General features: G+C 48.3%; 2 protein-coding genes across 9 annotated transcripts; one reads left to right on the plus strand and one right to left on the minus strand.

The window, feature by feature from the left end:
* Positions 1–21,489: 21,489 nt before the first annotated feature.
* ZNF687 (zinc finger protein 687) lies at positions 21,490–30,875 on the plus strand. Of its 4 annotated transcripts, none has more exons than XM_032843544.1 (9): positions 21,490–21,671; positions 25,316–27,441; positions 27,566–27,744; positions 28,119–28,295; positions 28,384–28,546; positions 28,701–29,033; positions 29,123–29,235; positions 29,469–29,610; positions 29,749–30,875. In XM_032843544.1, the coding sequence occupies exons 2-9, from the start codon at positions 25,333–25,335 to the stop codon at positions 30,244–30,246; spliced, it is 3,714 nt and encodes a 1,237-aa protein (XP_032699435.1). In that variant the 5' UTR covers positions 21,490–21,671; positions 25,316–25,332; the 3' UTR covers positions 30,247–30,875. The 4 variants fall into 4 exon arrangements, with proteins under 4 accessions (XP_032699435.1, XP_032699432.1, XP_032699434.1 ...); XM_032843541.1 differs by lacking the exon at positions 21,490–21,671 and adding an exon at positions 22,118–22,343; XM_032843543.1 differs by lacking the exon at positions 21,490–21,671 and adding an exon at positions 22,439–22,550.
* Positions 30,876–31,663: 788 nt separating this feature from the next.
* On the minus strand, positions 31,664–57,885 carry PI4KB (phosphatidylinositol 4-kinase beta). Of its 5 annotated transcripts, none has more exons than XM_032843652.1 (12): positions 57,640–57,885; positions 49,093–50,029; positions 44,372–44,416; positions 41,745–41,972; positions 40,065–40,292; positions 38,367–38,476; positions 37,742–37,846; positions 37,415–37,538; positions 36,379–36,644; positions 33,483–33,633; positions 33,138–33,258; positions 31,664–32,014 (listed from the first exon to the last, which is right to left on the minus strand). In XM_032843652.1, the coding sequence occupies exons 2-12, from the start codon at positions 49,999–50,001 to the stop codon at positions 31,833–31,835; spliced, it is 2,469 nt and encodes an 822-aa protein (XP_032699543.1). In that variant the 5' UTR covers positions 50,002–50,029; positions 57,640–57,885; the 3' UTR covers positions 31,664–31,832. The 5 variants fall into 5 exon arrangements, with proteins under 5 accessions (XP_032699543.1, XP_032699539.1, XP_032699540.1 ...); XM_032843648.1 differs by lacking the exon at positions 57,640–57,885 and adding an exon at positions 50,925–51,001; XM_032843649.1 differs by lacking the exon at positions 57,640–57,885 and adding an exon at positions 50,925–50,998 and having other exon boundaries at positions 33,501–33,633.
* Positions 57,886–66,032: the final 8,147 nt, after the last annotated feature.

The following is a 66,032-nucleotide window of genomic DNA, read 5'->3' on the forward strand; positions in this document are numbered from 1 at the left end:
GACCTGAGCTGAAGCCAAGAGTTGGAAACTTAACCGACTGTTGAGCCACCCAGGGACCCCTCTGAGGATATTAATTGCAGTTTTTTGTAATTGTCTTCTGACCCCTTCATTATCTGTTATCCTCTTGGCTCCTTTTCTTGTCTTTCATGTTTGAGGCTGCCTTCAGATCTCTGTTAATCCTTGGCTATCTGCTCTGACTTGAGCATGAGGTCCAAAAGAGAAATTGAAAGCTCATAGAGGGTCCAGAAAAAGTCAGCTGGTGGGCCTCATCGTGTGGTGGATGAGGGAGGGACCAGTCCTTGAGCTCCTGTAAACTTTTCTCCTGGGTCAGTCCTTGTCCCCCAAAAAGGAATTTTCCAATCCTCCTGACCCTGCTTTCAAAGGACTAAGATCTAATTTTTGAAGTTTTTATAAGTTCTAACACTCCAATTATCTTACACCGTTTTGGATTCTAGCTCTACACCTCATGAGTAGAATGGAAAATATTCAAACTTAAGGATTTAAAACCTCACACATATGACTTTCCATTTTCAAAATTACATCTTTTGTTTGCTCCAGTCTTCCCTTTCTTTGTCCTTGTGCTTTTCTGTTTTTTTTTTTTTAATTTTTACTTTCTTACTCTCATTTTTTGTTGTTGTTGTTCTTTTGGTTAACTCATAGTCCAAGGTGTCTGATGGAGCTCCAATTATCATATCTGCATTCTAGCCAGAAATCAGGAGGTTGGGGAAATGGCACACAATGATTAATATAAACTTTAATCAAGTATTTATTTATTTATTTTCAAGTAATTTCTGTGGCCAAGATGTGACTGAGCTTACCACACCAAGATCAAGAATCCCACACTCCACTGACCAAGCGAGCCAGGGGCCCCCTTTAATGTTCCTTTTTAAAAAGCTTTCTTATAGGGGTGCCTGGGTGGCTCAGTGGGTTAAAGCCTCTGCCTTCCGCTCAGGTCATGATCTCAGGGTCCTGGGATCAAGCCCCGAATCCGGCTCTCTGCTCAGTGGGTAGCCTGCTTCCTCCTCTCTCTCTGCCTGCTGCTCTGCCTACTTGTGATCTCTCTCTGTCAAATAAATAAATAAAATTTAAAAAAACAAACAGGTATAGCTACTATTAAAAAAAAAAAGGAGGGACGCCTGGGTGGCTCAGTTGGTTAAGCGGCTGCCTTCGGCTCAGGTCATGATCCCAGCGTCCTGGGATCGAGTCCCACATCGGGCTCCTTGCTCGGCAGGGAGCCTGCTTCTCCCTCTGCCTCTGCCTGCCTCTCTGTCTGCCTGTGCTCGCTCGCTCTCTCTCCCTCTGTCTCTGACAAATAAATAAATAAAATCTTTAAAAAAAAAAAAAAAGGGGAGGGGTGCCTGGGTGGCTCAGTGGGTTAAGCCTCTGCCTTTGGCTTGGGTCATGATCTCAGGGTCCTCTGATCGAGCCCTGCATCAGGCTCTCTGCTCAGCTGGGAGCCTGCTTCCCCCTCTCTCTTTGCCTGCCTCTCTGCCTACTTGTGACCTCTCTCTCTCTGTCAAATAAATAAATAAAATCTAAGGGAGGTGGCGCCTGGGTGGCTCAGTGGGTTAAAACCTCTGCTTTCGGCTCAGGTCATGATCCCAGGGTCGTGGGATCGAGCCCCACATCGGGCTCTCTGCTCAGCAGGGAGCCTGCTTCCTCTCTCTCTGACTGTTTCTCTGCCTACTTGTAATCTCTGTCTGTCAAATAAATAAATAAAATCTTAAAAAAAAATCTAAGGGAAAAAAAAAAGCTTTCTTATATGTGTTATACTTTGGCTTACATCTCATTGGCCAGAGTTTCACATGGCTACCCTTAGCTGCAAGGGAACATAGGAAACATGAATCATTTTACTAAAGAAGTAGAAGAGAGTGGAGTTTTTTTTTTAAGTTTTTAATTGATTGATTGATTGATTGATTGATTGATTTAAAAGTAGGCCCCATGCCCAGCGCAGAGCCCAGTGCCGGGATCAAACTCATGACCCTGAGATCAAGACCCTGAGATGAAGACCTGAGCTGAGATCAAGACTCAGACGCCCAACTGACGGAGCCATCCAAGTGCCCCTTAAGTTTTTATTTTAATCACCCACTGTTCGTCATGATAAGTGTATTCCTTATCCCCTTTACCTATTTCACCCATCTCCCCACCTTTCTCACTTCTGGTAACCATCAGTTTTTCTCTTTGTAGTTAAGAGCCTGTTTCTTGGTTTGTCTCTCTTTTTCCCCTTTGCTCACTTCTTTTGTTTCTTAAATTCCACATATGAGTAAAATCATATAGTATTTGTCATTTTCTGACTAACTTATTTCACTTAGCATTATACTCTCTAACTTCATCCATGTCATTCCAGTTAGCAAGATTTTTTTTTTGACTGAATTATATACACACACACACACATCTATATCTATCTATCTATCTATATCTCACATCTTTTTTATCCATTCATCCATTGATGGGACACTTGGGCTGCTTCCGTATCTTGGCTATTGTAAATAATGCTGCCATAAACAGAGGGGTGTCTGTATCCCTTTGAATTAGTGTTTTTGTATTCTTTGGGTAAATACCCAGTAATGCCGAGAATGGAGTTTAGACAGGTGACTACTAGACTCTGCAGCGGTACATCCCCTTAGCTACTCAATATCTCTCATGTGGCTATTCGTGTTCCAGCAATATATACTTATTTATTTAAGTAATCTCTGCAACCAGCGTGGGACTCAAACTCATGACTCGAAGATCAAAAGTCACATACTCTACCAACTGAGCCAGGTGCCCCTAGCAACCTATGAACCAAAGACAAATTATCAACTGCCAATTCATCTTATTCCACAATGGTAGAATTAGAAAAATTAACATTAAGCAAAGCTCTCTCTTTTTCAGCAGAGCATAGGAAACACCCAGGAGTTGCTAGTCACCAGCCCATAGACCACTGAGTGGTTTGCCTATGCTCTCATCCCTTGAACCTGGATATGCCAATGTTTCGTTGAACAATATAGAGAGCAGAAGTGATACTTTGTAACCTCTAAGGCTAGGTCCTGAAAGGTAATGCAGCTTTTGCCTAGTTTGCTGAAACACTGATTCTAGGACCAAGTTAGCACTCCAGCTGTCTGGAGGCCACCATATTGTGAGGAACCCCAAAGTAGCCTACACAGACAGCCCTTGAGAAGCCCCAAGAATATACAAAGTGAAATGCCCAATCATCCCCTGGCTGTTCCAGCTCCAGCTGTGTGACTCCTACCACACCAGACACCCTGACCCAGGGTGCCCAGCAAAACCCTTTGGAGCCACAGAAGCTGTGGGGATAATAAATGATCGTTATTTTTAAGTTTTGGAGTAATGTGTTACACAGCAATAGATATGAGGAATAACAGGGAAGGTGCCCTGACGGAAGAATTAGTTCCTTAGTTGGTCGTTGGTCTGTCTGGCTTACCCTTGTTCTGCCCCTTGGGAAAATCTCCAATGCTCTCCATGGACTCTTGCTCTGCCCTCAGGGAGGTGGTTCTTTGCCTACCATCCCTCAAAGCCCACCTGAAGGGGCCCCAGTGGGGGATACTCTCCTTAAAGACCACGCAGTTTGGGCAGCCACCTCTAGAGGGAGCCACTTCCGAGTTGTGGAGCCCGGATGCTTTAGTTTATAGCCATAGGGTGAGGCAGGCCAGGTGGGGATGTTTGTTTGTGTTTTTGTTAACATATTTTCCTGAAAGAATTAGTAGGCTTCCAGTCAATTCTTAAACATGAGTTACCGTGGCAAATGTATCATGCTGAGGCGAAGCTAGAAACTCATATTTTGCATATTGGCAGCTGTGTCCTCCCCACTACCCCACCCCTGAAACACTGCCAATTGTTGGAGGCTTGACGGGGAAGATGACACCGTTACTCGGATCTTCGCAGGGAGTCTTGCACCATGGTAAGTCAGGCACAGAACTCCTAAGCAAAAGTGCTTGAAAGAGTGCTATCTCCTGGTGAGTGACTGTTTAGCAGCCGCCATTTTGAACTGCTTCAATTCGGGATAGAGAAGCCGTTGTCTTTTTCAGTCCAGCAGCCTCCATATAAAAGCCACTCTCCCTCAAACTTTTATGTTCCTGAGTGTGTGTGTGTGTGTGTGTGTGTGTGTGTGTGTGTGTGTGTATGGAGAGAGAGAGAGAGAGAGAGATAATGCTTTCCTTAGCAGTGTTATTTCCCTTCCCTTTCTTTCCTTTTTTATGTTTACAGACTGGTTCAAGCATAGTTCCATGTCTCATGCACAATTTTGCTAAAAGCAGCACCAACAAACCAGAACATGAAACCCTTACTCAATGGCTCTCTAAGATGCAATGGGCAACTAACTCTTGGCCCAAACGGTTTGCAAGTACTAGGGCTGCTAGCTTTCCAGCCTGCAGTGGAACGGATCCTCCCTAAACGACAGGTGACATGCTTCCCATAAGCAAATGCTGCATTTTACATACCACCCCACTTCCATCAGTTTGGGACTGCATTTATGTTTGTGATGGAGACTGGAAATAGACACTTAAATGACCAGAAGTTAATTTTTCTCTCAAGGTAATTAAGTCCGGATGTAGATCGCCCAGTGCTGCTGACATAGCATCGTGGTGGTGGGGGGGGGGTGGTCCTCGGCTTCCCTGTTTACCATCCTCAGCCTGGGTTTTCCATCTGCATCTTGCCTCCAGATCACAAGATCCTTCAATCATCACGTCTGTGCTCCAGACAGGAACAGAAAGTGGGGAGAAGGGAAAAAGGATTGAAAGGATTAAAGAGGGTATATGCCAGCTGTCTGCCCTTTCTTCCTTCCTTCCTTTCTTGTTTAAGATTTTATTTGTCAGAGAGAGTAGGACCAGGGGAAGCTGCAGACAGAGGGAGAAGCAGGCTCCACTGAGCAGGGAGCAGGATGTGGGACTCAATCCCAGGATGCTGGAATCATGACTAGAGTGGAAGGCAGACACTTAACCAACTGAGCTACCCAGGCATCCCTGCCCCTTCTTTAAAGGAGCATTTCTGGAAGATTCATCCAGTAAACACCACTCACGGCTTTTGTGTTGTTGGGTCCCCCCAAAATTGGGTACCCCAATAATGGGTCCGTGATTAAAGGAGTGAGACTGATACAAAGCGAAGGTCGAGCAAAGCTTTATTTCGCTTCAAGCATCAGGAATCAGACCGACCGTCAAAGAGACCAGTCGTGGCCATCCCTACAGAGAGGACGACCCCTCCCTGCTTTCCAGACTAACTTTTTTTTTTTTTTTAAAGATTTTATTTATTTATTTGACAGACAGAGATCACAAGTAGGCAGAGCAACAGGCAGAGAGAGAGGGGGAAGCAGGCTCCCCGCTGAGCAGAGAGCCCGATGTGGGGCTCGATCCCAGGACCCTGGGATCATGACCTGAGCCGAAGGCAGAGGCTTAACCCACTGAGCCACCCAGGCGCCCCCCAGACTAACTTTTATAGAGTAAAGGCATGTGGTTGGGCCTGGCCACACAGGTGGCCAATGAGATTGTAACACACACACAGGAAACTCCACAGTGATGCTAGGCGACCAACTGAATTACAATTTACCCTAGTAGACATTTGATTTAGCCTATCATATCTTGGTTAGGATTGGTGCCAAAAGGCTCCCAAAGGGCAGGGGCCCATACTCCTTGGTAGCTAGGAGACAGTATATGCCCCCACTGATTGAATACCTCCACCTGATGACCCACCCTTGTACTTGGACTTTGTTACCTGGGACTAGTTTCCCGGACTTGCTTTTAAATAAGTTCCCCTGGGGGGCGGGGCAAGGTCAATTTAAGCTTTACAGCAAAATGGCAGTTCAACCGGGGTGGGGCTGCTCTGGCTGAATAGGCCCTTACAGTGTGTTCGTGTACAAGAATGTAGTCTCATAGTCACAAGTAGCTGTAAGAGGTGGAAAATAACAAGTTATGTTGCCACCCAAGATAATAGGGGCATGAGCAAACTTTTGGGATTGATGAATATGATCTTCTTGATGGTGGTGATGGTTTTATGAGTGTGTACTAAGTTGAAACTTTTCAAACTACATTTTAAATATGTGCAGCTTATTGTATGTCAGGTGTACCTCAATAAATCTGTTTAAAATGTATGTGTTCTAGAAAAAAATGTATTCTCTAGTATTTGGCTGCAGGGTTTTATATAAGTTCATTAGGTCCAAACCTTTGGTTGTGTTGTTCAGATCTTCTATATTCTTTTTTTTTTTTTTTTAAGATTTTATTTATTTGACAGAGAGAGAGACACAGTGAGAGAGCGAACACAAGCAGGGGGAGTCAGAGAGGGAGAAGCAGGCTTCCCACTGAGCAGGGAGCCCGATGCGGGGCTCGATCCCAGGACGCTGGGATCATGACCTGAACCAAGGGCAGATGCCTAATGACTGAGCCACCCAGGCGCCCCAGATCTTCTATATACTTAATGAAAAACATACCCACGTCTATGTTTTTTCTATTTTCCTGATCCATCAGTTAACTGAGGGATCTATGTTAAGATTTCCCACAACTGGGTGGATTCATCCATTTCTCCTGGGTGTTTTGTCAATTTTTTCTTGATAAGATTGAAACTGGATTATTAAGAACAAATAGATTTATAATTATTGTGTCTTTGTAGTGAATTGAAACTTATATCAATGTAGTAGCTCTTTTAACCTGTGGGTACTTTTGTCATAAATTTTATTTCATTTTATCTGGTATTAATATATTTACACTAGCTTTCTTTCGGTTGTATTTGCCTGGTACATATATATTTTCTGTTCTACTTTTAGGCCTTATATTTCTTATTAGGTATGTCTCTTATAATTAATATATATAGCTGGGTATTAATTTTTATTTAGTCTAGTAAGTAAAAACTGCCTTCTTACTGGAGAATTCACTTTATTTACACTGATTGTAATTGGGATATCATTGGATTCATTTCTAGCAAATTTTTTTGGTGGTTTTTATGCGTCCAGAATTTTCTTAAGCCTTTTATTTATTCTCCTTTCTTGTCTTCTTTTGGGCTATTTGAGTCCCCGTCCATTCCTTTTTTTCTCCCTACGTACTTGGAAATTATATACTCTGCTTCTGTTCTACTGATATTTAAATGAAAATTTTTATTTTGTTTTTTATTTTTCTTGTTATTTTGTTGTTGTTGTTAAAGATTTTATTTTTAAGTAATTTCTACATCCATTGTGGGGCTCGAACTCACAACCCCGAGATCAAGAGTCACACGGTCCACTGACTGACCCAGCCAGGTTCCCCTAAATGAAAAATTTTAACATGAACATTTAATTTAACAATCAAAATTAAAACCTTAAGAGTAACTTTAATCAGTCCCTCCCAACCAATATACAGTTAAGCTCAAGATTTTATAAAGTTCTGTCTTTTCTAGTTTTACATTTGATTTTTTAAAAAAGATTTAGTTTATTTGTCAGAGAGAGAGCGAGAGAGAGAATGAGAGAGAGAAAGAGAGGGAGAGGCAGGCAGAGGAAGATGCAGGCTCCCTGCAGAGCAGGCTCCATCTCCGGATCCTGGGATCATGATTTAAATTGAAGGCAACCGCTTAATGGACTGAGCCACCCAGACACCTCCCTAGTTTTGATTTTTAAGTTACAATTTGGACGTAAACAGTTACAGTACTTGTTATGAACTACACATCCCAGCCCACTCTCCCCGTTTCCCATTTCAACCACTTTCAACTCCTGTTTCCCGTAGGGTTGTTTTTTTTTTTTTTTTTAAGATTTTATTTATTTATTTGACAGACAAGAGATCACAAGTAGGCCGGGAGGCAGGCAGAGGGGGAGGGGGAAGCAGGCTCCCCACTGAGCAGAGAGCTAGATGCGGAGCTCCATCCCAGTACTCTGGGATCATGACCTGAGCTGAAGGCAGAGGCTTTAACCCACTGAGCCACCCAGACCTGTTTCCTGTAGTTTACCAGTTATCTCCATATCCTTAAATAACATCTTATATTGTGAATACTTAATTTTTTACTTTATAATATTATGCATGGTTTTCTAAAATGAAAGAGGAGGACTCAGATCTTCCGTAGCCTCTGCCTCCCTCCCCCACTTCCTCCATATAACAACTTTGGTTAAAGGACTATTGAGAACTGTCATTATTTTGACTATGTAAATGCTACTCATAGATGTGTCCTGAGATATTTTTCCTTCCTTGGAGTGTTTTTTGTCTTCTACTTATTACCAGCTGACTCCACTCTTCTCCAACTGTCTACATTTCCTCTGAAAGCACTCAATCTCACCTTCCCACGGAAGTCTTTCCTGGGGGCTCCTGGGCCGATTCTTTCTGACTTCTTTGCCTTCTTCCCTGTGACCTCCCCTCACTCTCATCCTGCAATTCTCTGGCTTCTTGCCTGTGTTGAATCCCATTTCCCACATTCCACCGGACTTCATTCTTGGTTTACTCTCTCTTGCTTTGGTGGGCCAAAGCCTCCAGTTTTCTTCGAAGAGTTGTTCTAGCCCAACCAGCCAACCGCTAGTTTGGGCTTCTTGGCTTATCTGCGTGTGTAGCCTTGAGGGAGTCCTCAGGCCAAAGGAACCCTAGGTCTGTCACCAAACAAAGGAAGAGACTACAGGCCTCGGGGCAAGGGTGAGGCTTAGGTGAAATTTAAATGAAGCGGTGTTCTTAATAGGCTCAAGGTAAGCAGAGATCCACGCAAAGTGGTTCATATCAGAGCTGGACTGAGAAGTAAACAGATGTGAGATACTGTGTTGGGAAACCCCCTATCTGAAGCTCTGCGCCTGGGTTGTAAATCAGCACTGCTTCTCTGTCTCAAGGTGACTTGGATTCTTCAGGTGGAAGGAGCAGGATTCGTTCTTACTGATAGGTTTTCAAAAAGCCATCTATCTATCTATCTTTCTGACTGATATCTTTTTTTCTTTTAATTATTGTTTGTATGTGGGGCACCTGGGTAACTCAGTCCTTAAGCGTCTGCCTTTGGCTCAGGTGGTGATCCCAGGGTCCTGGGATTGAGCCCCACATAGGGCTCCCCGCTCAGGAAGCCAGCTTCTCCTTCTCCCACTCTCCCTGCTTGTGTTCCCTCTCTTGCTGTCAAATAAATAAAATCTTTTAAAAAAATATTGTTTGTATGTAATAAAGGTGATGATTTGTTTATATTTCCCTCCATTATTTTGTTGAATTATGTTGCTATTTGTAGGAGTTTTTCATTTGATTTTCTTGGATTTTCAAGGTAGACAATGATAGCACCTATAAATAGTAATAGTTTTATTTACCTCTTTCTAATTGTACTTTTAATTTTTTATTATTTTATTTTATTTTTTATTACCATATAATGTATTAGTTGTTTCAGGGGTACAGGTCTGTGATTCATCAGTTTTACACAATACACAGTGCTCACCACAACACAAAATCCCATCCAATAGCAATGTTTCTTAGAGCCCATGAGTTTAGAGAACAAAGTTTCTCGGTGAGGGAGAAAGCAGCAGTCACAGAAGGGAGTCCTTATGAACTTTATGGCTACACACTGGGAGAAAGAGTGTTTTCTGTTAACCTTGCTGGCTTTCTGTGATGGCAGGGCAGGATTTTACCTTCCCTTTCTAAGTTTTACTTTCTCGGGGTGTGTGGGAGACAGTATTTTTGAGCCTCAGCAGGGAGCTGTTAGCCTTCAGGTTCTTTCTAGCATAATCTGTCTGGACATATTCCTGGGGGAATCCTTGATGTCAGTATCTTCTGATCAGATTCTGATCATATTCCAGTCTCTTTCTTGGCAAGTAGGGTTCAGATTGCTAGCATGCTGGGTCCCGAGTTTGGGGAAAGGGCTGGGGTTCTCAGAATTCAGGATGTAAATAAATGTTCTTTTGGTCCTCTTGTTTTTAGCATGATACTTCTGCCCTCTCTGGAGCTTAAGACTTCTCTTTTCTACCACGGCGGAGGAGGAAGTCACAAGAACTGCACGGAATACGTCAGGGAACCTGGAATACAACCTTCCTTAGACAGATTTTCAAAGAATTTCCCTGTTTTTCACCACGCCTTTATCATCCCCATCAGAGGCACCTGGTGTTGCTGACTCCTGATCAAGGCGTTCTGTACCCGCATCTAACCAACTGCCCTTCCAGCTCTGCCCACTGACTTAGAATTTGGTTTTCCTTGGCCTATGCCATCAGTTACACACATTCACCTGCTTTCCAGCTTCCCAAATTTCACTTTTCCGATCTCTGTCTTTGTGAGCTGGTCTTTTTAAAAATGCCTTTACTATCATTTCAGTAGATTTCATGAAGGAGCAAAAATAAATGACTATATACAATATACCCTCTATACCCAAAAGTCTGTCTTGCTTTTGAACCACATAATTTAGATATGATCATTATTGTCATATATAAGCTGTGTTGATTTAGCTTTACCTGCAAGTTCACTAATTTTTTTTTCTCACACTAATTTTTTGCTTTGTAGACCTTCTCTCTGGGAGAGTTTATATTCTCTCAGAAGAAATCCTGTAAGAGTTCTTACAGTTAAGATATGCTGGTAGTAAACTCTCTGTTTCTGTTGATGTAAAAATGTCTTTCACCCTCGTATGTGCCAAGGAGTTTGGACTTTATCATCAGCCGTTTTGAGAGGAGGGGTTTTAGGCTTCTGAATATGATTAGTTTTGTTTTATAGGAAAACATTCTCAATTGGGGTGGGCAATGATAAGGAATGTGTTGCGAACATTAGATATGATGGTGGCTGGAACAAGGGTTGTGTTGTTGTGTCTGGGGGGTCGATTTGAGAGATACTAAAGAGTTAGAATTGACAGGCCTTGGTCACCATGGTGATGAGGAAGAGGAAAGAGTGGAAGAGGCCTCCCAGGTTTGTGTGTGTTAGCGGTGCTAACTTTCCCTAAGATGCAGATCCAGGGACGAGAGAATGTTTGGTAGAAAGTGTGAATTTGGTTCCCATCACGGGTCCTTGGAAGTATCTATGGCGTTTCTGGGTGGCCCTCTGGAACTCAGGTGGGAGAGCTGAGTGAGTGACACACATGCCGAGCTCTTAGGTCAAGGGGATAGATGCTTGTGAGTGAGCCCCTCAGGGAGACGGTATGGACTAATGAGGGGATTTTGGGACCCGGGGTGTGTGAGTACTTCCAGCATCTAAAAGCTGAGTCTACCTGGGTGACTTCTGTGTCATGGGGGGATGAGGCTGAGCAGACTTGGAGTGTGCTCTCACACTCACTGATGGTCATTTCAGCAGCTCACTTTTCCTTCAGGGGGCCACAGTCTAAAACCACACGAAGACTTTTCTCATCTTTGTTACCACAGTTCCATCTACCCTGTAACAAGGTAGCTGTTGGGATAATTGGACAAATTTAAGCTCCAGGCAACAACAGATGACTAACCGCACTGGAGACAAGCCCGATGAATAATACACTCAAGTGTGAGGGCTTGATGGTTCAGAGTTCAGTACAAAAAACAAAATCCGACATTAAGAAGAAAGGAATTCAATTTATTGAATTAGATATTTGCAAAGTACTTGAAAGGGCTGCAAGGGAGGGCTCTAGTATGGGCTTCCAGGAATGATTCTTAGAAAATGACAGAACTAGGAGCGCCTGGGTGGCTCAGTGGGTTAAGCTGCTGCCTTCGGCTCAGGTCCTGATCTCAGGGTCCTGGGATTGAGCCCCGCATTGGGCTCTCTGCTCAGCATGGAGTCTGCTTCCTCCTCTCTCTCTGCCTGCCTTTCTGCCTACTTGTGATCTCTTGTCTGTCAAATAAATAAGTAAAATCTTAAGAAAAAAAAAAAAAAAAAGAAAATGGCAGAACTAGTCTGCCAGGGAAACTGCTATATTTGTCATGATTAGGAAGTTGCGAGGATATCAGGAAGCTACTGGTTACTACTGGAACCATTCATTTCAAGAACACAATACTATTTCATTGCAGTTTGGTGGGGGGAAAGGATGGTTTTTTCAGTAAATAGTGAATATCCATATGAGGGGAGAAATGAAATTTGATCCCTAACCTCACACTTTATGCAAATATTAATTCACAATAGATCATAAACCTAAATATGAAAAGTAAAACAAAACTTTTAGAAAACAAAAAACAAAAAGCTTCTTGACCTTAACCAGGACACAAAAGCACTAACCATAAATGAAAGTTTTTTTAAAAATTAAATTAAATTAATTTTTTTTAATTTTTAAAAAAGATTTTATTTATTTACTTGAGAGAGAGAGGGAAATCACAGAGGGAGAGCTGGAGAAGCAGACTCCCAGCTGAGCAGAGAACCTGCCAGGGCTCAATCCCAGGGCCCTGAGACCATGACCTGAGCCATGTGTAGATGCTTAACCCACTGAGCCACCCAGGCACCTCAGTGAAGGGTTGATAAATTAAATTTCATTAAAATTAAGAACTTCTTAGGTGATTTTTTTAAAAGATTTTATTTATTTATTTGACAGATAGAGATCACAAGTATGCAGAGAAGCAAGCAAAGACAGAGAGGAGAAAGCAGGCTCCCTGCTGAGCAGAGAGCCTGATGCGGGGCTAGATCCCAGGACCCTGAGATCATGACCTGAACCGAAGGCAGAGGCTTAACCCACTGAGCCACCCAGGCGCCCCTCTTGGGTGATTTTTAAAAACATTCTAAGTGAAAGAAGCCAGACATAAAAGGTCATATATTGTAGGATCCCATTTATTTATTTATTTATTTATTTATTTATTTATTTATTTTTAAACTATTTTATTTATTTATTTGACAGACCGAGATCACAAGTAGGCAGAGAGGCAGAGAGAGAGGAGGAAGCTGGCTCCCTGCTGAGCAGAAAGCCCGATGTGGGGCTCGATCCCAGGACCCTAGGATCATGACCCGAGCCGAAGGCAAAGGCTTCAACTCACTGAGCCACCTAGGCGCCTCTGTAGGATCCCATTTATATGAAATATCCAGATAGATAAATCCACAGAACAACACAGATTGCTGGTTGTCAGGGGTTAGGAGGGTGGGGAATGAGGTTGATTATTTAAAGGGTGTCGGGTGAAAGGAAGGGATGAAAATGTTTGGAGTTAGATGTAGTGTTTCCACAACATCGTGGTTATACTAAGCGCTGATCAACTGTTCAATTTAAAAAATGTTAATTTTATGTTATGTGAATTTCAGCACAATAAAAAGAAAGGACTTATGTTCACCAAAAAATATCATTAAGAGAGTGGAAAGGCACCCCACAGACTGAAGAAAACAACTGGAATTAACATACTTGACAAAGCACTTGTGTCCAGAATACATAAAAAACAAATTGATGAGCAAAAACCCTGCAATAAAATCATGGGCAAAGACTTGAACAAGCACTTTACAAAAGATAAGCTGTAAATGGCCAATAAGAATAATGAAAAGTTGTTTAATATCATTTTGCATCAGGGAAATACAAATTAAAGCCACAATGAAATACTTCAACATAACCACCAGAATACCTAAAATGAAAGGACTGACAATACCAAATGTTGGTGAGGAAACGGTAAGGCAACCAGAACACTCACACATGGCTAGCAGGAGTATAAACTGGAATATTTAGGAAAACCAGTACTATCTCCTAAAGCTAAACATACACATCCCCTAGGGCTCAGCTACATACTCGAAAAATTAGTGCACCTGTGCATGAAAATACAGGTACAAGAATGTCACAGGAGTTTTATTTAGGATAGCCAAAAACTGGATATAACCACAATGTCCATAAACAGTAGAATGGACAAATTGTGGGTCTGTCCATAAAATGAAATACTACATAGCAATAAAAAGAATAAACTATTGCTACAACATAAGATTTCACAACCAAAACGTTGACAGAAGCTAGATACACAAAAATTAGATATTGTATGATCTCAATTTGTATGAAGTTCAAGAACACAAAAAATGAATCAATGGTGATAGAAGCAGATTAGTAATTGGGGTGCCTGGGTGGGGCTCAGTCAGTTAAGTGTCTGGCTCTTGATTTTGGCTCAGGTCATGATCTCAGGGTCATAAGATCAAGCCCTGAATTGGGCCTGACACCTGCTTGGGATTTTCTCGCTCTCTCCTCCCCCTTCCCTCTACCTAAAAAGAAGGAGAAGGAGAAGCAGATAGTAATAATTATTGAAAGAGGGAGCCTTTGTGGAGCTAGTAATGTACACACACACAGCAGCACCTTCTGATTAAACTAGACTACCTCACCTTGATGCAGCCATCTGGGCTCCCACGCCACCCTGTCCCTCTCTCCTGCACTATTTCTTGATTTTAGTGTCTTTGTAAATTAACCTTGAACCCTCTGGCCTCTTAGTCCAACCTGCTCCTGATGCCTATCTCCTGCCTTCCCTCTGCTCAACCCTCCAGCTCCTCCGTAGTCCTCACTCTTAAGGATGGTTTTGTTTCTTCCACCAAGCAACAGAAGCAACTGGAGAGACTTTTACTGCTTCCTTCCCAGGCCACTTACTCTGCCTTCTCTCCTATTATTCTGGGTGAACTAGCCTTGGCCTTCCACTTTTGAACTAGACCCCACCGCTCATTTTTTTTTTTTTTTTTAACCTCTCATCTTTTTAACCATTTGGCTCCAGGAACTTTTTCTATTGCTGCAACCCCAGATTCTCATCAGTACAAGATCTTTCCCCTCAGTGTACTGACATACTTCAATTCCTTCATCTTTTTTTTTTTTTTAAAGATTTATTTGTCAGAGAGAGAGAGCTAGTGAGAGTGTGAGCACACAAGCAGGGGGAGTGGCAGCCACAGGGAAGCGGATCTCAATCCCATGAACTAAATCCCGGTGTCTCTGCAATTTCTTCATCTTGAAAAAGTCCTTTCCTCACCTCTGTTTCCCCTCTAGTTACCACCCCATTTCTCTCCTTCCCTCCTTGGAAAGAACTGTCTATAGTCCCTTTTCCCACTCCACTATCATTCTGAACCCACTGCATACAAGCTCTTTTCCCCACCAATCCGCCTAATCTGTCTTTACCATGCTCGCCCATAACCTCTATTTTGCTTAATCCACTGGTCAGTTCTCTGCCTTCATCTTAGTTGATCTTTCGTGGTATCTGACAATTGAGCATTCTTTTCTCCTTCTCTTTGGGATGTTTTCCTAAAAAACAAACAAAAAGAAACACTTTATATGGCTTTAAGGATGAAACGTTCTCCTCTTTTTCTTTCTTTTTTTTTTTTTAATTTTATTTATTTATTTGACAGACAGAGATCACACGTAGGCAGAGTGGCAGGCAAAGAGAGAGAGAGGGAAGCAGGCTCCCTGCAGAGCAGAGAGCCTGATGCGGGGCTCAATCCCAGGACCCTGGGATCACAACTGGAGCCGAAGGCAGAGGCCCTAACCCACTGAGCCACCCAGGCGCCCCTCCTCTCTCTCCCTCCCTTCCTTCCTTCCTTCCTTCCTTCCTTCCTTTCTTTCTTTCTTTCTTTCTTTCTTTCTTTCTTTCTTTCTTTTTATTTTTTTATTTTTTTTAAAAGATTTTATTTATTTATTTGACAGAGAGAGATCACAAGTAGGCAGAGAGGCAGGCAGAGAGAGAGAGAGAGAGGAGGAAGCAGGCTCCCCGCTGAGCAGAGAGCCCGATGCGGGACTCGATCTCAGGACGCTGAGATCATGACCTGAGCTGTTAGCAGAGGCTTAACCCACTGAGCCACCCAGGCGCCCCTTTCTTTTTATTTTTAAAGATTTTATTTATTTATTTGACAGAGAGAGATCACAGTAGACAGAGGCAGGCAGAGAGAGAGAGAGAGAGGGAAGCAGGCTCCCTGCTGAGATCATGACCCGAGCCGAAGGCAGCGGCTTAACCCACTGAGCCACCCAGGCGCCCCTCTTTTTCTTTTTTTAAAAAAGATTTTACTTTTAAGTAATCTCTACCCCTAATATGGGGCTTGAATTTACAACCCCAAGATCAAGATTCCCATGATCCTGATTGCAGGGTTGTGAGATCCAGCCCGGCATAGGGTTCTGTGTTCAGCTTGGAGTCTGCTTAAGACTCTCTCCCCCTGGCTGGTGGCTCAGTCATTAAGCATCTGCCTTCGGCTCTGGTCATATCCCAGTGTCCTGGGATTGAGCGCCACATTGGGCTCCCTGCTGAGCCTCTTACTGTGCTCATACTATTTCTCTATCTCTCTCTCCAATAAATAAGTAAAATCTTAAAAAAGAAAATAGACTCCACCCCTCCCCCTCAAGTAAATAAATAAAATTTTAAACTAACAAACAGGGACCCCTGGGTGGCTCAGTTGGTTAAGCAGCTGCCTTCGGCTCAGGTCATGATCCCAGCGTCCTGGGATTGAGTCCCGCATCAGGCTCCTTGCTCGGCAGGGAGCCTGCTTCTCCCTCTGCCTCTGCCTGCCATTCTGTCTGCCTGTGCTGGCTCTCTCTCCCTCTCTCTCTGACAAATAAATAAAATCTTAAAAAAAAAAAAAACTAACAAACAAACAAACAAGCTGCATACTCCACCTGCTAAGCCATCAAGGCACCCCTCTCTTTGTCTTCTTCCCAAGTTCTCTCAGTCCCTTTTACTGGTTCCCCTATTGCCCTGACCTTCAGACTCTAGAGTTCCCCATGGCTCGGTCCTTGGACTTTTCTCTTTTCTTTCCTTTCTTCTTTTTTTAAAATATTTTATTTATTTATTTGGCAGACAGATCACAAGTAGTTGGTGGGGGGAGCAGGCTCCCTGCTGAGCAGAGAGCTGGATGCGGGGCTCGATCCTAGGACCCTGGGATCCTGACCTGAGCTGAAGGCAGAGGCTTTAACCCACTGAGCCACCCAGGCGCCCCCTCTTTTTTTATCTTAATACAGTCCCTTGGTGAACTCATGCATTGTAACCTAAGTGTCCATTGACAGAGGAATGGATAAAGAGGATGTGGCATATACATACTTAGGACTTTAAATAGTATCTATAAGCTGATGACACCCAAATTTGTATCTCCACTTGGAAGTGTCATATGATTGACCATGACTGAAATCAAGCTGCTGACCTTGCCCTAAAATGGGCTTCTCCTGGTAGCATTCCCAGCTCAAGAAATGGTAACACCAGGTGCACCTAGCTGGCTCAGTCAGTAGAGCATGTGACTCGTAGTCTCAGGGTTGTGAGTTCAAGCCCCATATTAGTTGTGGAGCCTACTTAAAAAAAAATTTTTTTTTAAATTGGCAACATCATTCTACTTCCTCAGGTCTCAATGTTTTGAATTTCTTTTTCTCATACCCCACATCCATCTTTTTAAAAATGAGGTTTTGGGGCACCTGGGTGGCTCAGTCGGTTAAGCGTCTGCCTTCAGCTCAGGTTTTGATCCCAGTGTCCTGGGATCAAGTCCTGCATCGGGCTCCTAGTTCAATGGGGAGCCTGCTTCTCCTTCTGCCTGCCGCTCCCCCTTGCTTGTGCTCTCTCTCTCTGACAAATAAACAAATAAAACCTTTTTTTTTAAAAGTTTTATTTATTTGTTTAGACAGATTTTTCTTTTTAAAATTTTAATTCCAGGGTAATTAACAGTGTTATATTTGTTTCAGGTGTATAATGGTGTGATTTGACACCTCCATATATTACTTGGTGCTCATCACAAGTGCACTCCTTAATCCCCACCGCCTATTTCATCCATCCCTCCACCCACCTCCCCTCTGTTAACCATCAGTTTGTTCTCTGTAGTTAAGAGTCTGGTTTTTGGTTTGTCTCTCCCGCCACGCCGCTCATTTGTTTTGTTTCTTAAATTTCATATATGAGTGAAATTATACGGTATTTGTCTTTCTCTGGCTTATTTTGTTTAGCATTATACTCTTTAGATCCATCGATGTCATTGCAAACAGCAAGATTTCATTCTTTTTTATGGCTGAATAATATTCCACTGTATGTATATGCCACATCCTCTTTATCCATTCCTCTGCCAATGGACACTTAGGTTGCTTCCATAATTTGGCTCCTGTAAATAATGCCACAATAAGCATAGGTTGCTTGTATATCCCTCTGAATTAGTGTTTTTATATCCTTTGGGTAAATACCCAGTAGTGTGATTACTGGATCATAGGGTAGTTCTAACTTTTTGAGAAACCTCCATACTGTTTTCCACAGTGGCTGCACCAGTCTGGATTCCCACCAACACTGCATGAGGGTTCCTATTTCTCCACATCTGCATTAAGACTTGTTGTTTCTTGTGTTTTTTATTTTAGCCGTTCTGACAGGTGATATCTTATTGTGGTTTTGATTTGCATTTCCTTGCACATCCAACCCAAAAGTAAGTCAGGCCACTATGTTACGTCTCCTTCATCTTTTTTTTTTTTTTAAAGATTTTATTTTTATTTATTTGACAGACAGAGATCACAAGTATACAGAGAGGCAGGCAGAGAGAGTGGGGGAGGCAGGCTCCCTGCTGAGCAGAGAGCCCCATACAGGGCTCCATCCCAGGATTAGGACCTGAGTCGAAGGCAGAGGCATTAACCCACTGAGCCACCCAAGCGCCCCTCCTTTATCTTTAAAAAAATATATATATATTTAATTAATTTATTTGACAGAGAGAGAGAGAGAGAGAGAGAGGGGGAAAGGGAACACAAGCAGAGGCAGTGGGAGAGGGAGAAGCAGGCTTCCCGCGGAGTGGGGAGCCCAATGCCAGACTTGAGCCCAGGACTCTGGGATCATGACCTGAGCCGAAGGCAGATGCCCAAGGACTGAGCCACCCAGGCGCCCATGTCATGTCTCCTTCCTACGTCACTCTGAGAAAAAAACAAAGTCTTTCCAATAGCCTCCAAGGTATCCCATGACCTGACCCATTCCTCCCACTCCCTTCCCCCTCGGGAACACACTCCCACCTAAAGATCTAGTATTTACTCTTTCTGGAATGTTCTCACAGATAGCTATGCAAATAGCTGCATGGCTCACTCACTAACTTTCAGCCTTTACTTAAATGCCACTTTCTCCAAAAGGCCTTTACTGTCTGTCCTATCTAAAATTGCAACCCTCCTACACTTCCTGTCCTCCTTCCCTGCTTTATTTTTCACATTAAAAACAGATTAATAGATTATTTCTTAGAGCAGTTTTAGGTTTATGGAAAAATTGAGTAGAAATTATAGTTACCGTGTACTTCCTTCTCCCTGGTTTCCCTATTATTGACATCTTGCATTAGTATGGTACATTTGTTGCAATTAATGAACTAATATTGATATATTATTATTATTTTTTTAAAAAGATTTCATTTATTTATTTGACAGAGAGAGAGATCACAAGCAGGCAGAGAAGCAGGCAGAAAGAGAGGGGGAAGCAGGCTCCCAGGACCCGAGATCATGACCTGAGCCGAAGGCTGAGATTTTAACCCACTGAGCCACCCAGGCGCCCCTGATATACTACTATTAACTAAAGTCCATAGTGTACAGTAGGGCTTTTGACAACTGTATAATCTTGGGTATCCACTATGAACAGTATCAGAGACAACAGTTTCCCTGCCTAAAAATCCACTGTGCTCCACCAATTCAATCCTCCCTCCATCTGAATGCTTTTCAAACACTGATCTTTTTACTGCTTCCACTATTTTGCCTTTTCCAGAATGTCATCTAGTAGGAATCACACGGTATACTGACTTTTCAGTTGGCTTCTTTAACTTAGCAATGTGCATTTAAACTTCCTGCATTTCTTTTCATAGTTTAATAGTCTTGGCTGATTTTTCTCCTGGCAATTATTGATTTTAACATGATTCTATTTATTTTATCATATTTATTGTTTGTCTTCTCTGTATGTTTCAGGAGGACAGTGATTCTGGTCTACTTTGTTCACTGCTGTATCTTCCGTGCCTACAACAGTTCTTACTTATAGCTGGTGCTCAATATTGGTTAGAATTAAAATATTTAAGTGAGTGGGGGCGCCTGGGTGGCTCAGTGGGTTAATGCTTCTACCTTTGGCTCAGGTTGAGCACAGCATCCGGCTCTCTGCTCAGCAGGGAGCCTGCTTCCCTTCCTCTCTCTGCCTGCCTCTCTGCCTACTTGTGATCTTTGTCTGTCAAATAAATAAATAAATAAAATCTTTAAAAAAATATATTTAAGTGAGTGAATAGTGCCTCTAATTGAAGAACAAACTTCTATTCAGAACTCTCCTGGCAAAAGTAATCTGTGAAACAGTGTTTAGCTTTCTAGACCCTTAGAATTTCAACTCCACTGTCTTTGACCTTGGTTAATACCTAACCTAACCTGTCGTGCCACAGTTTCCTCCCCAGTAAAATGGAGATAATATTAATACCTCCCCCATGCGGTTGCGGTAAGGATTATGTAAGTTAATATACATGAAGTTCTTATAATGGGTCCCACACACAGTACCTGTGCATCAGTAAAAACTACTATTCCACCCAGGAAGATGCAAAGGAGGGAACGGAATGCCAGTTGGCCACATCCAGGAAGCTACTCTAGTTTTTCGGAGGTGTAAGAGCGCTAGGAGCTGGAGTAACTGCAGGCAAAACTCCAAGAAGGTGGCAGAAGGGGGGGCACTAATTCCATCTGCCCATCACTTTACAAAGCACCTTACGTCCTAAACTTTTTTTTTTTTTTTAAACTTTATTTGAGAAAGAGAGCACGAGCGGGGAGAAAGGGCAGAGGGTCGGGGAGAAGCAGGCTTCCCGCTGAGCAGAGAGCCCACGCGGGACTCGATCTTCAAGACCCTGGATCACCACCGAAGCTGAAGGCAGACGCTTAACCCACCGAACCACCCAGGTGCATTTGTACACGCGTTTAATCCTCACAAAAACAATTGTCGATTGGTATTACAATCCCCATTTTATCCATGTGAAATCCGGTTCAGGGAAGTCGAGCGACTTGTCCGATGGAACCACAGATTTCCCAAGATTTCCTCCCAGAGGCTCGGATTCACATCTTAATATCGTCGCTATTACTCATGCATGCTCTCAGGGTGCGCCGGAGAGTTGTCGATCCCGAGGTCCAGAGGTCCAGTGACCCCTGGGCAGGGTAACAGGACCACTTTTATTTTATCTTTTAAAATATTTTATTTATTTGACAGATCACAAGTAGGCAGAGAGGCAAGCGGAGAGAGAGGTGGAAGCAAGCTCCCCGCTGAGCAGAGAGCCCGGTGCGGGGCTCGATCACAAGACCCGAGATCATGACCTGAGCCGAAGGCAGAGGCATTAACACATTGATCCACCCAAGCGCCCCAGGACCACTTTTAATAACCGCATCCCGGTGGTGAACGGTTTCGAGCGCCGCAAACTGTGGAGGTTCGCAAACAAGAGAGCCGGTACGCCGGGGCCGGGGGGAAATGCTGGGTTTGCACCATGTATTCGGATTATCCTCGGAACTCTGTGGCCGAACATCCCCTCCCCTTCCCCCGCCTCCAGGGGGCGTGGCAACAAAGCGCGGGAAAACTGGCTTCGACTCCACCCCCCACCCCGTGCTGGGGGCGGGGGGGGGGGGAAAGGAGAGCTCTTAAATGGGAAATGGAAGCGAGAGCCGGCTCACACCCTATCTGCGTGCTTAGAAAGCCTACCTGCATACCGCTTTAAGATCCCTTTGGAAATGGCCCAGGCCACGCCAGCTCTCTAACGTCACCTCTCCTCCACTTCCGGTCTGCAGGGCCGTCCCGGTCTCCAGGTGCCGGTTCCTTCCACACTCCTAACTAATCCCGCCCCTCCTGCAAGCCCTCCTGCACAGGGAGAAGTTGCGGGTGACGCCATCGCCCAGGAACTGGTCCGCGCGAGAACCCCATCCACCTAGATTATAGGACGATTTAGACAGTGGGAAAACGGCAAGGAACTGGTCAACCAGATGACGTAATGTTTTGGGTAACGTCCCATTTTGTGACTTCTGCACAGCATGACTGACACTGGGGTTTAGCTTGAGAAAACAGAGCAAACGGATCTACGTATCCGGGCTTCGTTCAGAGTCGGCAAGGTTCTCCTCAAAGTGCCCACCAAATAGAAGCTGAGAGTTCTTTTAATTTGCATAAGTGAACTGCGGGCTTCAAAGATTGCGGCCAATAGGGAGTGAGGGGGCGGAGAAGCACCTGGGATAGTCACCGCCTCCAGAGGGAAAGCCGGGCATCAGATTGGCTTTTTTCTAAGCGACAGTAGCGGAAGCCAGTCGTTTTTGAGATGCCCTGATGGGGCAGGTGGGCCCGGCACAACCAATGGGGAGAGGCATCTTCAGAAGGACTAGGCTCCTTGCCCAATGAGGCTGGGAGGACTGTGCGGGGCTAGTTCCGAACGGCAGTGCTTACGGCCAACCCAGTGCGGCCCTGGGAGGGGCGCAGTGCTGAAGGACGGGGGTGTTGGCCAATGGCGAGTGCGGAAGCGGGCAGCCCAGACCTGGAACGCGGAGGGAGCTGAAGGAGGGGGAGGCCAAACGGGAGAGAAGCAGGAAGTAGCGGCGGCCTCGGGGAGGGCGGCGGCGGCGTCGGTGGTCGTGGGAGCAGGGTAGAGACCGCCGGGTCTCGGCTCGCACTTGGAGTGGAACAAGTAAGCGCGCTTGGGGTAATACCCGCCCTTGGCCCCGCCCCCTGGGGGGGGCGGGTAAATACCCCCGCCCCTCCCCCACTTGGTCAACTACCCCCATCTCCGCGCCGCCCCCCTGGGGCGGCTTCTAGGAAGGCCCCTCCGCTATCTCCATCCCTTGAGGCGGATGGGCGAAACTCCCAGCCTGTTGAAAGCACAGTCCCTAGCCGGGTAAACGTGGAGGGAGGGTCGGGGTCCCCAAGTCCTGGCGCCCTGAGTCCAAGAGGCGTCCGAAGCACGGCCCGGTGACTGGTGGCTGCGGGATGTCGCGACCTAAAATGGTGTCCGTGTTAGGGGGCGGGGGCGGGGGCGGGGGAGCTGGGCCAGGCCGGAGCGGAGCCTGCACCCCGACTAGGCGCGGGTCAGCGTCCGGGCCCGGGCCGGACTCGGGCTCGTGCCCCGGGCCGCCGCGCGCCTTCGGATCACTCCTTAGTCTCGAGGGAGCCGCGGGAGTCTGCGGGAGTCTGCGGGAGGAGGAGGCTGCCGCGCCGGGATGGGAGGGGAGGAGGTCGGAGTTGGGACAGACCCCGGTCGGAGAGCTGCGAGTCACGCAGAGACCGTCCCCTCCCCACTCCTCTTTCCACGCGCCTCCCCTACTCCCGTGAAGTCCTGGGCGGGGAGGTGCTGCGCGGCAGCTCCCTAGGGGCCTGGCCTGGCCGGGGCCGGTCCTTCCTTCTCACGCCGGTGGGAGCGAGAGAAGCGCGGTGCGCCTCAGTTTCCCCAGTGGCTTCTTCTCTGTACACCCCGCCCCCTCCCCGCAACCCCGGACATGCTCCCGGCGCCGGCCCTCGGCAGATGGCAGGGACTTAATTCCGCCCGCTGCCCAGCTTGGCGGCAGCCTAATCGCCCCCGAACGCCGGCCCCTCGCCCTGCTCTGCAGGCCCCCGGCCAGGCAAAGAGCAGTGGAATCCCCTCCCGACCCAGGCCAGTTTCACCCTCTTCCTGTTCAGCCCCTTCCTTTGGCTTTTGGGGAAGAGCAAAGGGAAAGGGGGGAGGGCCGGAGCCCGAGAGTCTGGGCACAGCAGCCGCGGAAAGGCCTCGGCCGTGGGGTGGGGGAAGCCTCTTCGGCCTTGAGCTTCTGCTGCTTGCCGGACTGTCCGCTCCTGGCTATCGCATGACCTCTAAGTCACTTGGACGCCGAGGGGGGAGTTGCTTGGGGAGGGCGAGTGGGCAGATGTTTTCCCCTAGTCCACCACCAGCCCACTTTTCCTAGGTGGAAGGTAGCTCGGGTTTCTCCTGGTGGGGAGAGAAGCAGGCAGAGGAGGGAGGGCCCTAGTTCTCATCAGACCAGAGGCAAAGGGTGGAGGGCTTTGCTTAAACCCAGAGACTGTAGAATTAAGTAGGGGCTGGTGAGGGGAAACTTCCTTTTCTTCCTCTTGTTGGTACCCTCTTCCTCCACCCTACCTTCGTCCCGGCATTGCCAGCTGCCACCTGCTGGGACTATCTCCAGTTTCGGTCTAAAGGCTGGCAGGAGGTGAGAGAATTGGCCCTGAGAAATGGCTTGCATCCTGGGCAGAGAATGTGTAGTGACAGGAGACTTTTTCAGTTTTTTCTTCCTAGATCTAGAAACACCGGGGGTGGGGGGGAGAAACTGGTGAGGAACAGATCTGGGTCCCCCACAAGCTCCAGGCTGGACATGTTGGTTAGTGCCACATGCATCTTGTGGTGTGTGTGTGTGTGTGTGTGTGTGTGGCGGGCGCAAGCACTGGGCCAGGTTGGGGTTGGGCAAGACTTCCTGGACTGGTGTTGCCAAGGAAAATGAAAAGGGTGAGGAGTGTGAGTTAGGAGCTCAGAGCAGGAATGACAGGGATGAGGGGGTTTGACTTTTCCCCTTTGCGGCAGCCCTGCTGGATAAGTTACCCTGGAGTTTGGCCCTGAGAGAGCAAGATGGGGAGGGAGGAGGGGCTGGTCCCTCGAGGGCCATGGGAGGGCAGAGGCACTCTGGGGAAGGTAGGTGAGCTAGTGGCAGGTGTTTGTGACGGGAGAGGCCTAGGCTGGGGCCCTTGTGACTAGGCTGCCGTCACGGTCTTCCCCTGTCTTTTTCTTTTTGTCTCTTTCTGTTCCTGTGTCTTATTCTTTCCATCTTGGTCTCTTGGGTGATTTCCCTGAGTCCACTTCTTGTTAAGCAGGCTAGATCTCCAGGTGCCAGTGATGACCCCAAGTCCCTGGACTTGATTCCTGACTCTTGTGTCTGACCCCAGGCCTAGATTCCCAGTGCTTACTCCTTCCCAGCTCCCCCTTGACCTGACATGTCCTTGTTTGTCCCAGCTGTAATAATAAATCCTATTCTGGGTTCTGATTCTCAGGGTTATGATTCATATCGTGCTCAGAATCACCCTGTGATGTGTGGGTTACTTGCCTCCTCAAAAGTAAGGTGGTGGACATCAGGCTATTGATGCAGCTGGAACTAGAATCATTTCTTCATCTTTGCTTAAGTTACTGTCCCTTCGTACACATGGCCTTTCAAATCTCTGTGGATACCCAGAAGATCCATGAAGAATTATGAATGGATCCCACGCTGCCATGAATGAACCCTTAGACCCAGAGCATCGTGTACATCTTCCTCCTTAATAGTGGTATTGATTAATTGATGGGTTTTGTGCTGGGCATAGGAGGGGCCCGAGGTGGTTTTAACCAAGATGTTCACTGAACTCCCGCCGTCTCTATAACCCTTGTCTCGCAGAAGTTCCTTTTCTTCTGCTTTCTCTCTATCTTGGTGTCTTCCCTGGAATGTGTGCCTAGCCTACATTTCAGTTTTAGGGTTTGGCAAACCTGGTGTCTCCACCAGCTCTAGGATTTGTGCTGTGGTAAAAGTGTAGCCAATTCAGACTGTGCATGGTCCTGAGAGGATAAATATGGAGATCCCGAGGGAGGAGGGCCAGGGTTCTTGCCTCCAGAGGGCTCAGTTTCTTGCTATTTCCTTTCTTTTTTATCAGGTCTGGGACCTGCTGCCATGGGGGACATGAAGACCCCTGATTTTGATGACCTCCTTGCTGCCTTTGACATCCCCGATATTGACACAAATGAAGCCATCCACTCTGGGCCAGAAGAAAACGAAGGGCCTGGTGGCCCAGGAAAGCCAGAACCCAGTGTAGGAGTTGACTCTGGAGAAGCAACAGCAGCAGCTGCCAGAGATGGCCCCGAGGTTCCAGTCCAGGCCTCTGATCATGGCCTGCCACCGCCAGACATCTCAGCAGTCAGCGTTATTGTCAAGAACACCGTGTGCCCTGAGCAGCCTGAGTCCCCAGCTGGGAGTTCAGGAGGGGAGGGGGCCCGGGCTGAGGGGGTGACTAAGGAAGTACCTGTGGGGCCTCATCTGATGCAAAATGGTTTTGGGGGCCCTGAGTCATCTCTTCCAGGTACACCCCACTCTCCAGCTCCTCCCAGTGGGGGTACCTGGAAAGAAAAAGCCATGGAAGGCAAAGCTCCTTTGGACCTCTTTGCTCATTTTGGGCCCGAGCCAGGGGAGCACCCTGACACCCTCCCACCCTCTGCACCCTCCCCACCTCGGGAAGGGACCATGACCCCTCCTCCTTTCCCCTCTCCCTTTGAGCTGTCCCGGGAGAATGGCCCAGCCTTGCTGCCACCTAGTTCTCCCCCACCACTGGGGACCATGAAGCAAGATAGCTGCAGCCCCCTTCATCCTCAGGGCCTAGCCGGAATTGGCTCTGGTGTGAGCCCCGAGGCCTCGGGCATTTCTGCCGGTGCCTCGCCTCCCCAGGTTGCTGGGTTGTCCTTCTTTAAGCAGTCTCCAGGGCATCAGAGCCCTGCTGCCTCCCCCAAAGTGCCCCGATGTCAGCCCCTGAAGGAAGAAGAAGAGGAGGGGCCAGTGGATAAGCCTTCCCCTGAAAGTCCCCAGAGTCCCTCCAGTGGAGCTGAGGCTGCAGATGAGGACAGCAATGACTCCCCTGCCTCTTCCAGCTCCTCGAGGCCTCTCAAGGTGCGGATCAAGACCATTAAGACCTCCTGCGGGAATATCACAAGGACGGTAACCCGGGTCCCCTCAGACCCCGATCCTCCTACCCCCTTGGCTGAGGGGACCCTCCTGGCTGAGGCTGGCCTCCTAAAGCTGTCGCCTGCAACCTCGACCCCTGAGGGTCCAAAGGTAGTGAGCGTCCAGCTGGGGGATGGCACAAGGCTAAAGGGCACCGTGCTGCCCGTGGCCACCATCCAGAACGCCAGTACCGCCATGCTGATGGCTGCCAGCGTGGCCCGAAAAGCTGTGGTTCTGCCTGGGGGCGCTGCCACCAGCCCTAAGACGATTTCTAAGAATGTGCTAGGGCTGGTGCCCCAAGCCCTGCCCAAGGTGGAGGGGCGGGCAGGGCTGGGGGCTGGGGGGCAGAAGGTGAATGGTGCCTCCGTGGTGATGGTGCAGCCTTCCAAGTCGGCCACTGGGCCAGGGGCTGGGGGTGGCACAGTGATCTCTCGGACGCAGTCCAGTCTGGTGGAGGCCTTCAACAAGATCCTCAACAGCAAGAACCTGCTGCCTGCCTACCGGCCCAACCTGAGTCCGCCAGCTGAGGCTGGGCTGGCCCTGCCTCCGACGGGCTACCGCTGCCTTGAGTGCGGGGACGCCTTCTCACTGGAGAAGAGTCTGGCGCGGCACTATGACCGCCGGAGCATGCGCATCGAGGTCACCTGCAACCACTGTGCCCGTCGCCTCGTCTTTTTCAACAAATGCAGCCTGCTGCTGCACGCCCGAGAGCACAAGGACAAAGGGCTCGTCATGCAGTGCTCGCACCTGGTCATGAAGCCCGTCGCCCTGGACCAGATGGTGGGCCAGCCGGACATCACGCCCCTGCTGGCCGTCCCTCCAGCCCTCGGACCTCCTGCCTTGCCTGCGTTGGGCAAGGGTGATGGGGCTGCCGTCGCTGCTGCCGTCACCGTGGTTGCTGCTGAGGCCCCAGTGCTGCCGCTCTCGTCTGAGCCGCCTGCCGCTCCTGCCACCTCGGCCTACACATGCTTTCGCTGCCTGGAGTGCAAGGAGCAGTGCCGGGACAAGGCCGGCATGGCTGCCCACTTCCAGCAACTTGGGCCCTCTGCCCCGGGGGCCAACAGCACTGTGAGTGTTCTCCTCTGGCCCCTCCCAGGGCTAGAGCCCAAAGGTGGGAGTAGGATCTGGGAAGGTGTTGGCGGGGGTTTGGGCCACTCCTCACTGACCGGCCTTCTTTGAACCCCCTCGACAGGTGTGCCCGACCTGCCCCATGATGCTCCCCAACCGCTGCAGCTTCAGTGCCCACCAGCGCATGCATAAGAACCGGCCTCCCCACGTCTGCCCTGAGTGTGGGGGCAACTTCCTGCAAGCGAATTTTCAGACCCACCTGCGGGAGGCCTGTCTACATCTGTCTCGCCGTGTGGGATACAGGTGCCTCCTGCCTCTCCCTGTGGCCTCGCCACTGATCCTCAACGCCCCTCCCCAGCCTCCTACCCCTCCAGCACTTCATGGCCCCCTGCGTCCCAGCGCCAGCCTTTTGGCTGGCCTGTCAGGGAGAGCCCCCTCTCTCTTGCTGAACCCCAGTGTGAGATCTGTGTCCTGCCCCCACGGTTAGGGGGGAGAGCTCCAGTTCGGCCTCCATAGGCCTCTCTCAAGGGGCAGGATCTGCATACCCCTCCTGTCCCCACCTTGGTCATGCACCACCGCCGTGGATCAGCTCTGGAGTCCAGCAGTTCCCAGGAATGACAGGGCTGGGGTACGGGCCAGAGACGCCCTGCCTCACCTCCGCGCCCCCTGCCCCCTAGGTGCCCCAGCTGTGCCGTGGTGTTCGGGGGCGTGAACTCCATCAAGTCCCACATCCAGACGTCGCACTGCGAGGTTTTCCATAAGTGCCCCATCTGCCCCATGGCCTTCAAGTCTGCACCCAGCGCCCATGCCCACCTGTACACCCAGCATCCCAGCTTCCACACGCAGCAAGCCAAGTGAGACCTGGCAGGGGGTAGGGTGGGCTGGAGCGGGCTTGGGGCCCTGATGGGCAGGGTGTCTGCATTGTCCTCTCCACCCACACAGGATGATCTACAAGTGTGCCATGTGTGACACAGTCTTCACTCACAAACCCCTCCTCTCCTCACACTTCGACCAGCATCTGTTGCCCCAGCGTGTCAGCGTCTTTAAGTGCCCATCTTGTCCTCTGCTTTTTGCCCAAAAAAGGACCATGCTGGAACATCTTAAGGTATAGGAGTTAAGGGACAGAGGTGGGGTGCTTCGCTGTGGTGACCTGGGGCTGGGGTGACATAACCCTTGGAGTGTGGGTAGGGGAGCAATGAGGCCTCCAGCAGAGCCAGGCCCTCCCCCACAGTGGCCATCCCCTTGTCTCCCTCTCACAGAACACCCATCAGTCTGGGCGCCCCGGGGAGGAGACGGCTGGGAAAGGGGGTGCAGGTGCCCTCATGACCCCCAAGGCTGAGCCCGAGGACTTGGCTGTGTCCCGGGGAGGAGCAGCTGCCCCTACTGAGGAATCGTCTTCATCCTCAGAAGAGGAAGAACTGCCCAGCTCTCCTGAGCCCCCTCGTGCGACCAAACGGCCCCGACGGGAACTAGGGAACAAAGGCATCAAGGGTGGGGGTGGGGGCCCTGGAGGCTGGACCTGTGGCCTTTGTCACTCCTGGTTTCCTGAGCGCGACGAGTACGTGGCTCACATGAAGAAAGAGCATGGCAAGGTGAGTGGGGTGTCCCCTTGGTCTGGGTGGCTGTGGGGGTGGGGGTCTTAGAGCCTGGCTCTGAGGTTCCCTACCCTCTGCTCTCCTAGTCAGTGAAAAAGTTTCCCTGTCGCCTGTGTGAGCGCTCCTTCTGTTCCGCCCCCAGCCTGAGGCGCCATGTCAGGGTCAATCATGAGGGTATCAAGCGAGTTTACCCATGCAGGTAACGCTTGCCCCTTCGTCCGCACCTCCCCTCCCGCGTCCCCTTCCTCTTTCTGAGCAGCGAGTGACCTGCCTATCCCATGTCCCCAGCCCCACTGAGCACCTTCTACCTGTGACTTGTGTGAGTGGACCAAAGGTTGAGGCCTCCCTCTGCTCTCCCTGCAACCTCAAGCCACAGGCCTTGGTCTTTGGGCTGTTCTCCCGGCACCCATGCTACCCACTGTCTCCCTGCAGGTATTGCACAGAGGGAAAGCGCACCTTCAGCAGCCGCCTGATCCTGGAGAAGCACGTCCAGGTCCGGCATGGCTTGCCACTCGGGGCCCAGTCCCCTGGCCGGGGGAGCACCCTGGCTCGGGGCCCCAGTGCCAGAGCCCAGGTAGGCAGAAGCCCGGCCTGCTCTTTCGGAGCTGTGGGACTGGGAAACTGCAGGGTTCTAGGCCCTGGCCTCAAGGCAAGGGTGCCAGGGTCAGTGTGGGGTGATAGGGAGGCCTCATTTCTTCCCTCTCATCGCCAGGGGCCAGGACGGAAACGCCGCCAGTCCTCTGACTCTTGTAGTGAAGAGCCAGACAGCACAACACCTCCAGCCAAGTCCCCTAGGGGTGGGCCTGGCTCTGGAGGCCATGGTCCCCTGCGCTACCGGAGCAGCAATTCAGTGGAGCAGAGCCTCATGGTGGGCTTGAGGGTGGATGGTGGTGCCCAGCAGTGCCTCGACTGTGGCTTGTGTTTTGCCTCCCCTGGCTCTCTGAGCAGGCACCGTTTCATCAGCCATAAGAAGAAACGGGGTGCGGGTAATGCCAGTGCCGTGGGCCTGGGTGATGGGGAAGAAGAGGCCCCTCCTCCACTGAGGTCTGACCCAGAGGGTGGAGAGTCACCCTTGCCTGCTTCTGGAGGCCCACTGACCTGTAAAGTCTGTGGCAAGAGCTGTGACAGCCCGCTCAACCTCAAGACCCATTTCCGCACACATGGCATGGCATTCATCAGGGCCCGGCAAGGGGGCAGTGGGGACAACTAGGCCCAAACTTGGACTGACTGGCCTCCTCCCCTCCCTCTTTGTTGGGAGCCTGGGTCACTGCTGCTGTTGTCCCCAGGCTAGGGATTTCATTCTAATTCACATTTTGTTCAGCTCCTCTCCTCCAACCCCCAAACACAACAGGCTTTTGAGGATTATAGTGATTTGCAATCCCCCCTTTGGGTTTGGCCCTTGGGTCCTAGTAGAGTGGGCCTTCCATTCCTCCTTTCTGAGCCCAACACTAATTATCCTCTTGCTGTATACCCCAAAGTGGGTTGGGGTGGGAGGAGGGCCTTTCCTAGGCCTGTTAGCTGGGCCCAGGGAAGGCCTCTGCTGGGGCCCTCAGGACGCTTCTCAACCCTCAAGGGCCTGGCCCTGCCCCTGCACCTCCAACTCTCTGGCACTTGAGCCCCCCACCCCACCCCTGCAGTGCCTTTCACTTTTTTTTTTTCTAACCCAAAAATCCAGGGGGGTTTGGTAGGGACGAGTCCTGTCGGGGGGGGGGGCGCTGAGGGAGAGGAGGGGGACAGGCTCTCAGGAATCCTTTATTCTTGTAGTAATAATAATACTAACAGTGGGGAAATGGGAGGGAGAAAACCAGACCATTAAAACTGCTCGTGGTTTAATCCCCATTCAGGCTTCTCTTTTTATGTGACCTAAACATTGTGGGCTTGGCAGGGAGAGGGCAAGAGTCAAAGTTGGGGAGGCCGTTCCCAGGACAAGGTGACACTGACTGAAATAGGCAGGGAAAGAGCAAGTCTTCCTCAACCAGTTCTCTGCCTTTGGCATCCAGGACACTGAGGCATCTGCTCTTACTCTTCACCTACCCCCCAAGTCCTGAAAAAAAAAAAAAAAAAAAAAAACCAGAAATGACACAGATGGCTAACTAAGGACTTTATTTCAAACAAAAATTAAAAATAAAAAGTTGAGAGCTATTTCCCTGGGTGTGGGAAAGGGATCAGGCCAAGGAATTCCCTGTGACCAGGCCGATAGCCTCATCCACTGGAGGGGTCGTGATCCTTCCCTTCCCTGCCCCTGGGATGGGGAACCTCTATAGGTGTAGGACCCTACGCCAGAGCCCACCTAACAAGGGAACCCGGCCTAGGCCAGTCGCTGGGAGGGGATGGAGTTGGGCAGCAGCACGGCCAGAGGCCAACCACAGGATCAAGTCCCAAGTACCAAGAACCTCCTCTTCCCCCTCCCCCTACTCATGGGACCCAGAACAGAGGAAGGATGGCCTGTGGAAAGAACCTCTTGGACCCTGGTGAGAAGGCAGGCCCCAGTGGCCCTCACATCTATCCCCTCCGTTCTCTGGAGGGCGGTGAGTCCCGAAGTCTTATCAGATAGTGACAATGATACCACTGGGGGCAGGGAAGGCCTGGCAAGTCGGCCCCACAGCTGGCTCTCCCCCCCCCCCCCCCCCCCCCCCCCCCCCCCCGCAAGCTTTACAGTTACCACATGATCCTCTGTATTTCTTGCCTTCCATTGCCCATGGGTGGGGTTTCCTGGTTTGGGGTTTCTCAGACAAGGGCCCTCCCAGGGAGGGTACCCTGAATCCCCCACCACTCCTGGGCCTGAGGAGGAGGGTGTCACATGATGCCGTTGGTGAGGTACTGGAAGCCGTCATAGAGTTTGGTGGTGATGGAGCGCATGCTGCCATCCACCATCTGCTCCACCAGCAGCTGGAGCTGCTCCTCAGTCATGCTCATGTGGAACCGCTCTTTGAGGTTGCGGATGGTGCTGGAGCCATGAAAACAAGGAAGCTGAGAACCTGGGGGAAGCGGGGAGGGCACAGGGTCATGGAGTGCAAAGTGGGAAGGGGCAGTGGTAGCAGCCACAGTGGCTAATACAGAACTGGGGGTGTCTGAAGCGCCCCTTCCCTCCCACATCAGAGAGCTCCCCGACTGTGAGTGCAGTTCTGCCTGGGAAGAGAAGCCAGAGTTGGGGGGGCCCCATCTTCATCCCATACTCCTAAGCCCCTCTAGGTAAGGGTGTGAGGGCAGAGGGGGAGAGGGCTGGCACTACACTGCCCCCCCCCCACCTCCCCGTAAGGGCAGAGGGAGCAGAGTCTCAGGACCCGGAGGGAAGGCTGGGAAGAGGGTCTGGGGAATGGGCCCTGAGCTGGACACTTATCTGGTTGCAGGCCTCTGCCTATGCTACGTCTGACACTCACAGATGACCTGGGCCACCGTCATCACGGGGCCAGACGGGGATGCTCCCGAGCAACGGCGACAACCTGTGGGGTGGGGGCAGGGATGGGGGGCGAGGAGGAGACTGGCAGCTTAGCCCAAGTATACACGGCAGCCTTGAGGAGGGGGAAATGGAGACGAGGACCCGAAAGAGCTCGGAGAGAAGAGACTCTAGGTTGCAAGGCAGTGAGGAAATGGCTCAGGGAGAATAGATCAAGAAGAGCAGAGAGGAAATACTTTCAGCTCACAGGGAGGAGTAAGTATGGGGACAGAGAAGGGGCACTGGGGACAGGGCTGTCAGTAGTCAAGGGCCAACAGAGAGGCAAGCGGTTACTGGAAACACCTGGGCTGGCAAAGAGCAGAGCCAGAGGGATGGAAGGAAACAAAAAATCAGGTGGACAAGGGATGGGGAGACAGACAGGGACCACGAGACTGGAGATGGAGCTGTTCTCTCCTTGAGGGTGCCTAAGATAGTTTCCGCAGTCTGTACCCCCCAACCCCTCCCATCCCTGGGACCCAGCTCCATCAGGAGTCAGGAGGACTCCCAAAGGACAAATGGCACCCTCTGGGAAACAATGCCCCCAGTCTTGAGGTGGAATCCACTTTTTGGAGGTTCCATGCCCTGGGGCCCCAACATCAAATGGGAAACCTGAAGCACTGTGGGCACTGCCCTGTCCCCAGACACATGGCCTCTTCCCCACTAACCCTGCTGCATGATCTCCACGATCTGCACCACTTTATCCATGTGCTTCCGAGCAGCGATCAGCCCCTGCAGCATCAACATCTTGTAGTAGTTGAACATGTCGCCATCCAGGCCCCCCATCACCTGCAAAGGGAGATGTGTGCACGGGGGTTCACGAGCCAGCCAGGACTTCCTCCATCGGGGCAAACATGCCAAACTCCGACTTCCCCACTCTTCTATCAGGCAGGAAGCCTCCCAGGACACCTAGCCTCACCATGACTCACTGCCATTTCTGTTCTGTTGGTCCCTAATTTGGGGGGAGCCCACAGCTCCCTCTCCCATGATAGAGAAAGAACACAGTGAGGCACCTCTCCTTCCTGACTCACGTCCACAAACTCTGTGGTCAGCTTAAAGGCTGACGTCTCAAAGCCCAGGTTTCGGGGTGAGCTGGACAGGATGAAGCCAAAGTCGATGTGGATGATGTGGCCTTCTGCATCCAAAAGGATGTTTCCATTGTGTCTGAGGAGGGGGCAGAGGAGAGAAAGAAGCAGTCGTCAGTCTGACTGAGGCAGGGGCCTCAAGCTGCAACACCCTGGCCATGTGATACCAGGTTAAGTGAGCTTCCTGCCAAGTTTGTTGCTGCCTACCTCTTATGACCTAACGCTAATCAGAGCAAAGAAGGAAAATCAGAAAAGTAAACTGCTGTCAAAGGCTCTGAGGTCTGAAATTTCATTATGATTTTGTTGAAATTGTCATTATTAACAACTTAAAACCAGTTTAAGAATATTTCCATTTTCTAAAAATCATGCTTCTAGCAACCAAACTGATCCCAACTGAGTAGAGAACCTGGAAGCAAGGGAAGGACTCTGTAGTTCTAGCCAATCCTCTCAGAGGCCAAGCCCTCAAGCTCAGTGGGAGGCCTCCACTCCAAACCTACTTACCTGAGTTTTAGTGGTAATTCCTGTCAGCCTGCTGCAGAGCAGAGACCCTCCACAAGAGAGCGGGCTGAGTGGAGTTTAAATGTTAATTACTGTGTGGGGGCTCCAAGGAGTAGAGGAGTAGGCTTTAACCATTCGGTAAGACCACTTATGTAAAAAATCTCAGGAAGCAATTACTAGGGGGAAGCTGCAGGAAGAAGAGTTAGAGGGAGATAAATCCCAGGTCTTTGTGATTCCCACATGAATGGCCAGCAGAAGAAAGAACAATTAAAATGCTAAGCATATGATGGGCACCTGGGTGGCTCAGTGGGTTAAGCCTCTGCCTTTGGCTCAGGTCATGATCTCAGGGTCCTGGGATCGAGTCCCGCATCGGGCTCTCTGCTTATCAGGGAGCCTGCTTCCTTCTCTCTCTCTCTGCCTGCCTCTTGCCTACTTGTGATCTCGCTCTGTCAAGTAAATAAATAAAATCTTTAAAATGCTAAGCATGTGAGACTGGTTCATTCAGCATAAGAGACAGCCTCTGTGTCAAGAGATGCTTTGTTAGGCTAAGAGCTCCAGGTCTGAAGCCACCTTCCTCTAGGTTTGGTCTGACTGGCCAGAAGAGGGGGATGGAGAGAGAACCAGTCCCTACTCAGTCCTTTCCCCTTGGGGAAAGCATGGCAAATTTACCAACAAAGACACAATCTTGGGAGCAAGAAAGGTTCTAGATGTCCTCGTCCAACGTCTCATTTTACAGGTGACGAAAGAGAGGCTGCGGGGAGGAAAAGTGACTTTTGTACACAAGGTCCCAAGGCTACGGAGGGGCAGCTTCTCTCCTAACTGCTGGCGTTAGCTCCAGCTGCAAAGTTGTTTGGGGCTCATCCTGAAGCAGTTAAGGAGACCCCGCACCTGATTCCAGTCTGAGGCACGTTCACTGTTGCCACTTCTTTCCACTGGCAGATTCCATTCCTGGCTTCACCACATCCGTTCTTTCTCCGAGTTATTATAAAAGGTCTATCAGCTGCAGTACCCTCCCGCTCTTTGAAGGGACGGACTCTAACCTTCCCAACATACTGGTTTTCTACAGGAAAGCCCAGAGGCCTGACTAGTCCCTGCCTCCATGCCACACACTTACTCAACCTGGGGCTCAAGTCTAGGCTCCCTTGGCCCTGGGTTCAAAACCCTGCTTCTTCAGGGACAATCTAAAGCTTGCAACCAAACTCCTTATCAACAGTTACATTACCCGTCAGCCTGCGCATGCAGAGCTGCTGCCGGGCTCATTTACAGGGCTGGGCAGTGGAGAATAACCACAAGTCTTGAAAGCTCGGCGGCCCTTACTTCCCTCACAAGGAAATGCCTGCCTGACAGGGTTTTCATATAAGAATGGCAGGCACTTAACCGATACTAGATTTCTGATATGCAGCCCTGTGAGTTAGGTCTGCATGTGCTGCCATGTCTCTAGGAACCGAAGGAGCACAGGCCACCGCATCTCAGCCTTTTCAGGAGGCTGCCCTCTGCCTGGTGAGAGGCACGACTCACAGGAGCACTCAGGGCGCTGACCCTGAGTCACTCTCTGGATACGGTCTTAGAAAGCAAGACCCCGGTGGTATCATTCTCTCTGTCTGATGTGCTCACCTATATATGAAGCTGGAGCTCACAGAGGTCAATGTGATATTGGAAGAAATGACAGCTCTGAGCAAAACAAGAGATACTTAAAAGTTTTGAAATTCATATGTTGGAACAAGAAGGAGAGTTCAGGGCTGGGAGCACAACCGTACATCCAGCATGTTCCTCATACCCATCTTCTCTTTTCTGCTCTGCGGGCGGCCGCTACCATCAGGCCAGGCCTCAGGACCTCCCGCTTTGTGGAAGACCCAGGTACACCCACTCTCACCCTCTGAGACCTGGGGGCAGTCACTAAACACAGGTTGGCTCTCATCACTCCTCTGCCTACAAAATAAAGCTCCTCAGCCTCATACCCACTGCCCTTCTCACCTGACCTCAGCTCCCCTACGGAGCAGAGCCGCTGCGTGCTTACCCGGCCTGGCAGGGTAGCCTGATCTTCCGGCACCCTGAGCTGCCTTCTCACCTGGAGCGTCCTTCCCCTCACAGGTGTCTCTGACCTCATCCACCTTGCTCAAACCCTTGCTCCTCCCTGAAGTCCTTCACCTCTCTGCCCCTGTACCCTGGCACTAAATGGTCTGCCTCGCTGCTTAACGGCACACAAACACGTCTCTGCTTAAAATATGTCGTTCGTTCCACTTTTTTATCTAGGCAATGGGAGGTGGCGAAGAGTTAAGTGAGAACTCTCACAAAGGGACAAGGTTAGGATAAGGAGTTCACCCACCTGTCCTTCACTTGCAGTAGGTAGCAGACCAAGCAATAGCCAGCACAACTTTGTACAAAATTGCGCTGTGCACTGAGGAATGCCTCAGTGGTGTAACTGCCGTGCTCCTGCAGGAAGTAATCGAGCAAGGAGAGCTGGGACTGCTTCTTCACCTGGTGAATGGACACAGCGTTGACCACGGGTTCAATCATGCCACTGTCAGCAGAAATCACAAGGATCTTGTATGGCTTGATCCACAGGGGCACTCGCTCCTGTTCCCAAATGGACTGTGAGGAGACACAGAGGCATCCAACTATTCCAACTATTATCTTTCCGAACTAGGAGAGAGGGGAAAATCCCCCTCTGTCCCCAACCCTGAACAGTTCCTATCCTTGTGGCCTTGGATTCCAGGTCATGAAGTGAGTAAAACCCATTGATGCTCCTGAGGACCAGGGAGTTCTGAGACAAGCCCAGGGCTCGACAAGATATAGGGAAGTACGTGAGAAAGGCATCGTATAGGTAGAAAGCCCCCAAAAGGCAGGGAGGACAGGAAACCACACTGACACCTCACAGGCCTAGAGAATGTGAGCCATTAATCCAAATTCAAATAATACGAAGAACACAGGAAAGGATTTAGATCCAGAGAAATCCTCTTAAGAAAACAACAGTATTTATAGAAAGAATAGGATTGACAAGTAAAGTTGCTTGCAGGCGACCAATCCAAAGGTTCAGGGGATCAACATCTCCGCACCCTGCAAACCAGCTGCCACAAACCAGTTAGACTAAAAGGACAAATCTAGCCTCCCAGAGTTCAGAGATCACAGCAGGTGCAGGTCACAAAAGGGCCACGAGGGGTCGCTGTGGAGCTGTTCTTGTGGCTGTAGTTCTTGGGGACCTACACGGAGGGGGTGGGGGGAGGCGTAGGGTCTGCATCCAATTTAAACCTGGGTAGGAAGCTGCTCCCTAGCAGAGCTCCCTGTGGAACAACCTGCCTAACAACCTGCATGCTCACCTCAGCTGGGCCAGAGTTCCCCTTACTTCTCCCTGCCTCTCTTACCTGCAGTTGCTTCAACACCTGGAAGGCCAGGAGCTCCTGGCGAAGATCATCTCCACACTTGACGATGACTGACAGGAGCCGCCAATTGGGGAGGTGGCCATAGGGGGAGCCCTCTCTGATTCTCCTGTGAAGAAAGAAACAAAAGGTGCCAAAGGGTTGAGGACAGACCTTGCTTTCCGCCTGAAGTCCAAATCAAACTCCCCACAAGGCAAGGACTCAGACGCCTGGGAGCCTGATAGTTTGGGAGAGACTGCTGGATAAGACAGGTGGGGCAGTGAGTACCTAAGGCCACCTCCAAGATTTGGAAACCACACCCATCCAACTCACCTTACTTTCTCCTGCCAGGGCTCTTTGAGAGCAACAGCAGAAGGGTCTTCCGGGTCTCGTCTGAAGGCTGTGGGGGTGTGAGCCAGCTGCTCCGAGAGCCTCCGTCTAGCAGGAAGAAACTATCATTTGCTTGGAGGAGGTAACCCCAGAGCCTCATGTCCCTGTCTATGCCGGCATTTCCTGCACTCTTTCCTTGATTCTGGGCACACAAAGATAGAAACCTGGGCTGAGAGTTTTGCTAACCTGGTGTTCTGCATTCATGTTGCAATGCAGGTTACTAGGCCCTCCCCATTTCTGGACAGAGACGCTGATTCAGATCAGGTGTGGCTCCACATCTGCATTTCCAGCAAGCTCTCCTCCCTCTCCCTTGATTCTGATACATGTAATCCTCAGACCCACTCCAAGAAATGCTACTCCCTATGGAGTTCTCTTAAATGTAACTTCCTTCTGTGGTGGCCCAGTAATTTTTCAACCTGTACCTTCACCGCCTCAAGTCTGGTGGCCTCAGGACAAGGATGGAGTAAGGAGAGAGAAGAGGGAAAGAGAGGCTGACAGACAGGAAAGGACAGAGACAGGCAGTGCCTGAGAAGGAGGAGGAACGCGGGGCAGGGCAGTCTGGCCATACCGGATGTCCCCTGCTGCTATGAACACAGGCTCCTTGCTCTCCTGGCTGGTGATGCTGTCCACAGAGAACTGGGAAATGTTGTCACAGCTGTTGGTGTGCACTTCAGGGAGCTGGGAGAGCAGGGGACCACAGGTCAGAAGCGCCAAACACAGGCCTCACTTCCGTCACCTGCTCCTCCAGTCACTCTGCACGCTTGCTGTCGCCTCTGCATCATGACAGCCCCCCAACTTCTGGACTCTGTTGCAGAAGGCCTGCCCTGCTTCCACGCCATCCTCACCACTTGGACACCAGACGCCTGGGCACTCACACGGGCCTTACAGCAATGCTTCCCTGAGTGTAAACTACCTCATCAGGATCACCTGGGATGCTGCTACAAGACAGATTACCATATCCCGCCATCCGTCTGAAGCAGAATTACCAGGAATGGGATTTGTAACAAGTTCTCCAGAAGACCCCCAGTGTGCTCAGGTTTGCACACCACTGTCACGACCTCCAGAGAAAGCTGTACTTTCGGCCTTCTACTATGAGTTTTCCCTGGCTACAGCTGCCTTCTGCAGGGTCCACAACTAGGACCCTCTGACCATTTCTTCAGTCTCAGCCATTCAGTCTAATCTTCCCAACTCTCTCAAATACAAAATATTCCAACAGACCTCAGGGTCCACAGCAAGGCCCTTCCCTTCTTCTTCCTCCGGAGCAGATCACTTCTCAACTCCACTAGGCACTTACTGCACACTGCCTTGTTGTATATCCTGGAAATGGATTTTTCGCCTTAAATGTTTGCATCCAATCTGCCTAACTGGACTGTAAGCTCAAGGACAGAGAGTCTGTCTTCACAAAGTGACATCTGCTTGTGTCACAGTCCTACATAAAATGCAGCTCTGGCTCTTCACAACCCCAGCACCAAGTCCAAATCTCCTTCCATAGTTGACAGAATCCTTCCTACAATCTGGCTCACGACAACCTTTCCAGCCTCCTTCTTCACCACTTCTCACCCACACTGCACATCACAGCCACATGTAATGTCCTTTGGTTCCTCAAACGAGCTGAGCTGTCTTGTTCTCCAGTCTGCACATCTGCTATTCCCTCTGCAGGGAATTCTCTGTCCAGAGAATTCCTACCCATCTTCAGGGCCCCGCTGACATATCTGCTCCTCAGGAAATCACTTAAGGTGTGCCCAGGCCCAAGTCTGGAGATCGTCCTACCCCCACCCTCAGGGGTGGCATAATGACCCAGCACAACCTGGATCTCACCATACTCCAGCTACCTGTTAACTGGTTTTGTTCCCTTTCTCTTTAAGTCATGAACTCCTTGTGGCAGGGGCCATCTTGTTCACCAGTCCACAGCACTCCAGGCTGGCATAAAGAAGGCTCTCCATAAATATTTCTTGAAGGAATGAATGTATGACTTATTCTCTACTTTCCTCAGACAACTTTACATAGCAGATGTTCAAGAAATATTTTAAGTTTCCCTCACTCCCTTGGGCTTAGAAGTTCATCCTTATATTTAACCTAAATTCCATCTGCAGGAAAGTGAGCTCCACCTGAATATTCCAGACTAGCGGTGTTCAGAGCTTTCCCCCTCGTCCCCATGGGCACTTGCCTCAGCCTGCCTCAGGTGTGTTGCCTTGTATCAAATACAGTGAAAGTTGATGGAGAACGGGTGCTGGGCCCCAGTACCACCTCCCGGGAGCTTCCTCACCTCCACCTGCAACTCGCCGATGTCATCCACCGACCAGGCCTCGTCATCGTTGTCATAGTTGGGCACAGTGCTGAAGCTGCCTGCCCGCTGCTCATGAGTGATACCACATTCGGGCAGGTTCTCCACCGACCGTGTGCTCCGAATTCGGTTCTCGGGTATCCGGGCAGGGACGGTGGTGGTGTCAAAGTTTTCACATTCAAGGACTTCCACATAGATCAGGTAGGGAGCCTAGAGGAGCAGTGTGTATGTAAGAACAGTATTTCCAACTTCCCTCCATCACCATGCCCCAAATCTCAACTCAGCTGACACAGTCCTTCCAGCTGCCCACTCCCAGCTCCAACCTTCACCTGTCAGTCCCTTGATACCATGAACGCCACATTCAGGGCAGGAACTTGTCCTATGAACATACATTTCAAGAATTTGGGCAAGAGAGTGCATATGTCTTTAAAATGTTTTAGCCGATGGGTGCCAGGGGTGCTCAGCTGGTTAAGTGCCTGCCTTCAAGTTCAGGTCATGATCCCAAGCTCCTGGGATAGAGTCCCACATTGCTCTCCCTCTGCCCCTCCTCTGATTCATTCTCTTAATCTCTCTCTCAAATAAAGAAAATCTTTAAAAAAAAAAAAAAAAAGTTTCAGCTGATGGGGCGTCTGGGTGGCTCAGTCAGTTGAGCATTTGCTTTTGGCTCGGGTCATGATCCCAGGGTCCTGGGATTGAGCCCCGCATCGTGCTCCCTGCTCAGTGGGAAGCCCACTTTTCCCTCTCCCACTCCCCCTGCTTGTATTCCCTTTCTTGCTGTCTCTCTCTGTCAAATAAATAAATAGAATCTTTTTTTTTTTAAGATTTTATTTATTTATTTGACAGACAGAGATCACAAGTAGGCAGAGAGAGAGGGGAAGCAGGCTCCCTGCTGAGCAGAGAGCCCGATGCGGCGCTCGATCCCAGGACCCTGGGATCATGACCTAAGCCGAAGGCAGAGGCTTTAACCCACTAAGCCACCCAGGTGACCCAAATAAATAGAATCTTTAAAAAAAAAAGTTTCAGCTGAGTTTCAACATGTACAGATGATATACTCGGGCAAAACTACCAATTACCACTTTCAGAGAGGCCTAGAAACCCATCTAGGGGCTTGTCTAAAGACAGAGACTGGGAAAAAGCCAGGAACTCTTCCAAGCAGGGTTCTAATCCTCAATACTTCTTCTGAAAGAAGAATCTGAACCATTAGTACTCATTCCAATCAGCAGACAGCTAATTCTCTCCAACGTGAGTCCGGCATCCTTCTCTCCTTCTACCTTCCCACTCTGATCAGCAAAGGTCTTAGAAATAAGAGATGTCTCTACTCCCACTGTCACTGTATCTGGAAAGCCTAAGAGTTATGGAAGGGCTGGGGAAGAGCTACCAAAGGGCTGGAAGGAGACTGGAGAGCAAGTCTCTGCTGAGACATGGGAAGAAGAGGCAAGCTGAAAAGATTAGGCCTCTTTTGGTCCAGAAAACCAAGGACCAAAGAAGGGGGACAAAAAGGCCCTCAGAATCACAACAGCACTGAGGTAAAGTCTAGACCGACATGTGCACATGAACCGTGGAGGCCAGGATGTTGGTGAAGCATCCCTGGGTGCACGCATGAACCTGACAACCACAGGAGGAGTCAAATAGGGGGTAGGGTATGGGCCAGAGCCCACCTACCTTGTCCTTGGAGTTGAGGACAACAGCCTGGGTGTGGGGCACACGGACCACGTGGTGGTCAAAGCCGGCAGTGGGCAGCCAGACTCGGGCAGGGAGCTTATGGTTGAGTAGGGAGAGCTCTGAGATCAGCCGCTGTGTTTTCTGCTCCTTGGTGGGGAGCGTGGCCAGCCGCTTGCCAATCGCCATCAGAGACTTGATGAATTCTCGCTCAGGAGCCAGTCTGACGGGCTACAGGGGGTTGGGGCAAAGTAAAAGACGGTGAAGAAACCACAGAAAAAGTGGCCCGCCCACTCAGCCACTCCTAGCCATGGATCCCAAAGTCTGGAGAACGCTAGGGAAGGAGCTATCTTTCAGCACTGGTGGGACATGCTACCATTCCACCCCTGACAACATCAGCTGGGCAAAGGTAGAAAAGCCAGCACACTCCTCCACAGGCTGATTCTTGAGGGTGAGGAGGGTGGGAACCTGTGTCACTGGAGGTAACCCTCTTCTTTTGGACATGAATTTGTTACGAACTGTCCCAAGGCTTCAGAATGGGTTGGGGGACAACATCCAGAGAGAAGAGCTGCTTATACCTGATGCGTTTCACTTATCTCCAGGTCCTCGGGCTGAGTCTCTGCTGAGGGCCTCTGCCAGTGCCCCAGACTAGGGAGGGGCACTCTGAGTCCCTACAACTCCTTTCAAAGAAGGACTTAATCCATTCAAATGACTTTTGTTACCTTTCACAGCATCCCCCTATCCATCCCCACAATCTCTGACAAGGTGTCAGTGCACATGCGGGGGATCAGAAGGGGATGAGCAGACTGTGTTAATGAGGGAACAATCAACCCGGACAGAAAAAGCAGACAGAGGGAGGTAGGAGTGGGGAGTGGGTGGAGAAAGCAATAGCTCCTGTCAGCCCCTGACAAGGGCCCTGAAGGTCTGTCTCCTTCAGTGGTTCCTCCTTGGGTCCTCTTTCCCTACCTCTCAGGGACAGGCTCCCCATATTAACTCCCTGCTATGAGCCTGGCTCCTCAGGCTGGGCACTTCATCATTCCCAGAGAAGGCACAGTCCGTCTGGGCAGTAAGGTGAGGGTGGGGGAAAAGATGGACACAAAGAAGAGCCCTTTTCAGAGCCTAAGTCCTTCTACCATTAGGGGTACTTTATCAAGGTAGCCACCAGCATCCCTATCCCAGCTCCCCTCAGCTAGGTAAGAACAATATTTCCTCTTCTTATAAAAAACAGCATTTCACTCACCAGGTCTTTCTCTCCCTCTCTGTGGGTCCTACTTAGTTTCCTAAGAACTGAGAATTTCTACCCTCACACTGCAAAAAAAAGAGCTTCTTTCTGAAAGATGGGTAGTACCGGGGTCCACCCCTGCATATGCAAAGAGCCAAGGTTCAAAGGAACAGCTCATTTTTCAGCCTCTGCCTCATTGGGCACTGGCTCAGGGTCCCACATAATAATGAAATAGGGTATGGGGAATCAAATGGGGCTGCCCTGGGAGACAGGGTTGAAAAGAGATCAAGAAAAGAAGACAGCAGAACTGGGCTTCTGTGGTCCCTGGAAATATCCCAGGGGCCTCATGGAGAAAGCAAAAGAAAGGAAGAGGAAATTTGGAAACTCACTCCTTCATTTATCCTGATCCCTAATCTATCCACTCAGGTGGCAAATGGTCACTGTTCCAAGGACTCTCCACCCCAACCAATTCATACTCAACTCAGATTAGAAAAGGCAGAATTCCTTCCCATCCTCAAAGGAGCATTTGGATAAAGGGGGGAGCTATGTTCCTTCAGCATGTTGGAGATGTGACCCCAGGCCTTGAGAGAGGCTCTGCCACATGGGAGGAGATAGGAATCATGACTGAAAGGGGATCAGCACAGAAGGGAGAAAACTGATTGGGTAGATAAATAAAAAAGAAAATGTAAAAAAATCATCCAAACTCCCAGAGGGCCCAGCATTTCCTCTCACGTCTCTGCCCAGCAACAAGGTCTGAGACCCTGTGGGACCAGAGGGTCAGGGGTTAGTCCAGAGGGAACAAGAAAGGAGAATGCAGATTAAGGAACCTCCTGGGCAGTGAGCTGGGAAAGGGAAGAACTCAGACCTGGAAGAAAGATGGTTGAAACTAAAAAAGAAAACTGGCTGTAAGGAGGTAAAACTTTCCTTCAGGCCAAATCCTGTTTGCTTTTGGGGTCTGCTCCCCAGCACAGCACCCAGCATTTAGAAGAACCAAATAAATATTTGATGGTCTGATGGCAGAAGCCATGGGGAAAGGGTTCTGGGTGGGAGAAATAGGATCCCGGGGGTTTCTGCCAAGCAGTTCTTGACTCCAATCCAGGGGTAAATTCTACCTCTCTCCCAGCTGATTGCTCTAGAGACCCGGAACTGGGGGCTGAGTCGCACTGCATCCCAGCTCCGTCTGGGAGAAGGATTGAGCCGGACTAAGCCTAGGCTCAGGGCACTGGTGACAAAGGGCAGGGGACTCCTCCAGGCTGGGAAGTCCTGGGAGGGAAGGGCTGATCTCCCAGGAAGAAAAGGCACCTTTTAACTCCAGCCTTGGCCTGGGGACTCAGAAGACCTGGGGACGGAGAGGAAATGCGGCCACAGGGGGGAGCCTGCCACCCAGTCCCAGCCTGGCCCCACTTACGGAACTGAATGAATTATCAATACTCTCGGTGCTGGAAGAGAGCTCCTGGGAAAGGGCCAGAGGGCAAGGGCAGGAGGAAGGGCAGGGAGGGAGGGGAGAGAGACAAAGGCAAAGAATTTAGCTCCAACTTGGATTGTAACTGCTTCTCTCTCGTGTATCTCTACCTGGCTGCTTTAATGAGAGAAAGTCAACCCAGAAACACCACTTGCCCAAATTCTTGCAGCTTGTGGGAGATGCTGGAGGACTGGCTCAGATCATCGGGTCAGAAGAGCTGAAGAGACAGAGGGCCTGGGCTTTTCACTTTCTCCCCTTTTCTCCTGGCCTGCACCAAGCTCTCCCTCGAGGACATACCCTACAGCTGGGTGCCTCAGGGCAGTAAGTGTACTGCCTAGCAGCCTCCTTTCTCTTCAGCCACTCACATGCTCCCAACCAAACCCTTCTCTGTGGAAGCCGCCACAAAGAAACTGAATTTAACAAGTTGCATGGCCCCCATACTGGAATGCCTGCATTCCTCCAGCTTCTTGCAAATGTCGGGGTGGAAGTCAAAGAGCTAAACTTCAGTACCAGGGGTGTCTCCTTTCCAACCAGCCTCATTATCATCCTGGGAAGACCAGTCCCAACCTTGAGCCACGTGAGAAGGGACACCCCAGATCCATGAGCATGACACCTCTGGGCTAGGTGTTGCTAGGTGTAAAAGATGGCTAACTCTCCTATCTACTTAACCTCCTCAGGCTTCCTATCTGTTTCTTTTCTTTTTTTTTTTTTTAAAGATTTTATTTATTTATTTATTTGACAGACAGAGATCACAAGTAGGCAGAGAGGCAGGCAGAGAGAGAGGAGGAAGCAGGCTCCCCGCTGAGCAGAGAGCCCGATATGGGGCTTGATCCCAGGACCCTGGGATCATGACCTGAGCCCAAGGCAGAGGCTTTAACCCACTGAGCCACCCAGGCGCCCCTTCCTATCTGTTTCATGCCACACTCAGTACATTACAATTTTTGGACCTCAGCTGGGGAGCTGGTCCTAGCTCCATCTACCTGAGAAAACTGAGCAGCGGGGCAGCAACTGTCCAGGTTCCAGCCTAGGAGATTTATCTGAATCTCACCCAGCCGTGTCTTACTGGAAAAGGGCTGGTGCTCACACTTGCCATCAGCAGCTCTACTGCAGCTTGTGCATGGGCCCAATCTGAGTTGTCTGCCAAGGTCTCCCAGGGGAGGGAGAAGGCGGCAATATGCATGCACAGATGGCAGGAGGGCAGGGGCCTGGACTTAGAGACAGAGTCCTGGGAGCTCCCAGAGCAGGAGGGCAGTAGTCACTGAGCTTCTACTCCACAATCAGCATTTCAAGCATCTACTTAATTCTATTCCACAGGTTACATTCTCTTCTAGCTGGAGGTCCTAGAGTCAGGATATTCCTCGAAGAATCTGAGAAGAGGGGCACTTGGAGAGGCCAGGCCAAATACTATCTCAAGGCAAAAACTCCTCTGCTTTGGCAAGAGATGGGAGGAAGAACTGAGGCAGTGAGGATGTCGGGGCCTATTCGGACTTAGTGGTTCAATTTCTATCCATGAGGTGGTTGGGGAAGGAACGGCAGGCAGGATACCAGCTCCATGAGCAATGCTCCAGCTGATTCTTCCACAGACAGGGCCTGGCTGACTTATTAGTAGCCTTGGGGGAAGGGAGGTATATCATGATCTTTTCCTCTCTCCTACGCTGTAGGCTTGAGTCACTCATACTGAGTCAGCTCCAGGAGAAAAGCTGAGGCCAAGAAGCTGACACCACACATTAGGCTGGAAGGCCCACTGGGGCTTCAACTGTGACGTGCCAACAGATTTCTCTGTACAAAGGTTATAGTCCTGAATAGCCAGAGCTGATCTACTAGAGTGTCATGATGTGGGGCGGGGGGTGGGGCGGTAGCTAAATCATCTCTGCTCCCTGGGCCCCCATTCTAGGCCAAAATGTTTACCATTTGGCTACTAATGGGAAGAAAGACTACCTGAGCAGACTCCTCCAATTAGGATGACAAAATCTGCTTTGAAGCAGCAGGCTTCGGGGGCTGAAACAGTGGGTGCTGGGAGAAATCTGTGCTAGAGTCCTTGGCTTGTTGTGGAGAGTGTGAAAGATCCATCATTAAGAGAAAACAGAACCCCCGTGTGAGATCTGGGCAGAAAAGGACCATGCAGGGAGACTCCGGGCAGGAAGAGAGCTACGTGAGCAGGGGCCTCTTCTCAGTGGCCTCACTTTATCCTCTAGAACTTCTCCTTAGATAGTGACGTGCTTTGTTTAGTAAGCTGTAGACTTCCTCCTTATATGCAGGAAACAGCTTTTCAAGAGAGTCAAAAACTCCACCAGATAAATTCTGTAAAGTTTCAGTATACAAAATTGAGAGTCACACACTACACGGACTTGTAGATAAAATGAGGTCTCCACATTACAAATTCTTGGAGGGAAGAGCCGCACTTCATCCTTCATCCCTCACTGCCTCTGGCATGCGCTGTGCACACGGTACAAGCTCATTAGTTGAGTGAATGAATGTTGCATAACAGGGGAGAAGGAGAAGCAGAAGGAGGAAAACCAATTCCCTTGGTATGTGGGGAACAAAAGCCTTGACAGACATATCCTCAAACTGCCAAAGGGGTTCGGACAGACCTCTGTGCTGAAGACTCCAATGCTCAGACCCCAGAGATATTCACATTTATTCGCTCACTCCTGTTCTCACGTTTCCTAAGAACACACAGTGGATTGGGGTATCTCATTCTGCTGGCATCAGATAAGCCAGGAATGCCTAGGATCTGGTATCTCCTTCCTTTCCTGGATCTAATAACCCATGATAAGGAGCCAGGGAAGAATGGCAGCCAGAAAAGCCACCCCAGAGGATTTAGCGCTCACAGAATACCTGTGTCTCATAGTCACCTATAATCCCATCCTCGGAAGGAGTTAGATCCAAGGAAGAGGGACCAAGGACCAGCACAGAGTAGGCCCGAGGCTTCAGCTTTTCTAGTCCTAAGATGGCGACTACCAAGTGAGTATAGAGAAAAGCCATGCCTGACAGGGGGCATCAAGGGGCTCACTTGCAGCTGCTCACACATATACTGCTACAGGCTTGACCCCAAGAGAAGGGGCCCCCAACCCCTTCAGGACCTTAGTCCCACCAGATGTGGATGATTCTTCTTGTTCTGCAACAACCTCCCTCATGACTCTGAACTTCCCTGCCAAGCTCAACCAGAAAAAAAAATGGTCCATTTTGGTTCTGAGAACGTCTGCGCTCTTCTGCCTGTGCAGGGAATTGTGGAAACCTAGATGGGCTTAGGCCATTCTTCCCCAAGTGGACAGCTGAGGACCAGGGAATGCAGATACTGAGAAATAAGCAAGATGGCTCAGCTGAATGATTAAGAGCAACACCTGATGTGAGGCCCAGCTGAGGGACGCTGGGCAAATCACCTCATCTCTCTAAGCTTGTCTCTTCAATGGTAAAATAATCCCTGTCTCTTAAGACTGTTGAGGATGAAATGTTAAGTACCTGGCAGGATGCTTGGCACTTAAGGGGGCCCAATACATGTCAGCTCTTTTAGCTTCACTATTATTATCCTAACAAAACCCAAAATTTCCCAGAAAGCAGGCTCTGTAGTTTCCCTCTGTCCTGCCTTTTCCCTTCCCTGGTCGCTCAGATTCAAAGAAGCTGAAAAGAAGTCCCATTGTATCAAAACCGTAGGTGGGTTATGTGCCCCATGGAGTAGATGCCACCACCACAGCAATATGCATTTTCCAACAAGTGCAAATTCCTTGTTCTTTTCTCCCTTCTTTCCCAGGCTGGGCTGGCAGCCAGGATGAGAGCTGGGCCAGTGGTGAGTCAGAGGGGGGACTGGGGCATCATTGTCTGGCTTGGGACACCAGGTCACTGACAACTGTCCAGTGGCAACTTCCAAGCTATCAGTCCAGATATGGAATGGAAGGTGGGCATAACCTACTGATGTGCTTATTTCCTCCCTGCTCTGGATACCCCCAAATGCTCCTGTGGCCTCCTCTTCTTTCCAGCTTTCAGGTCTCTGACTAGACTCTGGACATGCCCAAGACTTCTTCTACACCAAGACCGGTTCCCTCTTCCCTTTGTGCTTCTCCCAAATGCTAAGACATCTCTTCCCCAAGGAAAGGCAGGGATGAGGGCATTCTGTAGATACCTCAGTGATAGGGAAGGAACCTTATTCTTAAGTCAACAAAAAGCAGGATCTTTGGAAAGTGGGGCAGAGGATTATGAGGAGGAGTGACCAGGAGAATGAAGTTAAGGCTCTATTTATACCCTTCCCCCCAGCACACACACCATCCCTTTTCCTCCCTGATGGCTGCTACTCTGAGAGGTTCTGGTAGATATCCCAGGTCTCAAGTCAAGGTGAAGAGGGTCTCTGCCACCATTCTCAGTAAGGAAGTGGTTAATGGAATGGCAGTGAAGTTGAGTAAAAACAACTAGACAGAGTCAGGATTGTCAGCCTTGTTGTTAGCTACATGACCTGAGGCAAGTCACTTCTATCTCTCTAGGTCTCTGAGTTCTTCATCTGTAAAATGAGACAGTTGGGATGCATGATTTCTAAGGTCTTTTTCCACTCTGACATCCCATGCTTTTATCAGTGAAATGGAACAGAGGGAAGGAGAGAAAAGGACAGAGGAATTGTATGTCAGACATCCTGTCTCCATGCCATCTTGCCCCACTGCCCCTCCCGGGCATTTTACCTCATCCTCATTTTCCACTTTAGGGTTGCTGGCTGTTCGTTTCAGGTTGCTGCTGAGACTTATGCTGGCAGTGGCATCGGATTTAGAGCGCTGGTGAGTCCTCTTAGAGGGAGACAACCCCATGTCAGGGGCTGGGCTCAAGGAGGGCAGCTCCCTCTTCCGGTGAGCTGGCTTCAGCTCATCTGAGAGGATCAGCTTCCGGAGCTTGGTCCCGCGGGAGTGTCGCTGAGTGGAAATGTGCATGTCTGAAGAGTAGGCCCCAAGCAACAGGGCACACTGGAGGGAAAAGTTAATGCTCTGGCGGCAGCGATGGACTATGTAGGGCTTGATGGCGTCACCCACGTCCTCATCCATGTGGATGTACATGTTAAGCAACTGGGGCAGATAGAAATCCACATCCTCATTGCGAAAGCAGAAGAGCCGGTTGCCAATGTAGGCTTGTACTCCAGGCTCCTTGGAGTTGTACAGGTATGAAATAGCCATAGAGATATCAAATAGTTTTGACTCAAATAGCCTCAGCAGCCAGGACTGTTTGGCAGAGTTGTTCTGCCGCCGCCTCCTTGCTCCCTTGGCTGTGCTTGAGGCCACAGTGGCCCCCATTTCATCTTCCTCCTCCCTTATCTGGGCAGGTGGATCGTCCAGGCAACGGATCGCATTGTCCAAAACATCCCCATTGACCAACTCCAGTGGGGTACCTGTGTTAGATATGGCCACGCCTCCATGCAAAAGCTTGACTTGCTCCAGCACCTCCTGGCAGGCCTTCTGGGCCACCTCAGGGTCAATCACTGATAGTTCCCCGACCCCCTCTGTGATGACGCCTAGCAAGGAACCCCCATTATTCCCTGGCGGGCTAGGAGTGGGCTCAGAAGTTGGCTTCAGGGGGGCAGGTTCCACCACCATGTCTCCCATGGCCACAGCCAGACTTCGAGCTTCCAAGCTATAGGAGGAAGGAGGGAGAAAGGAACAGAAAGGGAGACACATACATACAATGGTTAGTAGTGCATCCTCCGGTCTTCCTTTCACCTACCATGAAACCTTCCCAGGCCCCTCCTCTCTTTTGTCTTCTTAGACTCCTTCAAAATCAGATGAGAAGTCATGTCCCCGGAAGCCTTCCCTGACTACCTCCACTGCTGATCACCACAGTACTCTCCCCTCCTTCTGCACTTAGCTATCTGCTTAGCCTCTGTTCCTAACTTGCATTTGCAAAATGCTGCTTTATACGTTATGTTTACATAGGTTTACAAATTCTTCAGGTAGACTGGGAAGCATTTCTGGTCTTATTCCCTTGTCTCTCACTCTTCAAATGCTTTTCTATCTTTGTTGTCTTGTGTTTCTCTTGACATGCCTGCCAATACCTTTCTCTTTTCCTCTCATATTTCCTTACTCCTATAACACTCCAGACACAAGTCCTAAGCATCTCACCTCCATTTGGTATCAAAGTCTTTTCTTTTTTTAAAGATTTATTTATTTATTTATTTATTTATTTTAAGATTTTTAAAAAATTTATTTGACAGATCACAAGTAGGCAGAGAGGCAGGCAGAGAGAGACAGGAGGAGGAGGCAGGCTCCCTGCTGAGCAGAGAGCCCGATGCGGGACTCGATCCCAGGACCCTGAGATCATGACCTGAGCCGAAGGCAGAGGCTTTAACCAGTGAGCCACCCAGGCGCCCCTTAAGGTTTATTTTTATTTAAGTAATCTCTACACCCAATGTGGGGCTCGATCGAACTCAAGATCCTGAGATTAAGAGTCCCATGCTCTTCCGACTGAGCCAGCCAGATGCCCCCAGTATCCAAGTCCTGATGTGTTTTTCTAGACACAGATACTTTCTTACTTTCCCTTCATACTCAAAGTTCCCAAGGAATAAGGGCCAGCAAATAACATCCAGGCTTCACTGAGAAGAAAACAGCTCTTAAACCACCACCAACACCCCTGCTGAAGCGTGCCATTTCTTGCTTGTCTGGCTTCATGTCATTTCCCCTTTCTCTTGTGCTGTAGCAGTTAGTTATAGTGGATAGACTCTTGAACTTGGGAGTCAAATGCGCTGGGATTCAAAATCCTAGCTCTGCCATTATCAGATGTGTAAACTTACGCAAACCATGTATCTTCTGAGTTTGTTTCCTCAACTGCAAAATGGGAAAAACACATCTACTTCTTATTACTGCTGTGCGGGAAAACTTCATGAGTGTAGGATCTAGCACAGTCCCTGGCACGCAGTAGTACTCAATAAATATTAGGTGAATCCTAATCACCTAACAAATCAGGAAACAGTGTGTATGTGTACGAGTGTGTGTGTGCACACACATACACTGTTTATAAGGAAATAAGTCAATCAGAGTTACACTTGTCTAAGAATCTCCCAAAAACTTGTTGTCTAAGAATCTCCCATGACACCCCTCTCCTACCCCCAACACTACTTTCTCCATTACCATACACACAGCCCAAGAACTAGAAAGGCTGGGAGAAGGCAAAAAGAATTCAGCTAGAGCTCATGGGTCTATAACATCCAAAGAACAGGGAGGAACAGGAATCACATCACCAAGAATCCCTCTATGGGGTGAGAGAACATTGCTGACAAAAGCCACTGCCCTCCTAGAACGATTTTCCTGAGCCCCACCAAATTTGGATTAGAATAGTAGAACAGAAGGAAATTTCAAAGCAAAGACTGGGAGAGGCACATTGTTGATGTCAGATCAACCCAGCTCCAGAGCCTGACTATAGTCAACAGCAGGCTCAGAGGCCTTTTCACAAAAACACAAATGAGAGTGAGTCTAAGATTAACTCAAGAGCATGAGCAAGAGGAAGGCAGAATCTACTGTGGAGCTGAAATGCAGGTAGTTTCCAACTATTAGTGATGCTGCCTTTGATGCAAGGCTGGGTGCATATAACTTTGGGTTGGTGAAAGGACGCTTGAGATACAAATTCTCTAATCACTGCGGGAAGCCCCATTTCCCACCACCACCCTTCCAGTGCCTCTTCTTGCACCTCTGAAATGTTAAGAGTCAGTTAATCTCAGGGGCGCCTGGGTGGCTCAGTTGGTTAAGGGGCTGCCCTGGGCTCAGGTCACGATCCCAGGGTCCTGGGTTCGAGCCCCGCATCAGGCTCTCTGCTCAGCAGAGAGTCTGCTTCTCCCTTTCCCTCTGTCTGCTGCTCTGACTACTTGTGCTCTCTCTGTCAAATGAATAAATAAAATCTTAAAAAAAAAAAAAAAGTCAGTTACTCTGCTCTGCCCATACTATAGTCTAGCTCCCTGCCTCCCAGCAGTCACTACTAAAGTCTTGTAGGAAGACAGATGAGGAATTCTTCTGTTCTCAGAGATCACCAAAAAAGGCTACTTCAGTTTATCTTTCTCCCCACTCTGTCAAACAAGAAGTTCGCATCCCTGAATTTAATTTCTCTGATGAAGCTTAAGCTTGGTATCAGTAAAAATTTGGCAACTCGTTCATCATGCTCTCTCCTAAAATTAGGCAGAGCCCTCTGAGTAGTAGAACCAGCATGGCTGCCTATGTGGAGCTGTCTCTACTCGCCAACTTTAGGTTACACAGAAATAATAAGAAAGCTTTAACCACTCCTTGCCACAACTCTGCAGAGCACTCTGCACCAGTGGGTCATTCTAATTCAACTGAGACCACCACCTTTTAGGTTTGCTGAAAAACTCACATGATAGCCTCAGTCATTTTACACAACCAGCTTTTATTTTTCCCTCAGTGTCTCTATGCTTGGCAAATCTTTCCCCTTCTCTCTACTCCAGACTTCCAAGTTATCAAAAGCTCCTGAAATCCACTTTTCAAAACTTCCAAGGGACATGAAGTTCAGATAGCCTCCCATATACAGCACCTCAGACCTCCCAGGATCCTCAGCAGATACCTGTCTCAACTGATCACTACTGGGATTATTACTGGCACCAGGAGGGGAGGGAAGGATGCCATTATTATTATTATTATTATTTCTTATCCCAGAGCTTAGCCAAGAATCCTGCATCACAGCACTCAGGGGACTTTTCCACTGAACAGACCCCCCATCTCACAGTCTTTATTCCCCACGGAACCAGATGGTGTCAAGAGATGTAAGGAAGCTGGACTCCTCTCTAGTGGCTCTGCCACTAGGGACTACCAAATTGGAGCTGGACCTCCCTCGCCTCCCTGAGCCTCAAGGATTGGCTACATCTGAAACAAGTCATGGGGAGAGGAGGTGTTGACTTGCCAGTTTAGACAATAAGAAACAGGAAAGGGATTTTCCAACACCTAAGTCCTAATACAATCTTCAACATCAATTCATTCATTTTCAAAAGCAAAGACAATATAATTTTGGTAAGGAACCATTCTAAAGAAAGCGAAAGGACTAGAAAGCAAAAGAAAAAAGGAAGAGGTCCTATATTCATCACCCTTCCCCTTGCAAGAGAACAGGAAAAAAGACGACAATCCAAACCTTTAATATCAAATGGCTCCTATGCTCTCAAGAACATTCAAACAACTGAGGCTCCACATTTCACACTGGGAGCCTAAACTGGTCTTCCAATTGGATGATGAAGGAACCCTTAGAGGCCTTCCCCACCCCAGCCTAGCAGCTGGCTTCTAGGCACTGGGGTGGGAGTGGAGGAGTGTTAACAACTGACTGGGCTCCACAGCTAATTGGGTAATGTAGGGAATCCTCATCCATGCATCAGGGGGCTGTTCAGGGCTGAGCACAGCAGTGGCTATAGAGGACAGAGAGGGTATACATGCTTGTGTTCTGTATGACTTAGCATTTAAGTAAATGTCTGCAAAAACTCTAGGGAGAGGGGACGTTTAACCTGGCTTTCTGTTTCTTGTCACCTCAAAAGATTCCAGGCAAAGAGTCCTCCAACACCCCACTGATCTCCATTAAAGGGTTTCCTGGATTGGTCTCTGCTGAGACAAGATACCAGAAAGCCCCAAATCAATCCCCCCACCAGGCTAATGACCATTCCCTTCTTGAGGGACTAGAAAAATATGAACTGGTTCAGACAAATCCTTGTGTTTTTAAAGGTTCCTGTACTTTCGTGGAATTGTCTTAAGAGATCATCTGATTTCCAAGCAGATAGGCAAGCTCAATTTTCCTCCCTTTGAGATGGATCGTGTGAGTTGGAAAAGGATAGTGAAGCCACTATCTTCATCCTACAAGGTGGATAGTTAAAAGAGACTGTTACAAGTTCATGGAAAAGAAAGAGAAGTTCACATGTTATTTAAAATTACACAGGCTTCTAATAAATAATAATGACAATTATATAAACAAGAAGTATAAATCCTCTAATGTTCAATCTTCTTTTGTAACAATTAATAAATTTAAAAAATCGAGAAATAGAGGCACAAGCATTTTATCCAATGCTATGGTGATAACCTTCAGAAATAACATGGAGATAATTAAGATGTTCACTCTAAAGGGGGGAATGGATGGGCACTCTAATGGGCAGAATGGAAAGGGACTGCTGATTTCACCATAAACTCTTAGGTACCATTGGATTTATTACGAAGTGCATGTTTGCCTTCGATAATAATTTTCTTTTGAAGATTTTATTTTTTTAAGTAATCTCTACACTCATCGTGGGGCTTGAACTTACAAATCAGAGATCAAGAGTTGTGTGCTCCACCAACTGAGCCAGCCAGGCACCCCACCTTTGATGATAATTTTTAAAAAGAAGCTGCTCTTCCAAAGAGATACCGCATCACCTTAGGCTGCTTGTTCAGCTGTTGAGAAGTTCCTCCTCATATCTCAAAGTCTAACTCAAACCTTTTGTTAAAAGGGTCTCAGCTCATTTTTCCCCCTTGACCTCAATGGACAAAGTGAAGATCAAGTACTACTTTTTCCTCATAAAACTTGGGGCCAAATAGTGAAGTAGGCTCAGGTCCTAGCAGGAATCACGTGAATGCTTCCCCAAGGCCCCAGTGGGGGGACTGGCATCAGGGAAGAGGGCAGTCTTGAGCTAGCAGCAGAAAGGTAGGGAAGGCAGTGGTCTCAGGGTAATTAAGTCAATACTGAATCAAGCTGAGAAGTCTCTATGCAGGGCCATGGGAGCTGGTATAAGCAGATCCAGTCAGACAGCCCAAGCCAGCTCTGGGAGCCCCTGCTGAAACAGAGAGATGGCAAAGAAAGTAACCTGTGCATTCACCTTGCTCTGAACTGTTCCTCCCTGCAGCAAGCCCCAAATGTGCTTGGACTAGGCCCTCTCTTGTCTCATGCCAATTACTGAAAGGTTCCTCCCAAACTTCTTCCCCAAATCAAAGAACTCAATTTGCTGCTTTGGATGGCATTCAGCAAACATGTTCTCATGCAGTGTGGACCCAGCTCTGAGAATGAAGCAGGGAAACTAGGGGAAATACAATTTCTCTTTGGGGATGTTTCCAAGGAGTGAAACTGCTCCTAAAAAGGAGGATGAGGAGCCTGCACCCTGGGTAATAGTTAAGAGAGAGACAAGGGAGAAGTGGGAAGAGGAAGTATGATTACTTCCAAAAAGACCTAGAGTTGGAAGAAAAATGCAACTTCACATGCCCTCTTCACTATCACAGGCCAAGAGAGACATGGCATACCAGAGAGCAACTAGTTTCCTGAGCCCCACTTCACTCCAAGTTCTCTTTTCCAGCCGTTTTCCTCAAAAGGCTTTCCCACAAACACGCTTTCCACCTACAGAATCTGGAGTTATGGATCAAGTCCAAGAGGAACAGCACAGGTGGTCATCAACTTCATGTAGTGGAGAAAAAAGGCAAGGCAGACAAAGGAAACAGTCCTGGAGCTTGTCTTTCAAATGGCCTTACTACCACAGCTGTCGACTAGAAAGACCCAATACAGAGATCACAATGAAGGAAAACCTCTCAGGTCAGCTAAACCACTACTAAGAAATGCCTTTTGCAGGCGCCTGGGTGACTCAGTGGGTTAAAGCCTCTGCCTTAGCCTCAGGTCATGATCTCGGGGTCCTCAGCGGGGAGCCTGCGTCCCCCTCTCTCTGCCTGTCTCTCTGCCTATTTGTGATCTCTCTCTCTCTGTGTCAGATAAATAAATGCAATCTTTAAAAAAAAAAGAAAGCCTCTTGTTTGTGAAACTCAGAACATTTTGTAAACAAATAAACCAAGTCTAATCTTCCCCCAACACACACCCTACAAGTAGCCTATTACTGCACTGATGCCTATAGAGTGGGCCCTTCTCCCAAAAAGGTCACTCTAAAGGTCAACTGAGGAAGTCACATGCTGAACCCAGGAGTCCTGATTCTGAATGTCCAAGCTCTTTCTAATGTCTCATATTCTTTTTCCAGTTACTCCCAACCCCACCCTAGGCCTAAGCCCTTATGGAATCAACCAAAACTATTCCAGTAAGCCACAGACAGTAAATTGACTCCTTGTAGATATGGAAGACACTCTACTCAGTGATCTCTTAAGGACAAGCCTAAAATCAAATAATCCAAAACAAAATTTCTCACAATCTCACACAGTTTCCATGCAGGCCTGTTCATCCCTCCTAGTGGCTGATCCTGGGTAGTCAACAAAGTGTAATCTGATATGAACTTCAAAACTTACTCCATCCTTCAGAAACACACTTCTGTCCAGAAAAGCCTGAGTGAAACAGCTGCTTTCCCCTCCCCCTGTCCATCCTCTCAACATATTTTCTTCTTAGTTCAAGGTTTAGCTGATCCTGAAGTAAGTGGTATGTAGAGATAATGAATGTGACAGAAAACACATAAAGACCACAGGGAAAGCAGAACCAAGGGTCACAGGATTAGCAAAATCCTTGAAACTCAAGAGAGAAGGTGCCAGAGATGGAAATCCTGAATGGGAAGAGGCACTGTCAGATCTTTTCTATAGGAACAAACCTCCAGAGGTTGGGTTACTGAGGATGCGGGAAAGGGAAGCAAAAGAAAGTTACAGGGATCATCAAGCACTCTAGAGAAGGGTAAGGATTAAGGTCAAAGTACAGTGTCATAGTTACTTTGGGAATGACAATGAGGGCCTGAGATTCCTTAAGGGGAGGGGAACAGGCAATTCTTGGAAGCTAGAAGCTGGGTGGGTGGCAGTGAGGTAATGGAATCAGAAACAGAGGAATAGAGGGCCACAGGGAAGAGAGAGCTCAGGGAAATGGGAATCCAGTGCTGGCGCTGCACGGAGACAAGAGGAGAAGGGGCAAAAATAGGAAAAGGGATGAAGGCGAAGGCTGTGGCAAAGGTTTGGGGCAGGAACACAGATAACGAGGAAGGGCAAACAAGAATGGACATTACAAGAGGTACCCTGATGTGAAAAGGGCTAGTGACTTAGGAGAAAATAATTCGGGACGGAGGCAACAGGGATAAGGGGGAGGGGGAGATCCCGGGGCGGAGGGAGGAGCTAAACAGAAGAGGAAGCCAAAAAAGCAGAGGAGACCCTACACTTGAGGAGAAAGGGTGGAGAAGGCACCCGGGGTGCAGCTGCCACCCAGGGGGCAGTTTTGTAGTCAAACCCAAGTGTGGGGGCGGGGGCAGGCTGCGCGGGACAGGGTGGGAGAGGGACTCCCCCCCCCCCCACACAACTCACAGGGCCAGGAGGCCTAACGGGGTAGGGGTCGCTTACCTCCTGGGGACCCCCCCCAACGGAGGGGGTGCGGGCGGTCGGGGTCGGGCTGCCGACACCGCCGCCTCAGCAGCAGCGGCCGCTCCCGGGTTCCATTGGCCGCCTGCGCTTCCCTGACAGCGGCCGCGGCGGCTGAGCCAGGCCCCGGCTTAGGGGCTGCCCTCGGCGCCGCCTGAGGGGGCCTTCGCACTGCCTCAAGTTGGACCGGGCCGCCCAGCCTCCTCGCCTTCCCTCCGCAAAAGCGAGACGCCCCCACCAAAAAAAAAAAAGTCCCAGGAGGGCTCAATTCTTCTTGTGAGTCCCAGCAACCCTTCTTGGGATATGCCTTCCTGCTTCTCCGACGCTCAGGACCCTACCAATCCCATAGCAATCTAAGGAGTCGGGTAAGCTGCCTGGAACATGCCTGTTCAGAAATAGAAAAGGGGGCGGGGAAGACGCGTTTGGAAGCTGGGGAGGGAGGAGAGGACGAAGGGAGGATCCTACGGATGGGAGGAAGGGCCAATGTTCATGAGGTTAAGAGGTAGCGTTTGCGAGGCTAGGGAACCGAGAAGGTAGTAAAATTTACTGGATAAGGGAAAGGGGCTCCTGTCCTAGAGCGGAGAGCGGCAGGTCCGTAGGTGGGTGCGGGTGCCCTGTTAGAAAGGAAGTACAGACACGTCCGGTACTTCCATAAGTACCAGAACATGCAAATTATATGGAAATGAGCCCGTTTGTGTTAGCAACCGAGTTACCGTAATTGCTGTGCGTGGCTTTCTCCCCCTCCCTCTATTCCACAAGACTCTCTTAGTAAATGAAGCTGTGGGATGGCGGGCCCGGCGGGGAGCGGAGAAAGAGAAGGAGCGGGCGGGGAAGATGGTTACCCTCACCACCCTTTTCCTATTCATGTTTAAGGACACTGCCAAGATTACGCCCCTTATCGCTTCGGGAATGGCGCGGTCCAACCGCGTCAGTCTTTCGCCGTTAGCGGCGCGACTCGAGGCCGTGGTCCTGCCTCCGAGGTCACCGCCTTCCTGGGTAGGCTTTGGCTTCCAGCCTCCGGACGTCGGTTCCTCCAGGGAGGGGCTGGGCAGAGCCAGAGCAAGATCGGGAGAGGTGAGTGACCGTAACCCCTTCTTCCAAACAAGAACAAACCATGTACAACTAAACAAATAAAACACGCCCTGAAGCTGGACCTGTGGTTTGGGTTTTGTGTATTTGACAGTGTTATTGATTGGGAGCCCTCTCCCTCAGAACCTCTGTCCCAGTCCTCATAGGGCCTTACTTAATATTGTCGTTGAGGCTAGATTTCTGAGGCTAGCCCAGATCTTGGATGCCACCTTCCCTGCTACTTAAGATCTGTTTGATTTAGGAGGACTGAAGTAACCTCTCTGAACCTCAGTTTCTATGTCTGCGAAGTGGATGAAGGAATATTAACACTTTACAGGGTTTTGTGAGGATTAAAAGGGAGTACAAATTACTGCCATAGCACTTTACAACCATAACACTACATTACTATTATTGGGACAATGATATAGGACGATGAAAGAAAAGGATCACTGCTTTTGTGTTTTGTTTTTTGAAGACAAGGTTGTTATGACATCCTTTTTTTTAAAGATTTTATTTATTTATCAGAAAGAGAGAGCGCACACAAGCTGGCAGAGTGGCAGGCAGAGGCAGAGAGAGAAGCAGGCTCCCTGCGGAGCAAGGAGCCCGAAGCAGGACTTGATCCCAGGATTCTGGGATCATCGCCTGAGCTGAAGGCAGCGGCTCAACAGACTGAGCCACGCAGGCGTCCCTGCTTTTGTGTTTAATGGGAAGGCAGAATAGAATGAATTTCCAGAATAATCAGGAAATTAAAGAAGAAATTTTAAGAATACATGGAAGCAGGGCACCTGGGTGGCTCAACGGGTTAAAGCCTCTGCCTTCGGCTCAGGTCATGATCCCAGGGTCCTGGGATCCAGCCCTGCATTGGGCTCTGTGCTCAGCAGAGAGCCTGCTCCCCCTCCCCCGCGCCCCACCTGTCCCTCTGCCTACTTGTGATCTTGTGATCTCTGTCAAATAAATAAAATCGTTTAAAAAATAAAAATACATGGAGGCAAAAGGGAGGCAGAATAAAAAGTAGTAGCATGATTGGGGGGGCACATGGGTGGCTCAGTGGGTTAAGCCTCTGTCTTCCGTTCAGGTCATGATCTCAGGGTCCTGAGATAGAGCCCCACATCCGCCTCTCTGCTCAGCGGGAAGCCTGTCTCCCCGCCCCCCCCCCCCCCCCCGCCCTTGTCTGCCTGCCTCTCTGCCTACTTGTGATCTCTCTCTCTGTTAAATAAATAAAATCTTAATAAAAAAGAAAAAGAAGTAGCATGATTAATTAATACAGGAGGCCTAGCCACTCAGTATATGGCGAATGAATGTGTGGAAGACCTCTGAAAAATACTGCAAACCAAGTATTAGAAGAGATATTGGGCAGGATCCAGCAGAACAAAAAAGAGGAGAGAGCATTCTGAAGATGAAAAAATTGTATGTTGAAGAATAGAAATACAGGAATTTGCTTGAATCATGAGGAGAGGGCAAGCTGATAAACTATGTTAAAGCGGGAGTACAGTAGCGAGAGATGAGCAGAGAAAGTGGCCAAGAGTGCCAAAGATAGTTTGAATTTGTCACCACTGGTCTGGAGCGGGGAATCACCAGTCCACCTGTCAGGTCCTATAACTCCTGGCCAGCTCCCAATCTGCTGTCAGGCAAGGGTCAAGAGATGATGATCCTGCTTTAGCCTAGAGTTTAAAGTGTCACATATTCCTCCCTTCCAGGGGAAGATTCCCAAGAGACTTAAGGCTCACTCTTTCCTCTTTCTTTCTTTCTTTCTTTCTTTCTTTCTTTCTTTCTTTCTTTCTTTCTTTCTTTCTTTCTTTCTTTCTTTCTTTCTTTCTTTCTTTCTTTTTTTAAGATTTTATTTATTTAGAGATGCCTGGGTGGCTCAGTCAGTTAAGCATCTGCCTTCGGCTCAGGTGGTGGTCCTGGAATTGAATCCTGCATGAGGCTCACTGTTCAGTGGGGAACCTGCTTCTCCCTCTGCCTGCCGCTCCCCCTGCTTATACTCTGTCTCTCTCTCTCTCTGACAAATAAATAAAATCTTTTTTTTTCTTTTCTTTTTTTTTTTTAAAGATTTTATTTATTTGAAACAGAGAGAGAGATCACAAGTATGCAGAGAGGCAGGCATAGAGAGAGAGAGGAGAAAGCAGGCTCCCCGCTGAGCAGAGAGCCTGATGCGGGCTTTAATCCCAGGACCCTGAGATCATGACCTGAGCCGAAGGCAGAGGCTTAACCCACTGAGCCACCCAGGCGCCCAAATAAAATCTTTTTCAAAAAAGATTTTATTTTTTTATTTGAGAGAGAGTGAGAGAATGAGCGGGGCTGGGGGGACAGAGGGAGAAGTAGAGTCCCTGCTGAGTGCGGAGCTGGACATGGGGCTCGATCCCAGGACCCCAAGACCATGACCCCAGTGGAAGTCAGACACTTAGGGAACTGAGCCACCGAGGCGCCCCTTAAGGCCAGTTTTTGAAACATTGTGGAAAGGGATGGGAAAGCCCTACTTTTTATAGTAGGAAATTGTTTATTTTCTAACAACAACAAAACAAGATTTCAGGAACATCTCTGCTGAAACTTTAAGTAGGAACTTTTTATAGCTACAGACAGTTATTAAGTCCTTTATTATTTTTTTAGAGGGGGAGAGTCGTGGTAGAGGGGTAGAGGGACAGGGAGAGAAAAAATCTTAGGCAGGCTCCATGCCCGGAGCAGAGCCCTATGCAGACCCAATCTCACAACCCTGAGATCATGACCTGAGCTGAAATCAAAAGTTGGATGCTGGAGCATCTGGGTGGCTCAGTCATTAAGCCTCTGTCTTCAGCTCAGGTCATAATCCCCAGATCTGGGATCAAGCCGTGCATTAGGGAAGCCTGCTTCTCCCTCTCCCATTCCCCCTGCTTGTGTTCCCTCTCTTGCTGTGTTTCTCTGTCAATTAAATAAATAAAACCTTAAAAAGAGTTAGATGATTAACCACATGAATCACCCATGTGCACCTATTAAGACCTTTATTAACCAAGTGAGACCTCCCCTGCCCTCCCCTCACAAACACAATATTAAGCAAAAGAGTATTGAGTTTCTGTGTTTATAGCTCTAAGGGCTCAAATGTAAATTTCTTTGCATCTCTGTATGACTTGGTCTTTCTTTTTCTAGAGATTAATTTACTCATTTATTTATTTACTCACTCACTCACCTACTCACTCACTCATTCTTTGTTTCTAGAAGTCTCCAAACCCCTCTGGTCTAAACTCAAGACAGGATAGGATTCATCTTCGTATTCTAGCTGTATCCTTAGTTTCTACCACATGGAGAAAAAATTATGTTTGTTGATATAGCAACAGATGGAATGTAGAAGCAGATATGAGAATCCAGTGGGGGCATTAAAGGGATTTCCAAAAATGTAAAACAATGCCAACTGTCTTACTGACTTTATTTTGGTTTGGGAAAAGTTATTTTTCATAAATGAATTAATAAATTAAAAATATTAAGTAAATATTTTGACTAGTTTTTCTTCTTCCTACTTGCTTTTCTTTTCTTGATCTCAATTGTCAGATTATAACACTGAATGCTATCTTTGTTCCCTATATTAAATTAAAAGCATGATATTTATGATATTCTCTAAAACTCCTCACCACGCTAAACCAATTTTTATTTATTTTTTAAAGATTTTATTTATTTGTTTTAGAGAGTGTGAGCAGCGGGGGACTGGGGGAAAAGCAGAGAGAGCGAGGGACAAGTAGACTCTGCACTGAGTACAGAGCCCAACGCGGTCTCCATCTAAGGACCCTGAGATCCTGATCCGAGCTGAAATCAAGAGTCCAACGCTTAACTGACTTTGTCTCCCAGGCACCCCTGGAGTTTTTTTCAGAGAAAAGATAAGAAGCCAGCAGTTACTGCCCAACCCTCTACTGTGTATGAAAGCAAACATTACTTCATTTATTCCTCATTACAATCCTGTGAAAGAGATATACCATTTTATGGAGACTGAGCTTCAGAATGGTCAAGTCGTTTTGTTTTTTTTTTATTTCAACCCACAATAAAAAATACATCTTATATCATGATCACTGAGGAACACACAAATGTGTCTTCACTGAAATAAAGGTTTCATGAAATAATACCCTAACTATATGCAATGCATTCTGATATTTTCTATTCTATTTAATTTCCTTTTTTGAAAACATGTTTTTTTCTTCCCTTGTTTTACATCCTGCGAAATCAGTGTCACAACCCACGAATGGGTTGCAATCTACAGTTTGAAAAACGACTAAATAAATGTTCAAGATCATAAGTAGTAAAGCGAAGATGTGAACTGAATTCATGCTCTTTCCAGCAAACAAATACCTTCTCATGAACATTTCTTAAATAACACATTATATATGTTGTGCTTAGCTTTATCTCATGGTATAAAGCCAGCAGGACAATCCTAGGCAAAGAAGGGATAGGCCTACTGAGGAACCATAACGTGAGATGAAACACTTAGACAAATATAAAATGACATTAGTCCTCTGTTTAGTATATGAGTGAATGTGGCATTTGCTTTCATTTCTGAAGAAAGTTGCTTATTATCCACAAAAATAAACAGTGAGTTCATTTATTTGGGGCCATAGACTAGACATGTATAGCTTGTCTTGGTTTAATAGTAAATGATTATTTCAATTTTAGTAAGTTACAAATTATCTTCAACTTATGATAGGGCTAAAATAAAAAAGATATGACACTTGGTGGGTGAGGTCATGGAAGTACAGAGTAGGGTCCTGGGGAGAGAATAAGGAATGGTAGAGAGGAAGCAGCCGGTAGTTCCCAAACCTTTAATCTAGTAAACTGAAGATTACCTAAACTACAATAACTTATTTCATACTAGATTTCTTTCAAGTTTTATTTACTTACATAATTTAAGTAATCTCTACACCCAGTGTGGGAGTTGAGCTCAAATCCCCAAGGTCAAGAGTTGATTACATTTCCAACTGAGCCAGCCAGGCGCCCCTCATGTTAGATTTTTAAAATAGGTTTTAAAAATAGGTTACTTAAAAACCTCATGGTAGGGGTGCAGGTACTGGCTGGCTCAGAAGAGCATGCGGCTCTTGATCTTGGGGTTAGGAGTTTGAGCCCCACACTGGGTGCAGAGATTACTAAAAAAATAAAAAATAAACTTAAAAAAACCCCACCAAACATGTAAATTTCAAATCCTCGGGTGGGCTGGTCTCCCAGAATGAATGGATACATCCTCAGGCTCAACCAAGGTAAGGACTATGTTTCCTTGGATGCTTCCATCTATTCTAACACCAGTGGTTTATTTTCCTGTATGCCTGTCACTTCTAATGTGTCAGCAGCCCGGCCCAGTCCCTCTTCTCCTTCCACATGGAACCATCTGCCTGCCTGGTTCCTTCTGATTCCAGTTACTTCATCCTCTAATGGAGACTTTATACCTTTAATCCATTCATTCAGTCAACAGATACCTATAATAATGGTTGTGTGTTCTTCAAGTTGACTTCTCAGTGTTGTTCATAGATGCCCCTTCTGCCTGCCAGGTCTCCATCCTGGGGTGGGGGAGTTGTTCTGCTATGCCTTTAGTCACATCTCTACATCTTACATCCCCTGACCCCTGCTTTTCCTGGAATGTCTTCCCCTTTTTCACCTAAGCTCCACATACCTTAAAGGCTTAATTCAAGCATATCTTTTCCATGAAACCTTCCCAAATTATTCAGCCCAAAGTGATCTCTCTGAATTATAGCTCTTACACAGAATGAGTACTATGATTTAAGTCTTTTTACCATATGTCTTATGTTGTCCTGTCCTCGCTTATGAGTTAGGCTTGTCTAGCTAACTCCTACTCATCTCTACTGGAAGTCATCCCTGATCCCCATCCAACCTATATGCTATTCCTCTGGGCCCCCACAGCTCTCTGTGCTTAATGCTAACATAACTGTTAGGTTGCCACTGTGCTGTGATCATTATTGACTTGAAGTCAAGCCTATGTCAGTTGGCTTCTAGTAAGTTCCTGGAACTTAAAAAACAAGAAGGAAAATATAAAAACTGCAGTAGTGCCTATTTCTGGCAGCCTGGGGAAGAGAAAGGGCTCTCCCATTAAAATACAAGTGGAGCCTGGATAAATTACAAGAAACATAACGTTTAACACATTGCTGGGCTCATTAGAAAGTAAGAGCAATCACGAAAGGAAGAAAAAAAGTAACATTAAGCTGAAACCTATAGGAAAGACGAGCAACATGCAGGAGGAGCAACGGGTTTGCCTTGGGGACAAATGCCAATATCAGTTTTGTGAACAGGCGCTAGGCTCTGGGCCTAGCCACAGAACAGGAGAAAACCTGGGATTCCCGGATTGAACTGAGATTCCTGAGGGGCTCACACAGTCCCAGGTCAGGAGCATCATTTGACTCCTGGCACAAGCAAATGCAGATCCTCTTTAGAGGAAAGTACCCCCAATTTAGGCTCTCTGAATTACCATAGATTAAGTTTAACAAAATATAAGCTCAAAATCCCCAAATGGAGAATATACAAGGCAATGAACTACCACAGGCAAGAGTGAGCAGAAAACAAACCATTTAGATACCGAGCAGGAATTACAGAAATATAATCCCAACAAATTTCAAAGGTTTAGTATCAGAGCACCCCATCTCTGAGCACAAATGGGTTAAGCTGAAAATGGATATAAAAAAGATAGAATTTTAAATAACCAGACACTTGGAAATTCATAAAACCTTTCTAAATAACTCATAAATTTAAAAAGTCATACAGGTAATTTAAATATTCTTAGGGTGAAGTTATAATCAAAATACAGCAAAAAAATATATTGGGGGAATGTAGAGAAACAGGTCCTTAAAAACTTACAGTAAAAAAACAGAGCTTGAAAATTAGGTAAGTGTCAAAATTAAGATGTTATGGAAGAACATAAAAAAATCTAAAGAAAGCAGAAGGAAATATTATAGTTAATATCCATAGTTAATGAAATGGAAAACAATACACAAGGGAGAAGATTGTCAAAGTCCAAAGTAGTAGCTACATAAAGTATTTTACATAAAGTAAAGTAGCACATTTCTGGTGCAATTGATGAGGAGGAAATAAGAAGGTGAAAGTAAATAGTAGAAATGAAATGAAAAGACGCACATGACTACCCAGAGAGCAGAGGCAAAAAAAAAAAAAAAGAGAGAGAGAGAGAAATTTCATTTAAAAAAAGGACAGGAAATGCACAAAATCCCAGAAAAAACAACCTAAATTGACTCAAAAAGAAACAGGAAGGCCAGACAGCCTATAATTATTAAAGAAATTGAATCGATGGTTAAAATCTTTCTCAAAAAGAAATGCTAGGCAAAGATAGGTTT

This window comes from Lontra canadensis, unplaced genomic scaffold, assembly GCF_010015895.1.
Source record: "Lontra canadensis isolate GAN:19392208 unplaced genomic scaffold, GSC_riverotter_1.0 scaffold142, whole genome shotgun sequence".
Taxonomy (NCBI): domain Eukaryota; kingdom Metazoa; phylum Chordata; class Mammalia; order Carnivora; family Mustelidae; genus Lontra; species Lontra canadensis.

Bases quoted from the DNA above. Each gene is read 5' to 3' on its own strand.
- ZNF687 (XM_032843544.1), top strand. From the start codon at position 25,333: ATGGGGGACATGAAGACCCCTGATTTTGATGACCTCCTTGCTGCCTTT. The intron at 27,442-27,565 runs GTGAGTGTTCTC...CCCCCTCGACAG, and splicing joins CCCCGGGGGCCAACAGCACT to GTGTGCCCGACCTGCCCCAT. The intron at 28,296-28,383 runs GTGAGACCTGGC...CCACCCACACAG, and splicing joins TTCCACACGCAGCAAGCCAA to GATGATCTACAAGTGTGCCA.
- PI4KB (XM_032843648.1), bottom strand. From the start codon at position 50,974: ATGTTATTTGCTGGCCCTTATTCCTTGGGAACTTTGAGTATGAAGGGA. The intron at 44,417-49,092 runs GTAAAATGCCCG...GCCCTTTCCCAG, and splicing joins AAGTGGAAAATGAGGATGAG to GAGCTCTCTTCCAGCACCGA. The intron at 33,259-33,482 runs GTGCCTCACTGT...CTCCCTTTGCAG, and splicing joins ACGTGAGTCAGGAAGGAGAG to GTGATGGGGGGCCTGGATGG.